Raw genomic sequence first — 72089 nt, forward strand, 5'->3', positions numbered from 1 at the left:
TGGTTAAGGAACTAAGATCCTGCATGCTGCACATCACGGCCATAAATAAATAGATAAATAAATAAATTTTTAAAAGCGGTGGGAAGTACTAAAGTGCTTTTAGCTGATATGATGTGGTATCATTCCACTTCATTCCAGTACTAGCATGGCACATGAATGACAGTACTAGAAATCAGGAGACTACTGTAACACTCTGGGTTAAGGGCTGATGGTAACTTGGACTATAGTCGTAGTGAGGAAGATAGAAAGGTACATGTTAGAGAAGTTTTTGTGACTCATCCTTTAACCACAGGACTTTGTGATGGATTGTATATGGATGTTTAGAGAAGACAGGAAAAAAGGATGACTCCTGTATCTCTGGCTCTCATAACTGGATGGTTGCGGCTGTCACGCACTGAAATAGATAATAGTGGAATTTAGTTTTGATCTAGTGGCGTTGCAATGTCTTTGAGAGGTTCAGATACAGATATTAAGCATGCAGTTTTGATTTACAAGCTGAGCGCTCTGCATGTTTGGAGAGTGAATGTGTATATTCAGGAGTCACCTGGAATTTGGTTGCCATGAAACTGAGTTGGCCTAGAGAGAGAATTTAAAGGACGAAGATAAAAAGGACTCAGGATTGAGTCTAGATGAATTCCCACATTTAGCAGCCACATAACAGTGACAAGCCAGCAAAGGAGAGAGGGCACGTTGCCAGAGATGTGGGGAAAAAAAAAACCAGGAGTGTGTGGTGCCTGGAAATTCAAGGGAAGAAAAATGTCCAGTAAGATGAAGACTTTTCAAGAAATATATCAAATGATGGAGAAAATAGAATAGGGTAGTAGCAGGAGAGGGAGATTCATTCATTCATTTGTTCATTCATTCATTCATTTTGGAGGAGTAAGCATGTTGATCCCATTTAGAGGGAGAGTTAAGGACCATGGACCCCGTGAAATTTTACATTCTGTATCTCTCTCTCTCTTTCTCTCTCTGTCTCTCCCTCTGTTGCTCTCTCTCTGTTCCTTTCACACACACGCACATATTAATTCTGATGATGCAAAAAGGTACCTTGATTGAAATTGCATTTTATTACTCATTTAGTTGAATCTTTTTAATATACCATTACCCATTTGCATTACTTTTTTGGGGTATAAGCTGCCTGATAATGTCCTTTGTGTATTTTTTCTATTGGAGCACTCATGTTTTCTTATTGTTTTGTGACAACACATTATATATAAAACCACTTGTTTATATTTATTCATATTACTTTTTTTAAACTTTTTGTCATGTATTGTTTATATTGTGTGAATCCTAAAATTTCTTTTAACCAAGACTATCCATTCTGTCCTTTTTAGTCTCTGATTTTGGTGCCAAGCTAAGAAACATTTTTCCTACATAGAAATTATACAAATATTCACATATATCTTATCCTAATAATTTTAATACTTTATTTTTGTCTTTTGAATCCAACTTGTATTTATTCTTCCAAAGTATGAGACAGAAATCTTACTTATATATATTTTTTTCCCATGAATGCTTAACCAGTATTCAAATACTACGTATTTTTGAACTTCTATTTGAAATGTCTAAAAGATGATGACAATGCTGAGCTGAATTGTCACTTTGGATTTTTCTGTGTTCAAGTGGAGAATGTACTTATGCTTTTGGAAGTTCCCACTAAAGAAAAGTTGACTCTTAATGTACAGCCTTTATATTCCTTCACAATCTTTTTCTTCTCTTAGCCCAATTGAAGTACTGAAATTACTTCCCTTCAAAAAAAAACATACCTAGAAAGTTGACCTAGATTGTAGTTGCCCGTCTGTTTAAAGAAACATGCTGCCTGGAATATTCTCTTTCTGTTCTGGTTATCTATTAGCAATTTAGAATATATACAAGGGTATCCAAAATTGATTATATTTAGAATCTTGGTCCTTTTAGAGATCACATGTCTCCTTTAGCTTACCTTTTTTAGTAGCCAAATCATAACAAAAAAGAGAACATGTTTTTAAGAGTATTTCCCCTGTCATGGGACAAATAAAGAGATTATCATTTCAAGGGTACAATGTAAATGGCATGTTTGTAGCAGTCACACTTGGAAAGACATGTTGCATTCACGATTTCCTCTATTCTCTTCAAAAGGTATGATATTTTATATAATAATAATAAATGCTCGTATAAGATGCAATGATTATGATTGTGCATAGAGTGGAATGTAAAAGGCCATTCTCTCACCCACTCACCCCCCACCCCACCCCCTTTGGTTGTATATGTAACTGGAAAGTTCTTCATGACTAATTGAGGTTTTGTTTTGTTTTGTTTTACATGAATGAGATCAATGTGAATATATTTTTTTGTTCAATAATATGTCTTGGGGGGGCTTCCCTGGTGGCGCAGTGGTTGAGAGTCCGCCTGCCGACGCAGGGGACACGGGTTCGTGCCCCGGTCCGGGAAGATCCCACATGCCGTGGAGCAGCTGGGCCCGTGAGCCATGGCCGCTGAGCCTGCGCATCCAAAGACTGTGCTCTGCAACGGGAGAGGCCACAACAGTGAGAGGCCCGCTTACCAATAAAAAAAATAATAATATGTCTTGGGGATTTAGTTTGTGAGTTACCATTCTTTTTCTCTCTTTTTTTTTTTTTTTTCTTTGCTGGACGCGGGCCTCTCGCTGTTGTGGCCTCTCCCGTTGCGGAGCACAGGCTCCGGACGCGCAGGCTCAGCGGCCATGGCTCACGGGCCCAGCCGCTCCGCGGCATGTGGGATCTTCCCGGACCGGGGCACGAACCCGTGTCCCCTGCGTCGGCAGGCGGACTCTCAACCACTGCGCCACCAGGGAAGCCCTACCTCATTCTTTTTAATGGCTACATAATATTCTATAGAATTGTAATTCAGCTAAATCTGTAAGACAGTACTGATGGGTTTAGATGTTTTTTTTTTCCTTTCTCTGCTACAGTGTTGCATTAGATATGCAAAGATGCTGTACACTCTTCCTGACTAGGCTCCCCGAGTCTGCCCTTGACCCCCAGGCCTCTGTAATGCAGCAGTCAGGTGACCCTGCAAGGGCCTTATCTGAGCACAGACTTCCTGCATCACTGAGATGATGGCTGGCAGCCCCTGCACTGTCTGGACTTGCATTGCCTCTCTGACCTCCTCTCCTTCTTTCCTTCTCCTCACTCAGCTACAGTGGTGTTTTTGATGTTCAGTCATCACTGCAGGCATGTTCCATCCTCAGCATCTTTACCCATGAGGCTTTCTGTCTGGTATGCTCAGTCATCTGATATGTACATGGCTTTTTTTTTTCTCTTCCTCCGGAAGCTTTTCTCAAATGGTGTCAAGGTGAGGCCTTCCTTGGCCATCTTCTCTAAAACTGCAACACATGTCCCCAATCATTTGTGACCTCAATCCCTGCATCCTTATTTTTCTCCTGAACACTCACTACTTTATAAATCGGATATATATATGTCTGTCTTATTTGCCTTGTTTATTGCCTGTTCCATCTAGGCAGGGACAGAGATTTATGTCTGATTTACTTCTGCTATATCTCTTCTGTGTCTATTTCCTCTAGAAACATGCCTAGCCCATAGCTTTCATTCAATAAATATTTCTCTAATGCTCCAATTTTGTTCACATGTGTGCATTTGTCTGTAAAATTGATTCCCAGTAGTGAAATTATTAATAGGAAAAGCATGGGCATTTTGAAGTCTGATGGTCCTCCAGTTCAATGTCAATTACATTTGCATCAATAGTTATGAGTGTTTATTTCTTCATATCCTTGCCAATAATGGATATTATCAATTCTTTTAATTAATATAAGTGATGTTTGTTGAAATAAATTTTTGATTACTTATGAGGAAATAATTTCTTATATGTATATTTTAATTCATTTCTCTATATTATATTAATTGCTTCTTTGCCTTTTTAAAAAATTTACAGGTAGTTTTATTTATTTTAATTTTAATTTATTAGAACTGCTTACATATCTTTGGGTATACTTTGTACCCAAAATTTGTAAATGTTTTATTCCATAATAATGCATGATTTTAGTTTTATGACAGCTTCTTTCTGATTTTTATTTATTCAGATTTTTTTTTCCTTCCTTCATAGATTCAATTTTGTATCTTCCTTAAGAAAGCATCCCCAGCTCCAGGGATATATTTTCTTTTAATGCTTTTATGCTTTTGTGTTTTACATTTAGCTCTCACATATGCCTGGATGTTGTTGTTTCTGGGGGGAGTTGGTATATGAATAGTATAATATGGATTCTTTCCTAAAATTTTAAATGATTCAAAGATTACCTCTAGACAGTATTTTATGCTTAAAAGATGTTAGTTCCCACTGTTTTTGGAAAGATACGTATACTCCTGTTTAAGATGTTTGAATATTCTGAGGTAGTGATGATATTATATGTTTTGTGGTAGAACAAAGACATTGAGTTTTATATAAATTTGAAAGAATTTTTTTAAAGTATATTCTCCATTGCTGGATATTATGCTTTTGACAGCTGAACAGACCTTCACAGAGCCCGACTGGCCATTAGTCCTGTGATTTTCACAATGCCTTTCTTTACTTAATAGGCCTGAAATATTGATTAACATTTACAGATTCAATTCCAAGCGCTTGCCAGAGGTTAGGGAGGGCCCAGAGTGAGCTGTTCGTGCCACTCAAATTCTAAGGTGTAATGAAATTCCCCACTATGCCTGTCAACTCATCTGCTGAACAGGTCATTTCCCACACGGTCTCTGGTGTTGAAAGAAGCCATTTCTGTAAGGTCGGATCTTAACAAACGGCACCGAAACAGAGGAAAGCTTCAAGTGAGCTTTATTAGGGAGCGCTCCCGGGCGAGGTTCACTGGTCCGAGAGAAAGGGGGCCAGAGAAGTCGGGCCCGGGCGAGGGTTGGGCAAGATTTTATAGGGGAAGAAGGGAAAGGGGTGTGGTGAATCTGGGAGGGCGCAGGGTATTCCTTATTTGGTGGTCTTTTCGGATATCCTGGGGAACCGTTAGTCCCGCCCCTCGAAAGGCGGGAAGGCTGGGCTGGTTTCAAAGTCCCCAGGTCAGTTCCTGGAACTGGGTGGTCCGGAATGTCTCCAGGGCAGTTTCTGGAACTGGGTGGTCCAGAGAATTTTGTTCTGATGCAAACTGTGAATCTGATTGTGTTCCCCTGCCTCGGGCCAGCTGGCCTTACAATTTCCACTTCATATATTTCATAGACAATATGGGAAAAAAATGATATGGCGCTAATATTGTGTTCTTTACGCTGCTGCCGAGAATTGACTAGACCCCATTATATAGTAATGCTCTTTTGAATGAAGGCCTTATCTTCCTAGAAGTGTTCATGAGCAACTCCAAGGACAGTCATGGCATTTCAGGACTGACTTGGGCATTTCACGAGTGTTTGTTTTCCTCCTCACTTCCAAATTTCAGGTGCTGGGGATTCACAATTGACTACGTACAAAAGCCATGGGTATTCACTTCAGTCTGATGCTCCTACATATTTACTGACCCATCCACGTGGGGGACTGGGCTCTTGTTCCTTCCTTTTAATCAACTGTTTTTCACTTCCCCCTTGCTACTTCTAAAGATTCCAACCAGAAGACCTTGGAAACCAATCCAGAGCTTTACGCTGCCATTCTTCAGGAAATGTTTTTTTTTTTGGCTGCCCCGCCAGCACGCGGGATCTTAGTTCCCCGACTAGGGATGGAACTCGTGTCCCCTGCAGTGGAAGCTCCAGTCTTAACCACTGGACCGCCAGGGAAGCCCCTTACGCTGCCATTCTTAAGATCATTCTCATTTCACTGCTTTGGAAACTACTAGTTGATTTCTTTCTCCTCAACACATGGTATAATTTAGAATTTCACTTTTCAGACCTTTTCTTGTTCTCCTCTCCTTAAATGATATAAAAGTATAGCCATGGTAACAATCCTGGAACTTACCCAGAGAGTAAACTATTTAAGACATGGATCACTATGTGGGAGATCTATAAATAAACAAGCAGAATGCTACCTAAGGGGTAGCTAATTAATTTCATACAGTTTGCGACTAAATAGGGTTATTTCTTTAAAAGGGAAGAGGTGTTTAAAAAATAACCCATCAAAATAAATGGCATTCTCTTTATTGGAAATCGTCTGGGAGGGCCTTTTTACTTCACTATGATGAATCAAAGTGACTCAATTTGTGCATGTATTTATGTGAGTGCCACTTCTGTTTTCTTAAGGAAACTGTTTGGAAGGATTTGGAGCAGCTCTAAAACTGGTCTGTGCATTTTCCTTTTGTTCACAGATCTTTACTCAATGCCAGACACTATGCCAGTGAATTCAAGTATTCAGGTTTATTGGTTTTTTTTGTTTTTATTTATTTTATTTTGTTTTTGTTTTTCTTGGCTTTCCTGGACTTGGAGGCTGGGCTGGAGTCGTAAAGTTCAAGGTGACTTGTAAGCCTCCTGCTGCCATGGCTGAATAAAAGTGTTTGTGTTTGTCTACTGAAGGTCTTCAACTCTCCCTAGACTAAGTCTACAGATTTAGCTAGTAGTAAGTCAGAAAACCCAGGAAAGAGCTCCTGAAGACCCAGCCCCAAAGAAGCAAAACCCAACAAAACAAGAAAAAAATTTTGCCTAAGAGGTGTGGGCTACAAGGACAGTAGTCCTTGTAAACAAATGACCATTGATAAACCAGCCAAGAGCCACTCCTGCATGGAATTGGATCAGGAATGTAGGAAACGTGTAATCACTATTTCCTGAGAAGACATGCTTCCAGTGTATCAATAGATCAGGAGTAAGAGGAGAGATTGGGAAGCTTCGAGGCAAATACATACTAGATGTCAGCTCCCCAAAATATATATTGCTTTGTTTCAGAGGAAGAGAATTCTACTATCCTAATGCCTCCCACCTCTTGTGGCCAACCTGTCTCATTCCACACCCTCCATAATATTTAATGTGAAGGGTCTCCAGCTTTTGCTTGGGCTGCACCTCATAGGGTATTTGCCAGCTTATTTACACGAATTTAAAAAAAACAATAACAACAAACTATGTGCCAGATAAATATTGATTAAGCAAAGGAAGTTGAAAATATTCAATTTTCTTCACAAGGGAGCAAAACGCATCCCCCAATATCCAGTCTCCTCAAGTGATGATCTCTGAAAAGTATAGACTTCTCGTTCCAACACAGTCTTACCATCAAAACAAAACAAAACAAAACAAAACATTAACATATGTGAACAAACAAATAAGCAAAAACTATCAACCATTCTCAAGTTATTTCTCTCTTCTGTATTTTGTCTGTGTGGTATTTGGGCTTGCCTATAATACAGTCAATGCTATTTTAAGTATGTTGACATTATCAGAACCCAAGTCACCCCTGGCTACAGTGATGCTGTGGGCATGAAATCTAACTGTTTTGCTGTAGGCAAAGTTCTTAAGTAGGTTACATTTGGATGATTGGGCATAGGTGTAAAAATCAAATATAATGAGTGCAAATTGGTAGTGTCAAATGTATTTAGCCAGGAAAAGAATAAGGTGGATGGGGTAGGGTTTTGTATGTTATTTAAATTTTTTTTTCTTTGAGCTTTGTTTTGTTATTAACTAGTTTCAGAAATAAGTGAGCTCCCTTACCTCATGGGGTGGACATGGCAGCAGTCATGATTGCTCCAGGGGAAACTAGATTTCAGGATGTATAATCTTCTCTATACACTTAGTCACTCCTTATTTGTGTGGCCCAGGGCAATTATCTTTTCCCCTCCTTATCTAAGTCTCTTTATGCCCATAATCATCAAAAGACAGAAATAGACAAAGGTCATATTCTGGGAACCAGGGAAGCACAGGGAAAATAAAAATACCACTAGAGATGCTATTAGGGAAAAAGGTTTATCTTTAAACTTTAATAGCACTGCAGCAGAAAAATTTACTGTTGTGAAATCATCACTTCAGCCCTGAGTTTGACGTAAATAAGCAGATAAGGAGTATTCCTACTTTAAGGGAGTTGGTCATGTGTGGTTGTTTTACTTTCATCCAGTTGGCAATTTTATTATTTGTAGAAATCATAAGCAACAGTTTAAAGGAGTTTGTTAAGTTACCTCTTTCAATTCGATTTGTACTCATTCACGTAATCCAGACCTTCATTGTGAAGAGGGAGGGTATTTCCATGGTAAAATACAAGTCGGTAACTCTGGGTTACACAAACAAAAGCATATTTCTTTAGGACTTCTCAGAGCTTCTAATACACTCTCCCTCCAAGAGGAGGTATAGCATAAAACATTTCCAAAATGTATTGGGACATGAAACATTCTTTTTCACAATACATCCATTAATGTTTCAAGATGCGTTTTCATTCTAAAGAACAAAGTTTAGAAAATGTTAAAAGGATTCACTCCAAACAGCTGTTTGATTTCACCTGTGTTTTCCAGGAAATCAGAAGTCAAAAGATATAGGACCCTAGGTAAAAATCAGAGCAACTTTTATGTTTAGTTCCTTCTATTCTTCTCTTTGTCTTCATCATCTTTTGTGGGGGGGGGGGGGGGGGAGGGGAGAGGGCAATTCTTAAGTTTTTTGTTTGGATAAAAGAGTACTTTAAATTGGTTTATTAATTTAAGAAGAAATCACTGTAGTTATAAGTGATTAATGCCCTTGACTATTACAGAGACCTAAAGGGATTATGTATGGAAATACAATATGTATTACTTATCAATGATAATGCTAAAGTGAAGTCCAAAGGAAAAAGCAAATATTAACCACATTTATGTTCTTTTTAGTAAAACCAGGTAGAAGGACACTGGATCAGTATGATTTCTCTGGTCCCATGCATTGAATACTTCCCCTATTCCATGACCCTGTATATATCACTTACTATGTAATAGACTCTGTCAAGACTTAACATTTGCTGGATGCAGACTTCCTTTTGACTTTCCCTTTGACAGATGCAGCTTGGGGGGTCTTAAGAAAAGTTCACTGTATTAATCCACTCCTCTTTTGCAGGATAAAAAGGGAAAATATGAGAATAACAAAACCAAAGAATATTATACTAAAATTCCATAAATAGCTGATCACTGAATGTTGGAGCAAATATAAATAGATAAATTCTTATCTCAACAAGAATCTCTCTTAACAAAGAAGTGACTGTTAGGGTGCCCATGGGAATCCCTTTGCAGTTTACAGAAGATTGCCCATGTTCCAGGTAGAGTGGAATGTTGCATTTCAGTTCGACAGAAGACAGCTGTGCTGTGCCCAGTTAGCCTCGAGATGTTGGGCTGGGCTGGGCTGGGTGAACTCTTCCAGGGAGCGTGATGGTCCTTCACGCATCTTGCACTTAGGTGTACATTTGAACGTTTTCTCTTGTCTATAGTGGTTTTGTTTTATCAGAGATTTAGTACCATTATAACAGGATCCATAAATATAAACTATACAAGTCATTTGAGAAACAAGGAATGCAAATGACGTGATGGCTTCTGTGGCTCCAAAGCATTCTGGCGTCATCACAGGGATAGGCAGCAGCTGGATTCTACAGAGCTTCTTCCCAGAGCTGGGCGAGGGCCCATCGCTGACTGTCAGAGGTCAAGTCGACATCTGTACTCAAAGTCCAGGATGGCCCTGAAATATGACCTTCTTTATGAATTCGAGAATTACCACTTTTTCTTGTTTCTGTCGTAGTCTCTAATCCAAGGATCACAATATCAGTTTTCAAAGTCTAAAAGTTACTTAAGTCAGACAGGTGGTGAAAAGTGAAACTTAGGAGAGAAAATAAAAGTGACTAAATCCAAAAATAGTTTGAACACAGTGATCAAACCTCCCAGATCATTGTCCCACAGGCTGAAGGACATGGAGTCTCATTAGTGTCCCAGAGTCATTTTCATTAGACAAAGAGCAGTTTCTAGTTCTATCTAAAGTCAAGGTCACTTTTCAAAACACTGAATGAAAGGTAGCATTGGTTTTATATATATATATATATATAATAAGCACAGCTCTTAATTTTTAGTTTAACATGTAAATAATAAATCTAGGGTAATAAAACATTGCACATCTTCTGTCTTATTTCATCAGTGAGGCTGTGCACATTTGAACATCCCGTGAGATAAAATACAGTTCCTGGAGGAGAAGGAATGAGGAGTCAGAGACTTTGAGGTGAGTGGCTAGGAGCAAGTCTCCAAAGAAAGAGGAGGTCAAAGGGCAAGATGGTGGCAGTTGGGGTGCTGGGCAGGGAAGGGTGTTGGGGTATGCGTTGTGGTACACTATGACCCACATATAATTCGTGTCTCTACTGTGTATGCACATGCATCCCTTTAGTTATTTATTGTATACCTTCCATTCCTTTTAAAATAACATTTTTATAACTCCATAAATTCTTTTATGTATAAATTGGATCTGCTTTATTTCCCATGTCTCTCACATTTTATCTTTTTTCCTGTGAGTTCTTGGTATCATCTACATCAATAATCATTTCCTCCCTCAATCTTTTGTCTGTGGTAGTATCCTTCCCATTTTACAATTTGGCAGTCCTATTTCTCTTCTCTTACAAATCTTAATTTTTTTTTCTTTAAGATGACGAAGCAGTTGGATTGATGTATTTTCTCAAGTTTCTTTAGAACTCTCCTCTGAATTAATCTATATTTTCTGCCCTATCTGGTGTGTCTCAGAGAGCTGAATTCCTCTTGTTTAGAAAGATGGCCCCTTCGTTTTGACCCAGTTACATTTTTATACTTATAAAAGTTGTATAGTTTTATAGGTATTTACTGTTTTTCCATGTAGTGGGAAGCACAGCTGGACTAGTTTTTGTTCAAAGTAGACTATTCCCAGAAAAAAGAATTCTCTCTAGTCTGTACTCTCCTTTCTGACCTTTGTGCCAAATTCTCACCTAGTCCTGAGGGACATCCTACAGACCCCCTGCCTGCAATGTCACCTCCCCCACTAGGAATCATGCTGATGGCTGTGCTCTCTATCTAGTGCATGGTGGTGAAGGAAGCTTGGCCAGGCCTTCCAGCAGTGCATTCTTGCACAAAGTTTCTTGTCTCCCTTATCTCACTGTCTCTCATCCTTCCAAAGTAGTGGTGTTTGAACAGTGTAGGGATTTTGTCTCCGTTACCTCTATTTATTTCCTGTTGGCCCTCTGTACCTCTTTCATTACATTCCCATCTTTACTCCATCTAAAAGGCATTTTAGGGGCTTCCCTGGTGGCGCAGTGGTTGAGAGTCTGCCTGCCGATGCAGGCGACACGGGTTCGTGCCCCGGTCTGGGAAGATCCCACATGCCGCGGAGCAGCTGGGCCCGTGAGCCATGGCCGCTGAGCCTGCGCATCCGGAGCCTGTGCTCCACAACGGGAGAGGCCACAACAATGAGAGGCCCACGTACCGCAAAAAAAAAAAAAAAAAAAAAAAAGGCATTTTAATTTCTGACCTGTTACAGTCATCCCTGTGTTATAGTCATTCCCACTTTTCCTCTGGGACTGTCAGTTGCCAGACAGCTAGGGGCTGAGGGTGGGGGTGGACTGCTAATTGCTGCCCAGAAGTATTTCCTCCCTTGAAATCAGAGAGCATCCCATTCATTTCCCCTCTTTGTTCTCTAATTGCTCTGTTGTGGAATGAATGTTTGTGTCCCCACCAAATTCATACACTGAAGTCCTAACCCCCAGGTGATGGTATTTGGAGGAGAGGCCTTGGGAAGTAACTTCACATGAGGTCATGCGAGTGGGATTAGAGTCCTTTTAGGAGGAGATATGAGAGAGCTTCTCTCTCCCCCGTCTCTGTGTCCCCTGAGGACGCTGCAAGAGGACAGCCATCTGCAAGCCAGACAGAGAGCTCTCACCAGAGCCTGTGGATGCTGGCACGCACAGCTCAGATTCCAGCCTCCAGAACTATGAGGAAATACATTTCTGTTTTTTCAACTGCTCAGTCTTTAGTATTTGTTATGGCAGCCAGAGCTGACTAAGCCATGCTCCTTCTCTATCTTGTTTCCATTCACTTAACAAGAATTTGTTGAGCCTCAAGTGTGCTCCAAGCCGTGTGATAGGCGGTAAACAAAGCAGGAAGCAAAACAAAAATCCTGTCCTCATGTTGAGTAGAGTAGGGAGGTGTTATATAATGTATGCTAGACGGTGACATGCCCGATAGAAAAAAAAAAAAAAATGTAGCAAAAAGGAAAGGTGGGAATTCAGAGGGGTGGCGGGGGGGCACACTGTTAGAGTCAGGAAGGGAGGCCTGATCACCAAAACGGCATTTGCACAGAGAAATGAAGGATAGGACGGGGTTAGGAGCGGGCCATGTGAATACCTGGGAAAAGACATTTCCTGGAGGAAGGAACAGCAAGTTCAAAGGCCCAGAGGTAAGAGCAGCCTTGGTGGGTTCGTGGAACAGCAGGGAAGCTCATGGAAGGAGAGTGGAATGAGAGCAAGTAGCAAGAGATGGGTTCAGGCAGCTTGTTAGCACCAATGCAATCACCTGAAGGGTAGGTGCACCTCTGCTCAAAGCCTTCAATGGGTTGAAATTGCCTGAAGAATAAATTTCAGATTCTTTAACGTGGCGTTCAAAGTCTTGTACCACCTGGACTTTCCAATACATTTAGTCTCACTTCTTCACCCTGCCTAGTTCTCCACTCTAGTTACGTTCACCATTTTCCCAGACAAACCTGTGCATGTTCCTAGCTCTTGGAAACTTTGCCAGAACTCTCCTTACCTACCAAAGTTGGTTTCATCCTTAAAGATTCAGCTTAAATGCTACCTTCTACTGACACCTTCCTCCAGTGGTACCTGGGTAAATTTACTCACTCCTACCTTTGTTCTTCCACAGCATTTTGACTTTATTTATACTGGGATATTTATTTAATTATTACCTCTACTTTAAATTAGTAGTTAGTTACATGGCTGTTTCTCCTACTAAATGATATGCTTCCTGGCACAAGGGTCAATGTGCATCTGATATATTCCTTTTGTTAGTTTTTAAAAGAGAACTAAGAACCGATTCTTTTTATAATCTTTCAAAAAGAAAATGGACATTTGTCCCAGATTATTTAAATATTATTTTCATAAGCTAAGGTGTCTGTAACCAGATGATATATCAATGGAACACAGCTTTCCATTATTCCAAAGCTGTGTTCCCACCGACAATTTCAGAGATGTGAAATCTAACTGACTATAGATTTTTGTCTTTGGTGGTCAAGGTCATTCACACTGAATTGCACACTGAGATTCCACTGTAAAGAAGAGTATTTGTAGCCCTTTGTCTCTTAGAAGCCCAAATTTAAAAATCCGTAACATCACAAACCATGTGAAGTCCTCATGCTGCTTCTTTTAAAAATTTTCTTGTAAGAGAGGTATTGAAGCTTCAGGAATTAGCATCTGCATCCCTGTAACTGTAGGTAACCTCCCAGGAATACTATTCACAGCTGCCAGGTAACTGAGGATGCCGGTAGTTTGGATGGACTGAAAATAATTGGCAACTCTAAGGAAGTACTTAAGATCCTGGAAGAAACACCTGCCGCTTTCCAGGAGAAGTGTGTTTTCTGAAGAATTCCTGTTGCCTGCCTTTCTCACATCTCCTGTCCCAGGTATTCATTTAGAGTGGTAAGATGTTTGTGTCCTATTTCTCTGTTACCATGGGGACAGATCCATCTTTGGAGGATTTGGCAGTAAGAATAACAAAAAGCAATACAGTAAAACCAAGCAAAAATTCATGATTTCAAACGTTTTCCTTGAAAACTCATATCTTCCCAAGAACAGTTCCATGGAAGTCCTTCTCAGTCATCTGGAATAGGACGTGGGAGACTGTCCCTACCTGTACCTTGGTTTCAGGTAGGTGATGGTCACTAGACGTTTGTCCCTGCAATTTGAGTTTGTATTTTTATAAGTGATCCATTGTCCACTATCCCATGAGTCTTGCTCAAATTTTGTTTGCAAATACAACCAAAGAACTAGTTCCATCTTGGAAAAATTGAAATAGTTTTGAAATAATGTCTGTCAAGAGTAGTCAACTGTAAAACGAAAATGAAGCCACAAAAGAGACAGTGTTGCCGCATCCCTCTGGCCCCTCGGCGACCTCTACCACACAAACACACACAGAATGACTCAGAGATGTCACAAAAACATACTGGAAATTCACCATTGGCAGAGAGAAATGTGTTGTCTCAGAGTTTTATTCAGAAAGGTATTAGCTTTTTTTCATATTGAAATTGAACATACAGGCTGCTGACCAAAAAACCAAAATTGTAAACCTTATTCCAGCAGACCCAGCAAATTCAAAGGTTTTGGTCTCTACTAAATACTCAAGAATAGTCCAATTCATATAAAAGTGAAGAACTTCCTTTCAAAAATTCATCTAAAGATGATCATTATAAATAGAAGAGTTTGATCCTTAATTTGGTGCTTAGCATGGAGGAGTCATACTCCCTTTTTAAAGCCTCTCATAATGTTCTATGCAACCAATATAAATTAAGGAGAACTTTGCAGCCCTTTTAAAGCTCATTGAAAACATTAAAAGCTGTGAGGTAGGATAATACCACGAAAGCATCTCTGAACTGGAAGTCAGGCACCCTGGGTTGTGGCGTTGGTCATACCCTTTAACCTGTCTGGGACTCAGTTTCCTCTAAAAGGAGATATTTGAACTAGATATTTTCTACAATCTTCTCAGCTCTGGAATTTTATTTTTGCCTAATAGAGAGAGGAGTGCAGGAGACAACTATAGTCTGAGTGCTGATCGTGTAAGGCAGAGGCATTAGCATTACCTGGGACTTGTTAGAAATGCACATGCCCTGGCCCCACCCAGACATACAGACTCAGACACGGTGTGGATGGAGCCCAGCACTGAGTTTTCAGACACCCTCCAGGGGATTGTGACGCCTGCTCCAGGTGAGAACCGCTCATGTAAGGAGAGTGCTTCAGTCTTTCGATCTCACACTGCTAATGCCACAGTAGAGGTAGTTAAATAAGAAGACTTATTCTAGGGTCAGAAAGGGACAGCAGAGGTGGATGGGAAGGGGATGAACAGCTCAGCAGCCCTTGGGGCAGGACACCTCTGTGTGAGAAGGTAGGATTGTGTAAAGGTTAGAGATCATTTGGTGCCAGGACTTATGCTTCACCACTGACCCTAGTCCCTGGTATTTGGGAAAAAAAAATATTTAAACATGGTACTAAATGTTAGTTTGTAAAGTACAGTCTGATCACCCCTTGCTCTCTTTGAGTTGGGTCTTCAAGCAGATATCACCTTACCTTCATATCTAGTCATCAATACTTTATTCACATAGCTTTATAACTAACAGCCCAGTCCTGTTGGGCTCTCACCTGAACCTGGAATTAACCTGGGGAAGGGAGACTTTGGCTGGGAGAAGACTGTCAGGTGGCCCTGCCATTACACATCACGTCACTCTATAGTTTTAAGGTGCTGCTTAGGATGTTGAAAAGATGTTGTTCAATGGTTGTTGGTCTGACTGGGGGGTGTTTGTTGCCACCTGATGGGCTTCCCACTTTGGACCGAGGGCGGAGAATGATGTCCATTCACTGTGTTTGTTGTGACCCCAACACTGCTCGTCTCAGTGTCCACCCCTTCAGCAGCCTACTATGGCCACAGAGGCCCCTTTGATCTGCTGAAATGCTGTCACTCCCACGCAGTCTCTTATCGGCTCCCACAAGTGCCCAAGCTGCCCATCTGGTGCCCACAGATCCGCGGTGTCCCCTTAGCCTCCCCACCTACTCAGCCCAACACCTCTGGACTCCAGCCTCCAGCTCACTCACTGGGCCAGGGTTTTGTTCTTGATGTCTGATGATTTTGTCAGTGGCAGAGATCGAGTTCTGCAGGTGAAATGCAGCCTCCTCCAAGAGTGTTTTTTAAACCTATGTCATTTTAATTTACTTTGGGAAGAGCTGCCTGCACCTCCAATATGTTCTTTCGTATTTCTGGTCACATCCAGGGCAAAACATGTTAATGCGTAGTTGTTCTGGGATTAGGAAAATAAAACATAATGCAGTCACCTCTTAGCTACATCAGCCAAACTTGATGAGCATAGGTGTGTATATGTTTTCTTTTCTGAGAACCAGCTAATATTAAGGCAATTCAAGACAGATATTTTTTGAAGAAGCAAAGAGAGGAAAAGTGTAATCTCTTTTGTGAGCTACATTTACCCCAAGGCATTTATCATAAAATGCACTTTGTTTCTGATTGCATCACTCTGACAGCTGGGACGGGGAAGCAGCCACATTGAGAGATTGTCACACACTCTCACAAGCTCCTTTGGCTTCTATCAGTTTAATCTTTTTTCTTCTTCTGACCAGAAAACTCTTGGTTCAATTCCATTTGAATGTCAACAATAAAAAAGTAAAAAACACAGCAAAAACTTCATGAGCAAATGTTCAAACTTCAGGGGAAAATAATCAAAGGACCAGTTATTCCTATGTACCTCCCTAAAGATACACAATATCGTTTGATGTGCACATACAATTTAATATGACCTTCTGAAAAGCTAAAATGATCAGAACAAGAAAATTCACCATTTGAAATATTTGGGAAGAAAGTTTTATGTCATCCTTTCATGTGAAACTTCTCCAAACAATGGACTTCCTGGAAAATATAGAAGTAGCACAGCTCGTGTTTTGGTAGAAATGTATGTTTGGGAATGTCTTCCCAATGACATTCATGTCGTAATGGGAAAGGAAACAAGATGGTAAGGGCTGTTGGTATGGTTTCCTAAAACAGGCTCCTAAATGTAATTTAAAGAAAATAAGTATGACAGCCCAAGGTCATCAATCATTTCTAATGATCACTCTTATTTTAACAATGGGGGAATGGAGCACAGGTGGGTAACAAGTCAGAGATGACCTTGTAAGTCGGTTGCACCAGATGAAATAAAATCCCAGAGGACTTTTCTTTCTGTGCTTCAGCTGCTGGCTTGTGTGAGCTTTTTATTTTAGTTGTGTCTTGGCTATACATTTTTAAAGCATCTAATGGCATGCAACCCAGCAGGGTTTGAATGTGATTAGACCCAGGTGAAGCACCATTAAAAATGGGAGACATGTTCAAATGACATGACATTTTGAATGGGTGCCCAACGTGGACCCCAGTGTGTTGGCTTTGTGTTTGTACTTGTTTCTTTGATTCTTAAACCGACTTCTTTTCAGAAGAAAATGTGCTTTCCTGAAACAGCTAATAGGATGCTTCATAGGTCACATGCTATTTTCGGGACCAGAGAAGAACAGCGTGTGTTATGGATGAAGTGAAAAACATCATTGCTGAGTTTCCCGGCTTTTGTAAGCTGAGGTCAAGGCATTACCTTTGATTTAACTTTTCAGTTGTTATTAAGTTTTCTTTTTTTCTTTGTTGACTGACTTGCAGCTTTGCTCCACCAATCAACCTTAACGCATTCACCCACCATCTCCCTTTGAACTTTAAAGGTATAATGGGCTCATCAACCCAAACTTTCTACTGCCTGTTGTACTAGGACTTGGTTCTGTGATTTCAATTGATCTCAACCAATTCAATACAGCAGGTGTTTATGCCATACACAAAGCCTGTGCCAGCCATTGTTTGAAGGCCATTTTTAAACTCTATGCCTAGCTTTTGTCTTACTCAAAAGTTCACACATTATATGTCCTCATAACATAAGTGTAAATGAATGTATGGGCATGATTTTGTAGTTGTTTGCTTTATATTTTATAGTATTTAATAATGGACCTGAAGTGTTTGTGGGTTGCAGTATGGAAACTATTGATTAGACCATCTACACTGTTATTTCTCACAACGTTATGGGGGGAAAGAAAAGCTTGACCTGGCTTTAGATAATATGATCATTTCCCTCATAGCTAAAACATTACATTCGAAGAGTTATTACCATGAAAGACACTAGGTAAGGAATGAGGGTAAAGAGTTAACTGTTCAATTTACTATGAAGTCGCTATTTAAATGCATTTTAGTAGAGTTGACCAAAACACATTTTCATGTGACTAACGGCTTTAAAATCATAGCATGTTAAGATTATAATTTGAGATGGGCAGCTAGGATTTGTCGCCTACCTCTTATGGCCCATGTGTCTCTAGGTGACTTCCTTTTAGAGCTCTTATAACAAGCACCCACATTGTAGAGATATTGATAGTGGAGTCAAGAGCATTAATTCAACTTTTTACACATGAGTCAGGAGAAAAGCACGGTGACTCTTAATACCAATCTAGTTCTCTATTCACTATTGCGTGCAACCTCTCATCATATCTGTTGTAGATGAGCCTGGTGGGATCCTTAGTTTGAAATTTTCTTTTATGAGTTTTCTCATCCACTCCATCTCCAACTGAAGATTTAGCACGTCTGGAAATCATAGATTTTTGTTTTTTCCTATATTCAAAATAAATCAAAATAACTTCATCTTGACCATCACGTTAAGATCAAAAGCCTTATAATTTAGATGATAACATCATAGCTAAACATAGTTATAATATCATGGAAATTATAGGACCCAAAGGAAAATCTTTATACATTATAGTGTAAAAGATCACATTTTTGCCTGCTTTTAGCACATAGAATTCTTCTTGGTAAGTGTAAAGTGCTGCATATGTACAGAGAACTTGTCAGCTAAAAATGCTTGAGGCTTTAGTCTGTATTTCAACAGGATGTGTTTGAGCAGATGTTTATTTCAACACTTCATCAGTTGAGCCATCACTGTATATTTGCCTAAAGAGGAAGAAGACAACGGCTGAAACGGATGAAGGAGTGAACAATGAAATACTCAGTGTAGCACAGACAGATATGAGGAAGCAGAGAAAGCTACTTTAGGTGATATTCTAAACGTTGAACACTGTACAGGCTAAGTTATCAGAAAAGATACTACCCTCAAACTTCTATAGACATGTATCAGTGCCTAGCAGCCAAATAACCCCCCTCAGCTGCATGTCATCTCTGTTTACAGTGCCATGTAAGTTAGGCTGGCTCTTCAGAGAGAGCACATCCCAGAGGGTCAAAATCATGTGCTGTTCTCCTTTTCAAGAGCCTCTGATGATGAAATAACAGATGGTTTATCTAACCTGATGTTTTCCTCATTGTCCTATTTTTCTGTTTGCTCCCACTCAGTATACTTCTTTGATTTGTATTTCTTTGTCTCCACAAGTATTGGCATTTTCTATATTCCCAACCTCTACCCTCTTCATTTTGTATTCTACTCACCCTCCGCCTTTTCAGAGCTACTGTCATTTCCTAAGGAGAGGTGGCTCCCAACTCTTGCAAACCTTCATTGCTTGCATTGATCATACTCACTGCTCACACCCTCACACCCACCAGACTTGCTGCCCCTCTTGTATCACCTACTACAACCATGTGCCATTTGGTCATCCTTGACCCCTCTCTCAACTTCAGGTCCACTTCCTGCCCATCATCAATTGCTCTTTTTCTTACGCCTCTCAATGTCTACACCCAAATCTCTATGTCTTTACTGTCAGAGCTTAGCAAAATCCCTTATCATCACTAACTTGGAGAAATTCAGTGGTCTCCTAATGCATCTTGTCTCCACCCTTGCTCAGCTCAATCCATCTTCTACCATATGCTACAGGAGAGCTTTCTCAAAAGCACAGAAACAATTAGGTCGTACCCTGCTCTTCTTCCCACTTTCCTAACATTCACTGTGACTCCCAGAGGTGAGTTTGTTTTAGTTATTTTCTTTCAATTCACTGGGAGAAAAATCAGCTTTAACATGAAAAGCTGTGGGTAATATTTCTGAATGAGCAAGGAAATCAGAATATTTTAAAAGCATTTGTCAGATAAAATGCATATTAGCAATAGCATAAAGAAAACTTCTTGCCTATAGAAGAAATGTATGAGGCCAAAAAAAAAAAATTAATGAGGAACTTATTGCAGAGCTAAACTGCAAATCTAGGTTAAAAAAAAATATCAGGGCAGCACCTCCTAAATTAAACTTAATTGAACTAGATTAAGCTGAATTAAAATTGATTAGGCCAAGCCTGACATCATTATGAATTTTAATAATAATAATTAATAATGTTTATTGAACACCTAGTTGATATAGGGTAAGACACAGTCCCTTCCACTGAGTTTATAATCTAAATCAGAAAGGGAGACTAAGACTCTGCTGAAAAAGTAAAAACAAGAAATAAACCTCAGGGAAATGAGTTCTGATAGCAATGACTCCATCAGGAGAGAATAGCTTAGTGTTGTAATGAAAGTAAGTAACTGCACAGAATGTTGGATTGTTTGTAATTATTTAAGGGAGGGATAAGGCCCAGAAATGTTATCCTATACAGCAGTTACTGGTGAGGTGAAAGTGTTTTGTCAGTTTTAGTGAAAAAGGAAAATTTAAGTGAATGAGGTACTAGGTATGATGAACCAAGAGGAAAAATTCATGTATCATTTCATTTGGTGAGGAGTAAGACTCAATAAACCTATTAATGGTACTTTCTTATGTATATTTGCAATAACTTAATTTCTTTAAACACTGATCATGTCATATTGTTGTACATGGGTCCTTTTTTAAAAAAAATTTATTGACCTTATTTTTTACAACAGTTTGAATTTCACAGCCAAATTGAGTGGAAGGTCAGAAATTTTCCAAATGGGTGCCTCTTGCCCCCATACGTGTGTAGTGTCCCCCATTACAACGTCACCACCAGAAGGTACATTTGTTACAACTGATGAACCCACATGGACACATCATCATCACCCAGAGTCCATAGTTTACGTTACAGTTCGCTCTTGCTGTTGTAAATTTATAGATTCTTTGATTCTTTTTTGAATCTGAAAAGGTCGAGTTAAATGTTGGTTTTATTTTTTAATAGCAACTTATTAATTACTTTGTTTTCCAATAATCATTATTTTGACACATGATTAAAAAGCAAGTTGAATTGTTTTTCTTCTACTTCTTATAAATGCCTTGAAAAGCATAATTCCAAGGAATAGTTCTGAGAGTGTCTTGAGCAAGGACAGCATCTTTAAGACAAATAAGTATTCTTTCAGAATGCTACAATCAAAAAAATTAAGCTTATTATGCCATATTATATAGTCACAACTTTCAAAGATAAACATAAAATTGTCAGGAATTGAAAATTTCCAATTGCTAATACCTGCTTTTTAAAAATCCACTTTGTCACTAGAGGGGTTAGCACTCTCTTTAACTTGATCTGTTTCCTCTCTTGAGTCATATTGGAGAAGAAGTATACCCTGCTTTTCTTCAGCTTTAGCTGATAGTCTTTGAGTTATTCCTTGGGGAAAGTGTCAGCAGTTTATTCATAGCTGGTGTCAATAATTGATTCAGGTAGAATATGTTTCCCTCCTATAAAAGGAAGCTTTCAATAAATGAGGTATATAATGGCCATGGCTTCATAGCAATATAGTGACCAATGTCATGGTTCCAAGGCACACTCATCCCTTTCTTCCTAAGAGTACAAATGTCCTCTTGGGAACTTAAGGACTCAGAAAAAGATTACAAATTTAGGCTAGCAAGAGAAAACATGCATCCTTTCTCCACAAATATATCATGATTTCTCAGAGTAGGGAAATACTGTATATGTTAGAACTGCGATGAACCAATCAAAATTGCATGAAGTCTGGTAAGTAACTCATAAACTCATGGCTCTATTTCCCCCCAATGGTATGAAAAGTATAATTTTTTTTAAGATTAAAAATAAATACCAAAAGAGAGTATGTACATGATCTTGGATTTGGCAATGACTTTTTCCTTACAATACCAAAACCATACTCCATGAAAAAAAAATTGATAGTTTGGACTTCATTAAGATAAAAAAACATCTGGTCTGTGAAAGACACTGTGAAAAGAATAAAAACAAGCCACAGACTGGGAGAAGATATTTGAAAAACTTATATCTGATAAGTGAATTTTATTTCAAAATATACAAAGCTCTTAAAACTCAACAATAAGAAAACCACCTAATTAAAAGATGGGCAGGAACTTCCCTGACGGTTCAGTGGTTGAGACTTCGCCTTCCATTACAGGGGGTTCAGGTTCAATCCCTGGTCAGGGAGCTAAGATCCCACATGCCTCGCAGCCAAAAACCAAAACATAAAACAGAAGCAATAGTGTAACAAATTTAATAAAGACTTTAAAAATAGTGCACATCAAAAAAAGAATCTTTAAAAAATTTAAAATAAAAGATGGGCAAATCTCTGAACTCATAAAGATGAACAGATGCTAAATAAGCATATGAAAAGATGCTCAACATCATTTGTTATTAGTGATTACAAATTAAAGCAATGAGATACCACAGCACTGACAACATCAAGTGCTGGTGAGAATGTGGGGCAACAGAAGCCGTGTCATTCACTGCTGGTAGGAAAGCCAAATGGTACAGCCACTAATGGAAAACTGTATGAGAGTTTCTTACAAAACTAAGATAATTTTACCACACTATCCAGCAACTGTGCTCCTCAGTATTTACCCAAATGAGTTGAAAACATGTCCATAGAAAAATATACACAATACTTATAGCAGCTTTTTTCATAATTGCCAAAACTTGGAAACCATCTAGATATCCTTCAATAGGTGAATGGATAAACAAATAATAGTACATGCCTACAAGGGAAAATCATCCAGTGATAAGATATAGGGATATATGTATATGTATAGCTGATTCACTTTGCTATAAAGCAGACACTAACACACCATTGTAAAGCAATTATGCTCCAATAAAGATGTTACAGGGCTTCCCTGGTGGCGCAGTGGTTGAGAGTCTGCCTGCCGATGCAGGGGACACAGGTTCGTGCCCTGGTCCGGGAAGATCCCACGTGCCGCGGAGCAGCTGGGCCCGTGAGCCGTGGCCGCTGAGCCTGCGCGTCCGGAGCCTGTGATCCGAAACGGGAGAGGCCACAGCAGTGAGAGGCCCGCGTACCGAAAAAAAAAAAAAAAAGATGTTACAAAAAAAAAAGAAATGGTCTATCAAGCCACAAAAAGACATGGAGGAAACTTAATTGCATGTTGCTAAATGAAATTAGGAAGGAAGTCTGAAAGGCTATGTACCCTATGATTCTCACTATATGAGATTTTGGAAAAGACAGAAGTATACAGGAGGTAAATATATCAGTGTTTGCTAGGAGTTCGGGGTTAGGGATGAATGAGTGAAGCACAGGGCATTTTTAGGGCAATGAAACTATTCTGTTAGATACGGTAATGGTGGATACGCTATCCATGACATTTGGCAAAGCCCACAGAAACGTATAACACAGTGAACCCAAATGTAAACTATGCTCTTTAGTTAATAATAATGTATCAGTATTGGTTCACCAATTGTAACAAATGTACCACAGGAACGCAAGATGTTAATAATAGGGAAAACTGGAGATATGGGGGAAAGGGGTTCATGGAAACTCACTATGCTTTCTGCTCAATTTTTGTATAAACCTAAAACTGCTCTAAAAAATAAAGTCTATTAGGGAATTCCCTGGTGGCCAGTGGTTAGGATTCTGGGCTTTTGCTGCTGGGAGCCCAGGCTTAATCCCTGGTCGGGGGAACTAGGATCTCGCAAGCTGCATGGCATGACCAAAAAATAAATAAAGTCAAATAAATAAATAAATAAATAAAGTTTATTAAAAAATTAAAAAATAAATACCCTATCAGCCCAGGTCATGGAGAACCCTCATACCACCATGCCCAATATTTCTGCGCATTCCTAAACCATCTATGGATCTAGGAGTCCTCAGGCACAATTTGTGGATTTAGGGTAGGGTAGATGTACTCTGACAGAAACCTTTGTGATTTAGTGTGATAGAGGGCATAGTTTTTATTAGAGATGGTTTTTGGGTTTTTTTGCCAACAAGAAGGTGCCGTTTAATCTGCTGAAACAGGTACTTGTCAAATGTTTTTACCTAATGACTGTCCGTGTACTCAAAACACATGATCTCACCACATTGACGCAATTTAGTTTGGTTAAGGTAGTTTGCCTTAAGCTACTAAAGCAGGTGCCATGCTCTGACCATGGAGTTGATGGTTGAGTGATAAACATGATATCTAGCTGCCCAAGAAGTCTAGCATCCAACCCTGTCACAGTGAGCCAGGGTAAGAGGAGAAATCAGTTGGCGTATTGTCATCTTCCCTATAGATTGGCTTTCTAGACACTTTGAATTACAAAAGACAAGTATTGAAGGAAAGATTTGACAACCTAAAGACCGTGTGAATCTCAAAAGATGGTTCCTTATAGTGAAATAAATGATGACCTCAATGGAATACAGATAAACTTTAAAATTGCAGTGGCTTAATAAACTAGAAGTCTTTTCCTTACTCCTGTAAGGGTAAAATCATTGGTATGTATTGGGTGATGAGTTTTAAGATCCACATAGTCATTGAAGGACCCAGTCTGATGAAGGTTTTGTCACCTTCAAAGTGCGGCTTTTTTAGCCATCATGAGTGTTGCTATTCATCCAGAGGATGACAAAAAAGAGAAAAAATTAACACATGGAAGCTGTTTGGGGACAGGTGCATATTACTTCTGCCTGCATTCTATTGGCCAGAATTCACTCAATGGGTACATCTAAGTATAAGGGAGGCTGGGAAATATGGAGGTAAAGGAAGTGAGTATGCTGATAAATATAAATGTAGATACAGTTATAGATAAATATATAGATATAGATACAGATGCTGTTACAGATAAATATAGAGATATATCCTCCAAGTGCATATATCTTATCCATTTTTATATTAATTTATTGTATTTGTTATGTACATTAATTAAGAAAACAAGAATGGATTGGAATTGGGTGGTGAATATAATTTAATTAATGAAACAAGAGTGAATCTTCCCATGACAATGTCATATTTTAAGAAATATGACTAATGCACCTTTTTGTAGCAGAAATTATATATTGAAATATATGTATATATATATGAAATGAGAAAGTTAGTTAGGCAATCCTACTAAAAATGGTTAGATTTCTTTCTCAACTTATTGAGGAGAGACATCATAAGTTTCTTTCTATTATTTTAAGTTCCGTCAATTTTTTTCTTTCCCAGGAGAGCTAATTTCTCGCTGCAGTCTTGAGTCATGACAGATAATTAGGAAATCTGGTCAGGCTTCTGCGGTGCCATATTTCTGCAATTTTTATATTGTTATAAAATAGCTTCAGGGGAGACACACATACAAAAAAAAAGATAATAAGGGTGAGAGTGCATTAGCCTAAAGTAGAATTTTATTGTTTTCCATCTGTTGTAATTATGAAAATAAACTCTCTTGTACTCTGATCAGCAGGATAAGTCATCAGAAAGATGTTTGTGTCTTGCAACGTATCTTGTTACATGTTATAAATAAGAGCATCTTATCTGTATGGCTTTTTTTTCTCTCTTTTTCCCTTAGGAGCAGAGCCATTGCAATCTTCCTATTAGAAGAGTAGTTTTTCCCCCCAAACCAACATAGCTTGAGGGAATAGTATTTGTTTCAACCAAATCATTACTGCATGTGGGATTTAGATTTGCATTTGCACATATTTCCAAGGTGACTGAAAAAGCATCATTTTAAGAAAAGAACAATTTAAATATCATAGTTTGGGAGATGTGTTTTCTCTCTACATACTGATTAAGAGTAATATATGTGATTTCTATTGAGAATGGTAGAGTACTCAGTGAGCATCCTTCACCTAAATTTTACAGTGACAAACAAACTGACTCAAGAAAAAGAAGTTCTATTCTTCCTCTGTCTCACATTCATATTGCCTGAGCTACTGAAAGCTTTCCTTAAATTGTGTGCTGATTATTTTTGAATATTAAGGAATGATTTCATTATATTGAAGAGAATGGCATAGTCAACTGCCTTAACCCTACATTTATTATCTCTAAATTAAGGGAAGAACCTAACTTTGACACTGATGATGGAAAAAATAAAACCCAAGGTTTTGCCTACAATATCATTTTTATCTTTTCCTAAAAAAAAATGAAATATTAATGGCTATTAATTGACTCCTGTTGTATCATACAGTGCATTTTTAATAGACCATATTTTTTCAGAGCAGTTTTAGGTCTACAACAAAATTGAGCAGGAAGTGAAGAGATTTCTCCTCATCCCTCATCCCCTAGATATGCACAGCCACTCCTATAATCTGCATCCCCCACAAGAATGGTATATTTTTTACAAATGATGAACCAGCACTGACACCTCATTATAACCCAAGGTCCATAGTTTACATTAGGGTTCACTCTTGGTGTCGTACATTCTTTGGGTTTGGACAAATGTATAATGACATGTACACAAGATATGGTATCATACGCACTAGTTTCACTGCCCTAAAAGTCCTCTGTGCTCCACCTATTTGTCCCTTCCTCCCTCCAACCTCTGGCAACCACTGGTCTTTTTACTGTCACCATAGTTTTGCCTTTTCCAGCATGTCATATTCTTGGAATTATACAATATGTAGCCCCTTGAGATTAGCTTTTTTCACTTAGTAATATGCATTTAAGTTTCCCCCATGTCTTTTGATGGCTTGATAACATTTATTTTTGATGCTGGATAATATTCCATTGCCTGGATGTACCACAGTTTGTCCCCTCACTTACTGAAGAACAGCTTGGTTACTTCCAGGTTTTGGCAATTATGAATAAAGGTGCTATAACCATCTTCGTGCATACAATGGATTTTTCATTATGGCTGGGAAATGGAGGGGGTGGAAACACAAAAAATTTTTTAGATTTTTGAAGGGGCTCTAGAAATCATATGAACCAGTGATCCCCTCAAATCTAATTTCCAAAAGTTGGGCTTCCCTGGTAGGAAGATTTGGGAGCCACTGCTCTGGGCAACTCATTAATTTTAGAACATAAGAGAGAGAGCTTAAGTCATTCAAGTAGGGAGTGGCAGAGTCAGGGCAAGAGTAGAGAAGTGTTCTTGGTTTTAGCCCTGTGTGATTGTGTTAATTATAAATCTGAGAGCAAAGTCCTTTTCCTATTACTCAACATAAATACTTGTTGACATTATAGGAAAGCAGTGATGCAATTTCTCTACCTTTACACTATGTGAAGTCCCAACGAAGTGGTGAAAACTCACCCTTAATTCAGGGTGCTCTGAATGGACTCCAATTTTAGCCAAATAGAATACTGTGAATTTTCTTCTTTAGGGCTCCCTAGTTAATCCATGAAGAAGACTGCTTAAGCATTTTGATTTTAAGCATTTTGATTTTCAACATCTCACCATTTGGGGTATTTGAGCAAAAGGTGCCACTTGCAATTTTCTAAAGACCCTGACATGAGTTGAATGTCTAGGAGATTATACACTGAGGGGAAGGACCATGAAGAAGCCAACCCACAGTTTGATAGAGCTGTGATGAAGGTACCTTTCATATTTTTGTTATTTCGTATTTTTCTCTGAAAAGAAGACACTTGTACAATACCTTTTCTCTTCCATCTGTGCTCTTATCCCCAGACCCGCAGAACCCATTATAGTTTGGTTACATGGTTTTAGCTGACTCCTATGATGTATAATAAATGTGATTTTTAAAAATTTATTATAATAATATATATATACTGTTCCCAGCTCTATAAACATGTAAAATTAGGGATAGCTTTAGAAAATAATGGGAAGATTAAAGGGGCCTCCTATCTCAAACCATTCTGCATAGAGTCTCCCAAAGTGGACAGGGAATTACCAATTCCTCTTACCTGGGAGTCACCTCAAGGGGGAGAATGACTTAAAGGACAATCAAATGTATGAAATGACAGTCATTACTTTGTGACCAAAGTGAGTGTAAGAAAAAAGCAATTACATTTTAAATGTAAAATACATTTTAAAAACATCTAAACTATAATCAATTTTTAGGTTCCACAAAGGGGTGAACAATTTGATAAACAGTTTACATGACAGGTTTCATGTGCAATTTGTGGGAAGAAATCTTTCGAGTACTTCTGGTTGGGTTGTTATAAATGGATATATTTTTCAATATGTATTGAGGCTGGATAGTATTTGTAGATGGGGAAGAGGAAGGAAAGACTATGTTATGGGAGGATGATGATATGGACAAAAGCAATGAGCTAGAATACCTCAAAATTCCTTTAGGGAATGATGAGTAAACCAAGGCTGGTGCACATGGATGAAAGTCTAAAGATAGGACAGAATTAGCTGTCAGTTGAATGAAAATTATTAAAACGGAGCAGGACTCTCTGTTCCTTCCACCCCACCCCCCAACCCTGAAGTCTTCCGCCTGCCTTTTGCCTGTAGAAAAACTTTAGCCAAAGAATAAGTTTAATCAGAGAAGTGAGAAAATGCAGAAACAAAGGAAAGCAAACAGGACAAAACAATAATAGTATAGTCATTAAGCAGATTCAAGGACCTTTAGTTCCTCCTCAAGGCCTATAGATCACATTCTGAGCCATATCCTATGAGCTGTCTTGTAGATACTGAAATCCCCACCAGGTGGAAGAAGTTAACTACATGTTGACCAGACTGTAGCCATGACATAAGCTGCCACAATTCTGAGAAATGGCCTCAAAGAAATGGGAAAAAAACCGACCCTGGCACTGAAGACTAAGTGTACTTAAAATAATCAAGATGACACTGGTCAGACCACTGCAGGACCAATTTCAAGATGACGGTCAGAGCTGACTGTGCTGTTTCTGCATGTAGCCCCCTCCCTCTGCCTGTAAAAGCTCTTGCCCACTGATTGTCGGGGCGGGGATAGTGGGTGGGTCGGCCTTTGGACAGGAGTCCCCTCCCCCCATACCAGGTTGCCGGCCTCTGAAATAAACCAAACTTTCCTTTACGCCAGCCTTGCCTCGTTATTGGCTTTAGAGCGGCGAGCAGCCAGAACCCCACTGCAGTCAGTCTTTTGGCGTCCAACGTGAGGCTGCTGCGCTCTCGCGACATCTGGCTCCCGGGGTTTTACGAGAGCAGAGCCGCGGCCATGAAAACTTGCAGGCGTGGCTGTGAGGAACTGTTGCTCCTGGCTTGTAGTCCCCAAGAGGGGGTTTTGGGGGGACATTCCTAGCAGCTGCCAAAACCATTTGTTTGGGGGAATCCTCCCTGTTTCTCCCCTGCTGGGCACTGGCTGCCGAATTACGCTTATTCCTCAGTGGAACAGAAATATGCATCTGGACGACCTGACGAGCTCCGAGACCGAGTAAGTCACCGGTGTTTCCCGGGCAAACTTCCCTTTTGAGCACGAAGTGCTATTTGGGCATTTTGCCAGGTGGTTCTGACATTTGTCTGACTTTGAGGACCGTATGTGAGCACTGAGTGTCATTTGGGCATTTTGTCAGTTGGTTCTGACGTGTGCCTTACATTGAGGGCCATTTCTGTTGGGGAAGTGTTTGTTTGGGACTCCATATCAACAACCATAAAATTAATATCTTTGGGCTTCCCTGGTGGCGCAGTGGTTGAGAGTCCGCCTGCCGATGCAGGGGACACGGGTTCGTGCTCCGGTCCGGGAAGACCCCACATGCCGCGGAGCGGCTGGGCCCGTGAGCCATGGCCGCTGAGCCTGCCCGTCTGGAGCCTGGGCTCCGCAATGGGAGAGGCCACAACAGTGAGAGGCCCGCGTACCTCAGGGGAAAAAAAAAAAAAAAAATTAACATCTTTATGCATTTCAAGCAATCTTTATTCCATCAGTAATGTTCACGTTATTACAAGTTTGGGAATGTATCTTGCATAAAACTTTTATCCTATCCGTGTTACTATATTAACGTGAGTGTTGTTTAAGACATTTTGGTACACATGCATTCTCCCTTGGGTTAGATGATTTCTATATTATCCTAGTGCAGTCTTTCTCAAAGTATCGTCTCCAGACTGACAGCATCAGTGTTATCTGGAAATTTCTTTGAAATGCACAGTTTGAGAACCACTATATTAACCCTGTCAGGTGACTCTAAGAATTGCCAGAGCAGAATTATTGATTTCTTTACTTTGTATCTCCTTTATGACCTCAGGTGTTATTGTCAAAGGAGTATATGCTAAATAGCTGTAAAGAAGTTTTTTTTTTTTTTTTTTCATATTTTTGATGATTTTACTTCCCATAAGAGGGAGACACTTAGTCAATCGGAGCATACCTGACTGGCCCATCTGTCCTCTGATCCCCAAACCCCAAGAATCCATGATAGTTTAGTTTTATGGCTTTAGCAGACTCCTAAGCTACAATTAACCAAAAGTATATAATAAATAGATTTTGTATTTTAAAATTTTTATTATAATAAAAGATACGGACGTTGGAATAGGCATTTTTGAGAAAAGTTCAGAGATCTCCTTCAGCAGCAGTGATTCCTTTCAGAACAGCCCTGTATGGTTGTTCAGGCTGTGAACTGCACAACTTCTGGGAGTGCCATTCACTTAGCCAGAAGTATAAATGATGCTTCTTGGAATTGCACTATACAGAGGCCCTGATTCCTATGTTTAGGCAGGAACAATGGACTGTAATAAGAAATACGGGTAGTCTAATTTTCTAAAGAAGTGACTAATGTTTATCCTTGATAATCTCTATCTTCGTTTCAAATTGGCTATTTATTTGAGGCTATAGCGAGAGCTTAAATAAGGTGTTTTGTCATAAAAATTTTTAAAACTTAAGTAAATACAGATTCGTTATCATAAAAATGGCTACCATTTAATTTTGCACAACTAATAGGAGTGTAATTGTTGAATGAACTAATTTAACAAAGGATCATTTAGACATTTTAGAAGAAAACAACTAAAATAATCCTTTCCTTTGGAGTTATTCTGAAATATGTTGTTTTTCAAGTCTTCCTGTTAAAAATTAGGTAACTTCAGAAATTTATGCTAAATAGATGGTTAGTGTTATATTCCTCTGTGTGTGTGTTTATTTGCATAATATATTCCTAATATACACATGTGAAAGCATCAAGTCAGTGTTTCCATGTAGACATTTCTAGGTATGTTCTATATAGTATGGCAAAGCAATACAATTTCTGTCTTCTATAATAACAGTATAATTTCTCCTAAAACTGTATTCTTCATGAACAAATGACACATTGACAGAGTGTACAGGAATTTATTTATATCAGTCAAATCTGGACTGGAAACACCTTCCACATTTCCTTTGTGATCTTAGTCTAGTCTTCATAACAATTCCAACATTGAGATGGAATCACCTACAGTAGTAGGTTAAGGTAGGGAGGCTTTCAAATATCAAATCTTCCAGTAGAACTAGTGGTTCCAGATGTTTTAGCATCTGTTTGTTGTCTGGGCATAAAGTTTTCACATGAGGACTCAAAATGAAAAGAAAAATCTTATTATGAAGATAAAGATATTTGCTGTGTTTCTAGCTCTGGGTTTGGTCTCAAAGACAAAAGTAAGGGTTAATTTATATTCGTTTACTTATACACTTTTTTTAAATCCCACAAAGGAGTTTTGGAGGTTTACAGAATTGCATACAAGAAACAGAAAAACTACAACTAAATTCCTGCAGCAAAGAAATGTAAACTGGAGGCCAGTGTTACAGGCACTGGGTAGAATGCCATGGTTAATGTTCTTAAGGAGTATTTGGACAATTCTGAGTAACTAAACAAGATTTCCAGGGTTAATATACAGTGCCATAATTGCAGGTTAAACCTAACAGATTTGAGTCCCCCAAATGAAGTGTTTTCAGTATATATAATAAAAGCATGACCATAAAGGCACTAGTGGAATTTCTTGGTTAACTTAGTAGCGGATAGAGTCTCATTGTTATTCCTACTCATTTGGGTTTAGCTTTAATCAGTGATACTCTTTTGCTACTCAGATCACGTGCATGGTGAGAAGAGTGACAGCTCAGATAGTAAGCAATAGGACTGGCTGGCATTTTATACCTAAACTTGACCATAACAGTGGCTATAAGGCGAAAGGTCACTCAACATACAGTGAAAGGTCATTACTAATAAGTGATTTCTAGTCACTGGAATGGAGATGCTGAGTGTTCCTTAACATTTTGGAAAGTTTCTTTTTAGTAGGTGATAAAGTGTCTCAACTATGGCTAACTTTCGTGATAGGAGAACCAGGTAAAAATTGACTAGCCTCAGGAAGGCTTGAAGTTCTTACTATGTTGTTGAAGTCAGTACATCACTTTCTCTCCTATGTGCAATCACCATTCACCCAAATGCCCAACTTTGGAAAGATGCATTTAGATTTGACATCTCCCTCTGTCTCATCCCACGTATTCAGCAGCCATTTCTATCAGTTCTACCCTATAAACGTCTTCCAGTTCCTTCAAAGATAAATTTGTCATTCAGTCTCATTAAACATTAATTTATTAATCATAGTCAACAAAACAAGTTGGAATGTAAACAACTACAATTTACACCCACTGCCATGGCCCCGTTTTTCTGTCTTTCAGAATCCAGTGGGATGATTCATCAATGGCAGATCTCTGGGCACTATGACTAATTAGGTTAGGCAAGCAACATGGGAAGCAGTGAATGTTATATTTTTGTTTTTTGTTTTTTCGTTTGTTTGTTTAGTAGCATGAGTAGAGGATTTGGAGCTTCTATAGAGATATTTGCATAGTATTTACATGAAATTCATTTATACTGTATCATAGGTTCCCTCCAGTTGCTTTCTAAGATAACAAGTGTTTGGATTCCTCTCACCCACTGTACCTCCATCTGCCTTTAAGACAACTGTAGTGCTTTCTTGAAATCCTATGGACTGCAAGTCAGACAAACTGTTTTATTCCCTAGAATTGTGTGTTTATGGTTCCTCCCTCAGAGCATCCCACTAACTGTAGTGTGGCCCTGAGCAGTGAAATCTGGAACTGTCAGATCTGGAGGTCATTAAAATATGCCGGAAAGCAGAACGGAGGCCTCTCAATTCTTTCCTGGTATCATCTATTTCTGATAATAATGGAAAAAAACTGATCCTACATGAATTCTTCCACAGATGATTTGGTGAAGGGCCAAAATTAGGGCTCCTCTCTTGCACCATTTCACTCCTCCAACCCATGCTATTTCTTGCCAAACTAGAAGAAAATTAAGCCCCTATAAGTTAAATTTCATAAAAACACAAAATAGAACCATGTCTTACATGTTTTCATACATATAACTATGTAACAAAGGAGGGAGGTGGACAATTACGTGTTCAGAACTGTTCTAGTACCTGGGAAAGTCATAGGTGGAAAGGAACCTGGGCACTATAGACAGGCAAACCAGGCATATTTAATCTACCCCACAAGTCTAAGGCATATCTGAATCACTGTAGTTGAGGACCACTTCACAGGAGACAGGCTACAATATTTTCAGAACTAAATTAGTGAAGATCTATAGGGACCAAGTAAAAATGCGTCATAATAAGAATGTAGACCTTTGGAGTCATTGCTGTGATAATTATGATATTCACTTTGTTTGCTTAAGAATTGTGCAATTCACTTTGTTCACTTTGTAAGCTGTAAAATAAAAGTAACAGCTCTACCCAGAAGTGTTTTTAAGGAGGTTGGCTGCTCCTGTTATCAGTGGCATCTGTGTTGAGCCCAACAAATATACAGAAGTCATAAATAATATTTAAAGCAAGAATTTTTGACTTTTAAACTCTTCTAATAATTAGGCAGATAGTTCTTTCTTAATTTCTGTGACTTTGCTCTTCTGAGGGCAACAGGAAAGTTCACAGGAAATAAAAGCATGTGTTGCATGATGATTGAAGAATACCTACGTAAAATTCTTTTAATTCTGAACTATTTTAAGATTTGGAGGTATTTACAGCAAGTATTCATTACATTAAAACCCAAAATGAAGTATGTAAAAGAGTCTGGTTTATTTTTCCCATACTAATTAAAAGAAGATCTTTCCTTTTAATTTTAGCAGAATACTGTTTATTTTCATTACGCAGCAACAGATTGCATAACAGAGATTCATAGAAGTTGGGAGGCTAAAAATTTTCAGCCTGATGTTGGCTGATTGTACAAATAAATGGATTTATTATTGCTTAAAAATGGCTCTGCAGTAAAGGAATTGTTTCCAATGCTCGTGTATAAAACTCTGGTTTGGATAAGAGTCCAGAAAAGATAGTCGGTCTACAACATTTACAGGAAAGAAGCAGACATGAGCTATGGGATGCTATAAATCCTAGTTATTATTTTATTACTCCCCCTCAGTGGTCTCTAGATTTTGAAATATGTTATCCTGACTGAAATTTTGAACACTTTGTGATTATCTTGTTTTCCCTTTAGGATGGGATTTTATGACCTGTCCCTAAATCCCACTTCTGTGGTTCTCTCCAATAGAGTGATTCTTTAGCAGACGTCAGGTTTGGGAGAATGAGAGAAAATAAATATATGAACTTCTCTCCTGGGATTCAAATAGCACATTTTTTTTGTTTGTTTTTGGATGCTGGGAGGAACAAACCTCTGAGTACAGATTAATTACTTTTCTCTGTTTTTCTTTTTAACTAATAATTATAGTAAGAATATGCTTGATTCAACTTTTCTTCTATTATACTTTTCCCCGATATTTAGTTATTTTTCGTTATTCAGTTATCTCCTTAACTTATTCTTATAAGCAATGCTAATAGGAAGAACAGAGGAATTATTTTGGAAACTATATGTGACCACTAAATTTTATAAAAATTGCATATATTTTGTTTTATGGAATGCATTTATATTATGCTTAAGCAGTACTATCTTTAAAATCTGAGTTGCTGACGAAAGCAAAGGGATTGATGTTCAGTACACAGGACAATCATTTGTTCATTCACCAATTATTTCTGAAGTACTAGTAAACAGTAAAGTATGATCCAATCTAGGGTTAATTAGAAGTATTTAATGTAGATTATATCATAATTTTGCTATATGAACTTAGCATTTCGGATATAGTTTATACTATTTATCAATACCACACATTTAGTCATATCATGAAGTGCTTCTTTAAAAAAATATTTATTTTTTAAATTGAAGTATAGTTGATTTACAATACTGTGTTAGTTTTAGGAGAACACCAAAGTGATTCAGTTTTATATACATTTTTTCAGATTCTTTTCTGTTATAGGTTATTATAAGATGTTGAATATAGTTCCCTGTACTATTCAGTAAATCCTTGTTGCTTATCTATTTTGTATATAATAGTTTGTATCTGTTAATTCCATACTCCTAATTTATGAGTGCTTTTATAAATAAAGCAAGAAAAATATGTATAATTTCTAACCTTTAAAAAAATTCATCATATTTCATTTGTTTTGTGTCAAATTCTTGTTACTTTCCATACTTCCTGCCCATAGGTTTGAACTTCTTGTGGTTTCTTTCTGAAAGAGAAAGCTACTCAACTCTGAATGATACTCTCCCTACAGATTTAAGTACCTGGAGAGAAGAATATGTTTCCTATCCCGAAGTCATAACTCAAAGAATAACAAAAACAACTCTTCCTTTACAAAAAGTACTAAATCTAAGCAGAAATGTTATCAGATGAGCAATAAGTTATTTCTAGCGAAATCAGTCCTGGCACACTGAAGAGTACAGAGTCTTTGGCCTGCCAAGAATTTCTTTCCAGCCAATGAATCTGTGACAGGAAGTGAGATTTAAGGAAAGTCTTTTCTCACTCTGGAATTTTACCATTAGCCCACAAGGCTGAAGGCTTAACATTTTTCATCTCATTTGAAAAAAAATTACAGTTGTATTATATTGTATAGTTTTTAAGAGCCATTAATACTCTCTTTGTTGATTGGACTAATTAGACAATTACCAAAATATCCTGAGTATTCAAACATCGTAAAATGGCATTAAAACTGCAAGACATAAAGTATTGCCCGATAATATAATAACCATGCAAGAGGAGAAATTCAGAATAGAAAATGAAGTCTGTCACTTGGCTGTCCCACTGGACTAGGCTGACTTTTTTGAAAAAGATATTTTACAGCTCCCTGAAGAGCTATGAATCCTGAATCTGCCAAAATAGATTAAGCAGTTGGTTCACAAGATAAGAGCTCTACAGGGAAAACATTTAGGGTCCAATTAAGTTTGGATGTCGGCAAAACTAACTGGGAAGAAGTTCTATGATGCCAGTCGATTGGGTAGGATTTACAGTGACTGAAGATTTCTTGATAAGTGCTAAAATTGCAGGTCATCTCTGAGATGGCTTTATCTCTGAGCTGAGTAGCCATTCAATTGCCCTTTAAGTGTCACAGAGTTATTTTCATGGACTCTTAGAGTCCTACCAGGTCAGCTTGCTGTCTTTCTAACAAGTGCTGGAATGCCTTCTAAATATCCCTGACAAAGGCTAACCAGTCTTTGTTTAAACTCTTCCAAGTAATGGGGAGCTCACTACTTCACAAGGCAAGTAATCTTTTTCAATCAGCCTTTTGAAAATTCTGCTTTATACTGAACTTAGTTTACTTATGCCTCTCACCAAACTGGTTGTATCTTAGAGTTCTAATTAAACCTCTTCAGACACAATTTAAGGCAATACATACATATGCACATAGAAACCTTCAATGCACATAGAAACCCTCAAATATTTGAAGACATTCTGGGGTTTGAATTTTGGCTCTGCTGCTTACTAGCTGTGTGAAGTTGGGTAATTTTTAAAAAATTACTCTGACTCTAATTTCCTCACTTCTAAAATAGGTATAATAAGAGTACGTCTTTTATTGAGCCAGTTAGAGGATTAAATGCCTGACACATAGTAAATGCTCAGCTAATGTATGTTCCATCTACATAATCAGTCTGTCACTAGCCGCCTCCTGGTACCTGGTGCTGGAGAAACAAACGTTAGCTAATGGAGTTTTCTTTGTAATGAAGAAGACAACAAAACCTTAAGTATGCAATATCAATAAAGAGTTCCGGGTTCTCTGAGAGAAGACACACAGTGCTGGGGGTAGGGGGGATGATTGACAGGGCAATGGGCAGTTCACATGGGGGTCTAGGAGCAGTTCCTGGCAGAAAGGATGTTTACCGTGAGATTGGGTAGATAGTGAATTGACCAAGTGAAGAAGATGAAATTATGAGAGTCCCAAGTAGATGGAAAAACATGGAAAATAAACTAAGAGGTAAAGAGGAGAATAAAGGTTGTAGAAATTAAGGCTGTTTAGTATGGATTGAGTAGAGTATGTCAAGCTGTGGGTAATAATAATAATAATATTAATAAATCCTAGGATTTAGGGAGGGGCCTTGTAAGCCATGTTAACTACTGGGATAATGAGAAACTATTGAAAGATTTTAAAGAAAGCAGTAACATGGTTGATTTGTAGTAAGGGAATAATGTGAGCATTTTTCAGATGGACCAATCAATTGTGGCAGAAATTTTCAAAGTTCACAGTCCCAGTGAGGCCCAACTGGGAGGGGTGCACACCTTGGGACGTTTCAGGGACATCATATATAAACTATTATCGTTTAAAAAAAATCACCTAGCCCTTATATCCCAATTTTTTTAGGACACTCCCAGTTTACACCTGTAGTCGAAGATTAACTATCCTTAGCATCCTCTCCCTGTTTCAGAATTGTCCCAGATTAAATGAAAAAGGCATGGTCATTGTGCATAATACCCGTAAACATGGAATCTTAAGTTATCTCCCATTCTTTGAGAGCGCTTGCTCTAGAAAGCCTATGTTTCTAAGCAGGCTTAAACTTAACCTGGTAAGTGTAAGAAGTTGTTGCTGTTTTGAATTTCCTGTTTAAGGGACAGTATAATGGTATAATTATGCTACTCCTTTAATCTCTTCCCAGTAAGTTACTGGGTAGAAGGGAAAAGCTTTCTATGTTCTAGTAACCCTTTATTTGACAATTAGATTTTCTTTCTTCCAAAGAAAGAAACATCTGTTCTATTGTGCCGAAGTTATTTTTCTTTTCATGTTTGATGCTAAGCATTCCACAGTGGAAGTAATCACTGACTTGGGAGATGTGGCTGTACTAGGTAATGACTGGGTTCAGGTGAGTGCAGATGTGGCCGTAGGAGAGAGTGGCCACAGCAAATGCAAGAGATCATTGTTGAAGACCCTAAGCATTGGATAGACATTGGACAGTCTTGGGATAATGATAGTCTTTAGGGTAGAAGGGAAACCAGAGTCCGGTACCAAAGTCTTTAAAAATCAGGAATATTGCCCAAAGTCTTCAAATTGTAGCAGTCAAAAGGGATGGGGGACCGTGGATCGAAGATGTGTACTGAAAAGGAGCAGGGAATTTTACATGAGGATTGAGGAGACATGATCTGGAAATGGAGGCAGAAAGGGAGAAATCCTTAAGCCAGACCTTCAGATATATATAAATATATATATATATATATATATATATATATATATATATATATATATATATATATATATATATATATATATATATAAAATCTCCCTTTGCAGAGAGGATGGAAAGGAATGTATTGAATGTAGTGAAGATTCCATGTAACACAGGAGAAGAAAAGCTGGAAAGGGAGAAGAATAGTGGAGGTTTGAGTGAATTGAGGAGAAACACACAACACAGTGGAGATAATAATTTGAGATTGGGCAGAGGATCCTGGGTTGCTGCCTTATGTACTGGGCCAGAGTACAAAGATGCTGGCATGCTGTGCTTAACACTCTTAAAGATATACCCAATGACATCAAGTCCCTGGGAGACTGGAACTGTAGAAATAGCCCTCAAGTTTTGTAGGGGACAGTGAGGCTTCCTGGCGTAGGTTTGACCTCTGCACAAATTCAAGTCTCTCAGCATGGAGTGACTTCTCCTGTGGAGGTAGTCAGCTATTGTCTGGCTTTAACGGGCTGGGGGATGTCTCAAGAAAACTGTCCAAGGTTCAAGGATACAGGCAAACAGGTCAGTGAGAGTATGCCAGGTTCACAGTGGATGTGAGAGACATGTTTGGGGGCAGTTGAAGGCCATGGTCTCTGAAGTCAAATCTGACTGTGATACTTCTCTTCAAGGGTTCTTGTGATTATTAAATCTGTAAAAACAGAGAATACAGATAAGAGTTCATGACACATAGTGAGTGCTGAATAAATGCTAGCTACTATTGCTCACATGGGAGGACCAGTACCCGCTGTGAGCTTCTTCTCAGATTGGATGTAGCTCAGGGAAATATTCATCCACTTCTCAGGTGTGGCTGTACAGCCTGTGTGAGGCTCCCTGAGGTGGGCGAGAAGCGAGTCAGGAAGCAGTGAGATCTTCCTGAAATGAACAGAAGGGCTAGTAAATGGGGACGCAACATCTTCTTGTCACTAGGGAGTGAATGTGACTTCAAACCCTGTGCTAGTTTCATTATGATTACATTCTGTACATAGAAACAGTGGTAGCATTTCAGATCCATTTCAGCTTTCCCATGACATCCAATGCACAGCATCTCCCCATGGATGGCTTACCCTGGCACTCCATGAGGCAGCTTTTCAATGATCCCTGCTCGTGTGGCACCTCAGGGAACTTCTCTGCCACCCATAGGGCCACAGCTGCACCCTCTTGAAGAAGGTCTGTATCTCAGTCCAGGGGCAACAAGGAAGGCAGGGGGAGGGGTTCTCATAGATGTGTTCCTTCCGGTCTTAGGTAATTTGTTGGAGCCCCAGAGATAATGACTGCTCCCTATATGTGTTATTCCCGTATTCTTCGGATTTTTCTTTATGCCTTAGATAATATTTCTTTTTTTACTATATTATTTATATATATTTAATATATATAATATTATTATTGTATTTCTTTATACTTAATATTTCTTTATACTAAACTTTTCCTTTTCAGATAATAAGCAGTCTCTGTCTCCTGTTTGGACCCTGACTACTGAAAGGGTCCAGCCAAGATGCTTCCACTTCCAGCATCCACAGCTGGATGCATTCCTGCTTCCTCTGTATACCTGTAACACTTTGCTAATAGCTGTCATGCATCTTAAGAGAAATATGGTTATTACTATTATTATTATTACTCTTGTTGTTATTTGTAATGCCTACCTTACCCACTGCATGAAGAGCTTAAGAAATAGACTGTTTCTATTTGTCTTCAATTTTTTCCTCTCCATCCTAACACAGAGCTGCTTTCACAATGATACCCTCAAAGATATATGTCAACACAATAAAGAAGTCCCACAATGCACATGGTTAAATTGTCAATTGACCATTTGTCAAAATAGTCAAATTGATAACATCCATGAAAACTGAACATACCATTGCTAGTGTTGAGACATAAGTTCAGTACTTAACCATTCTGACTTCATACACACCATATTATACTGGCTCTACACATATCCAAGGCTTAATTCCCTTCACACCTGTTTCCCCACAATGTCTTCTGTTAATAGTACAGAAATCGAGGAACACTTACACATACAAAATCCATTCTATGCTTGATTGAGCACATGAAATGTTCCCAGCTGACTGCTGGAAAATGCCTGGTTGCCCCATGGAGTCATCTGACCCTGACTTCCAAATGGTCAGGAGTTAATTTAATGAAAGCAGAAATTCACCACCTAAACATATGTTTCAACAGACCTGAGAAGGAAGGGGAGTTTGCTGACAAAATAAGGAATACCCTTTTTGACTGCTATAGTTTGGATAATGCCAGATTTCCAGAGTTTGCAATTTTGCCTCCAGGAAATTCCCAAGAATTATTTGCAGAGGAAGAATCATGAGCCTGGAAAAATGAACACAAGTGACTCCCTTTTGCATAGGGAACCTCTTAACTTCAAACACAAGACTCTTATGGTGTCTGCCTGTCTTTTCACTACTCAACAGCTTATCAAGGAGTAGAGCTTTGAATACTTCCTCTTCATTTAATCCGTTTTAAGAAAATTGAATATATAATGATTCTTTCCAAGGTACTCGTGATCATATGTAGAAACTATTTGTAGAAACTTTAAAGGTACTTGGAGTTGGGAATAAAGCCCGTTTTTTTTTTTTTTACCTTGACTGATCTGCACATATTCACCCTAACCTGTTTTATTGTCACATGGAACTATCTGCTTTGGTTTAAATTTGGACTGTGTATTTGGTTAACTCCATGCTCACAGATTGCATAAATTGACTCATGCATCTATACAGTAAGGATCTTTCATATTCATGGATCTAAGTTTGAAGAGTCAGCCACCAATTGGCAAAGAGATGCTATAGGTTGATGAATGTCTCTGATATCTGCCCTCTACTTCCATCCTCATTCCCACTACATACTAGTAGATTGTTTAGCTGTCGTGGTTAGGGACTGTGTTGTAATCTACTGTCGTCAGCAACTAGAATGGTGCATGTCACATACCATGTACTCCATTAGCTATGTGTTGGATGGGTTACCTCATCCACTCTTTAGTTATGTATTGTTCTTAACAGCATAGGGCATCTTTCAGGTAACAGAAAGGGAGGGGTCAAACCCTAAAACAACCAATTCAATTATTTGTGCACAATACCTTCACCTTTAATATGAAGATTAACCTCTTTCCTCTTAACCCTTCTGGAAATAACTGTTAAAATGTCAAGTTTTGAATAAGATGGGCTGCACACAAAGTGAGATTTTCCCACTGGGCTAACTAGAAGCCATCTTTGAAGGTATGTAGCTTTTTAAAATGTTCTTTAGAGGAAATACCTTTCTATAGCTCTGACTCTAACTTCTTCCTGCAGGTATCTGCTTAAGAATATTTTCCCCCTGATATATCAGCTCATATTTTCCAAGTTGGACCTCATTAGTTATATCCTGCCTATTTTCCAATTCTCTGTGGTCCTTAAAAGAATTATTATTTTGCCTTAGTTCTGACTGGGGTTTATAACACCTTCCTCTCATATATTATCTGCAGATGTTATTGATATTTGGCTTCTACACACTGTTGGATCATTTGAAAATATATCACATTCTAGAAGACCTCACACCAAACTTTACAGTCCCTCTGGTCCCTCCCCACTTGAAATGATGTCATGTCATTTATAATGTTTCTTTATCCTAAACGCCTTGCCAATTCTAGACTCATGAAGCAAGGATCATACCTAAACACATGTGAACTCTAAATACTTCAATACTGTCAAGACACCAGATCCTCCTTAAATTATAATAATAAAATATCATCTGCTCAGTATCCCTCCCCATGACCCTACTCTGACATCATTAAGTTCTTATCTTTTTACTTGGAAACAAAATTCCTTGCATGAACCCAGATTGCTGACTGTCAGAATTTTTTTTTCTTTTTTAAGTTGCAGAATAATATACATGGTGGAAGGTTTTTCTTTGTTTCTTTTTTATATATAAGATTGAGGTTGGACTAACTAGCCGGTGAGTTTATGGATTATTGCTTTTGTGCTTTCTGAATACCAGAAATAAAATCGCTTCTATTTTTTGCATAGTCCTTCAACATATCACCTTCCCAATTCTGGAAGACTTCTCAAAAACAGTTGCTGGTGTTCCAGTAACTTCATTAGTTAATCCCTTAACACCCTAGGGTATGTCATCCAGAGCTACAGAAATGATACAATTCAGTAATTTTTTAAAATTTGTTTTATTTTTTAAAAATAAATTTATATTTTATTTATTTATTTTTGGCTGCATTGGGTCTTCATTGCTGCACGCAGGCTTTGTCTAGTTGCAGAGAGCGGGGGCTACTCTTCGTTGTGGTGCACAGGCTTCTCATTGCGGTGGCTTCTGTTGTTATGGAGCACGGGCTTCAGTAGTTGTGGCATGCGGGCTCAGTAGTTGTGGCTCACAGGCTCTAGAGTGCAGGCTTAGCAGCTGTGGCACACGGGCTTGGTTGCTCTGCGGTATGTGGGATCTTCCCGAACCAGGGATCAAACCCGTGTCTCCTGCACTGGCAAGCGGATTCTTAACCACTGCTGCACCAGGGAAGAACCAATTCAGTAATTTGAGAGGAAATTGGGGTCAGGTTCTTTGTAGCATCTTAGACTTTTTTTTTTTTTTTTTGCTTTCTTTACTATTTTTATCAAGTTCTAGTATTCTTCCACTTTATTTTCGACTCCTTTGCATACCAGATTTCTCATACTTCGATTTTTCCCTCAAAAGGATGTGTTTTCTCAGGCTTTCAACACTTTTTGGACTTACGTCTAACACCTCTGTTTCTTCCACTAATTAAGTAAACAGCTTCACTTTTTCAGTCACTAACATGTTATCAGTAAAGAGGATATGTTGATGTGTCAAGTTATCTTGAAAAAATTCTGCCCTTTTGGTCAATAGTATAGCTTAAATTTTCGCTGGATGAGAAATGAAATGGATTCTTTATTTTCAGTATTAGACAATGTAAATATCATGGGATTTCTCAGGTGGTAACCTTTTAAATACTACTCTAAAAGTAATATTTCTTTGCTGGCATACTTTTCAGTCCTTTAAACCCACAACTGTGAATTATGTTCAGCATTCTTTGAATAATAAAAAAAATATACATAATAAAAGCAGCACAGACTTATCTGTTTACTGAATATTTGAACACATTTAAAATATCATACTATTTTAGTGTACACATAAAAAATTATACCTGATATACATATTAGGTATATACCTATAAGCAGGGTCATCTGAAAATGCATACTTTAAAGAAGCTGTGAATCTACCACACACTGAAATGAAAATTTTAAATGAAAGCATTTATTTTAAAAATTTGCTTTGAATCATTCCATTGTCCAATCCCAGTTAAGCTGTAGAAGAAGAACGACTTTTTCTTAGAAACCATTTTTGATTTTAACTAATTCCACTCCTTTGATGTAAAAGAAGCCTAATAGAACTGTTGGAACATCTAAGACAATAACTCATTTTAACACTTGAAAATATGAAGTGTGGATTCCGAACACCTTTATTCAGTGACTTGTGCTAAAATATGTAACATTTAAAACCATGACGTGTGACTTAACAGTGTATAATCAGACTAAAAGCACCCACTCTCTAAGAGATACATAGAATTCTAAACATGGAGAATTTATGGATTTTCATAAACTTTCTATATAACTTTTAAAATTTTAGTTAATACTACTAATTTAAGTTTGGACAGCCTTGTATTGCAATCTTATAATCGTTATCTGTTCTTCCTTCTGTCAGTTGGAGAAACTAGAGTCCATTTTTTTATTGGTTATTATCCCTAATACTTTAAATCTAGGAGTTAAATCATATGCTGTAATAAAAAATATATATGTTTATAGGTTGAAGGTTGTTTGTTTTATGATGTGACTTTTACCTCAGAAAATGTTTTCATTTTATTAAGAGATTTTGAAGGTATAAAGACTTAAACCAAAGGAATTAGTTTCATCACTAATGGCAATATTTTTGTATGTAAGAATGTTTTTTTAAATTAATATAATAGAGCAGTTTTAAGGAAGGTCATGGTAAAATTGATTGGGAGGTATAGAGTTTCCATAATATGCCCTGTCCACCACACATGCACAACTTCCCTCATTATCAACATCCCACACCAGAGTAGTACATTTGTTATAATCAATGAACCTACAGTGATACATCATAATCACCCAAAGTCCATAGTTTGCATTAGGGTTCTCTCTTAGTGTTGTGTATTCTACGGGTTTTGACAAATGTATAATGACACACTTTCACCATTGTTGTATAAAATAGTTTCACTGCCCCAAAAATCCTCTGTGCTCTGTTTCTCCTCCTTTCCCTCCTAAATATTGGCAACTTATAACCTTTGTAATGTCCCCATAGTTTTGCCTTTTCCAGAATGTCAAATAGTTGAATCGTACAGTATTTAGCTTTCCAAATTAGCTTCTTTCAATTACCGTATTCATTTAAATGTCTTCCATGTATTTTTATGGCTTGAAAGTTCATTTCTTTTTAGCGCTAAATAATATTCTCTTGTATGAACATACCACAGTTTATTTATCCATTCACCTACCAAGGGACCTCTTGATTGCTTCCAAGTTTAGCAAAGATAAATAAAGCTGCTATAAACATCTGTGTTCAGGTTTTTTGTTTTCAACTCATTTGAGTAAATACAAAGGAGGATGGTTGCTAGATCATATAGTAAGAGTATGCTTAGTTTTATAAGAAACCACCAAACTGTCATCCAAAGTAGCTGTACCATTTTACATTCCCACCAGTAGTAAATGAGAGTTCCTGTTGTTCTGATTCCTCAACAGCATTTGGTGGTGGTAGTTTTTGGATTTGGGCAATTCTAATACATATATAGTGGTATCTCATTATTGTTTTGATTTGCAGTTCCCTAATGACCTATGGTGTTGAACATATCTTTATATGCTTACTTCCATCTCTGTATCTTCTGTGGTGAGGTGTCTTTTCAGCACTTCTGTCCATTTTTTAGGTTGTGTTCTTATGGATGCGTTTTTTATTTTAACATCTTTATTGGAGTATAACTGCTTTACAATGTTGTGTTAGTTTCTGCTTTATAACAAAGTGAATCAGCTATATGTATACATATATCTCCATATCCCCTCTCTCTTGCTTCTCCCTCCCACCCTCCCTATCCCCCCCACACCTCTAAGTGGTCATAAAGCACTGAGCTGATCTCCCTGTGTGATGCACCTGCTTCCCGCTAGCAATCTGTTTTACATTTGGTAGTGTATATACGTCAGTGCTACTCTCTCACTTCGTCCCAGCTTGACTTTCCCCCTTCCCATGTTCTCAAGTCTATTCTCTACATCTGCATCTTTATTCCTGTCCTGCCCCTAGGTTCTTCAGAACCATTTTTTTTTTTTTTTAGATTCCATATATATGTGTTAGCATACGGTATTTCTTTTTCTTTTTCTGACTTACTTCACTCTGTATGACAGACTCTAGGTCCATCCACCTCACTACAAATAACTCAATTCCGTTTCTGTTTATGGCTGAGTAATAGTCCATTGTGTATATGTGCCACATCTTCTTTATCCATTTATCTGTTGATGGACAATAGGTTGCTTCCATGTCCTGGCTATTGTAAATAGTGCTGCAATGAACATTGTGGTACATGAGTATTTTTGAATTATGGTTTTCTCAGAGTATATGCCCAGTCGTAGGCTGCTGGGTCATATGGTAATTCTTTTTTTTTTTTTTTAATTTTTCTTTATTTCTTTATTTTTTTACATCTTTATTGGAGTATAATTTCTTCAAAATGGTGTGTTAGTTTCTCCTTTATAACAAAGTGACTCAGTTATACATATACATATGTTCCCATATCTCTTCCCTCTTGCATCTCCCTCCCTTCCACCCTCCCTATCTCACCCCTCTAGGTGGTCACAAATCACCGAGCTGATCTCCCTGTGCTATGTGACTGCTTCCCACTAGCTATCTATTTTACGTTTGGTAGTGTATATATGACCATGCCACTCTCTCACTTTGTCACAGCTTACCCTTCCCCCTCCCCATATCCTCAAGTCCATTCTCTAGTAGGTCTGTGTCTTTATTCCCATCTTACCCCTAGGTTCTTCATGACATGGTAATTCTATTTTTAGTTTTTTAAGGAACCTCCATCCTGTTCTCTGTAGTGGCTATATCAATGTACATTCCCACCAACAGTGCAAGAGGGTTCCCTTTTCTCCATCACCCTCTCCAGCATTTATTGTTTGTAGATATTTTGGTAATGGCCATTCTGACCAGTGTGAGGTGATACCTCATTTTAGTTTTGATATGCATTTCTCTAATGATGAGTGATGTTGAACATCTTTTCATGTGTTTGTTGGCAGTCTGTGTATCTTCTTTGGAGAAATGTCTATTTAAGTCTTCTGCCCATGGGTTGGGTTGTTTGTTTTTTTGATATTGAGCTGCATGAGCTGCTTGTATATTTTGGAGATTAATCCTTTGTCAGTTGCTTCATTTGCAATATTTTCACCCATTCTGAGGGTTGTCTTTTTGTCTTGTTTATGGTTTCCTTTGCTGTGCAAAAGCTTTTAAGTTTCATTAGGTCCCATTTGTTTATTTTTATCTCCATTTCTCTAGGAGGTGGTCAAAAAGGATCTTGCTGTGATTTATTTCATTGAGTGTTCTTCCTATGTTTTCCTCGAAGAGTTTTATAGTGTCTGAACTTACATTTAGGTTTTTAATCCATTTGGGGTTTATTTCTGTATATGGTGTTGGGTAGTATTCTAATTTCATTCTTTTACATGTAGCTGTCCAGTTTTCCCAGCACCATTTATTGAAGAGATGGTCTTTTCTCCATTGTGTATTCTTGCTTCCTTTATCAAAGATAAGGTAACCAAATTTGAGTGGGTTTATCTCTGGACTTTCTATCCTGTTACATTGATCTCTATTTATGTTTTTGTGCCAGTACCATACTGTATTGATTACTGTAGCTTTGTTGTATACTCTGAAGTCTGGGAGCTTGATTCCTCCGGCTCCGTTTTTCTTTCTCAAGATTGCTTTGGCTATTTGGGGTCCTTTGTGTTTCCATACAAGTTGTGAAATTTTTTGTTTTACTTTTGTGAAAAATGCCATTGGTAGTTTGATAGGGATTTCACTGAATCTGTAGATTGCTTTGGGTAGTATGTTCATTTTCACGATGTCGATTCTTCCAATCCAAGAACATGGTGTATCTCTCCATTTGTTTGTATCATTTTTAATTTCTTTCATCAGTGTCTTATAGTTTTCTGCATACAGGTCTTTTGTCTCCTTAGGTAGGATTATTCCTAGGTATTTTATTCTTTTTGTTGCAATGGTAAATGGGAGTGTTTCCTTAATTTCTCTTTCAGATTTTTCATCATTAGTGTATAGGAATGCAAGAGATTTCTTTGTATTAATTTTGTATCCTGCTACTTTACCAAATTCATTGATTAGTGCTAGTAGTTTCTGGTAGCATCTTTACGATTCTCTATGTATAGTATCTTATCATCTGCAAACAGTGACAGCTTTACTTCTTCTTTTCCGATTTGGATTCCTTTTTCTTCTCTGATTGCTCTGACTAAAACTTCCAAAACTACGTTGAATAATAGTAATGAGAGTGAACAGCCTTATCTTGTTTCTGATCTTAGTGAAAATGGTTTTAGTTTTTCACCATTGAGAATGGTGTTGGCTGTGGGTTTGTCGTATATGGTGTTTATTATATTGAGGTAAATTCCCTCTATGCCTACTTTCTGGAGGGTTTTTATCATTAAGGGGACTGAATTTTGTCGAAAGCTTTTCATGCATTTATTGAGATGATCATATGGTTTCTATCCTTCAGTTTGTTAATATGGTGTATCACATTGATTGATTTGACTATATTAAAGAATCCTTGCATTGCTGGGATAAACCCCACTTGATCATGGTATATGATCCTTTTTTTTTTTTTTTTTTTTGCTGTACGCGGGCCTCTCACTGGTGTGAACTCTCCTGTTGTGGAGCACAGGCTCTGGACGCGCAGGCTCAGCGGCCGTGGCTCACGGGCCCAGCCTCTCCGTGGCACGTGGGATCTTCCCGGACCGGGGCATGAACCCATGTCCCCTGCATCAGCAGGTGGACTCTCAACTACTGCGCCACCAGGGAAGCCCCGGTATATGATCCTTTTAATGTGCTGTTAGATTCTGTTTGCTAGTATTTTGATGAAGATTTTTGCATCTGTATTCATCAGTGATGTTAGCCTGTAGTTTTCTTTTTTTGTGACAACTTTGTCTGGTTTTGGTATCATGGTGATGGTGGTCTCGTAGAATGAGTCTGGGAGTGTTCCTCCCTCTGCTATATTTTGGAAGAGTTTGAGAAGGATAGGTGTTAGCTCTTCTCTAAATGTTTGATAGAATTCAGCTGTGAAGGCATCTGGTCTTGGGCTTTTGTTTGTTGGAAGATTTTTAATCACAGTTTCAGTTTCAGTGCTTGTGATTGGTCTGTTCATATTTTCTATTTCTTCCTGTTTCAGTCTTGGAAGGTTGTGCTTTTCTAAGAATTTGTCCATTTCTCCCAGTTGTCCATTTTATTGGCATATAGTTGCTTGCAGTAATCTCTCATGATCCTTCGTATTTCTGCAGTGTCCATTGTTACTTCTTTTTCATTTCTAATTCTATTGATTTGTGTCTTCTCCATTTTTTTCTTGATGAGTCTCACTAGTGGTTTATCAATTTTGTGTATCTTCTCAAAAAAACAGCTTTTAGTTTTATTGATCTTTGCTATTGTTTTCTGTGTTTCTATTTCATTTATTTCTGCTCTGATCTTTATGATTTTTTTCCTCCTGCTAACTTTGGGTTTTGTTTGTTCTTCTTTCTCTGGTTCTTTTAGGTGTAAGTTTAGATTGTTTACTTGAGATTTTTCTTGTTTCTTGAGGTAGGATTGTATTGCTGTAAACTTGCCTCTTAGAACTGCTTTTGCTGCATCCTGTAGGTTTTGGGTTGTCGTGTTTTCATTGTCATTTGTTTCTAGGAATTTTCTGATTTCCTCTTTGATTTCTTCAGTGATCTCTTGGTTATTAAGTAGTATATTATTTATCCTCCATGTGTTTGTATTTTTTACAGATTTTTTTTCCTGTTAATGATATCTAGTCTGATAGCATTGTGTTTGGAAAGATACTTGATATGATTTCAATTTTCCTAAATTTACCAAGGCTTGATTTGTGACCCACGATATGATCTATCCTGGAGAGTGTTCTATGACCACTTGAGAAGAAAGTGTATTCTGTTGTTTTTGGATGGAATGTCCTATAAATATCAATTAAGTCCATCTTGTTTCATGTATCCTTTAAAGCTTGTGTTATTTATTTTTATTTTGGATGATCTGTCCATTGGTGAACGTGGGGTGTTAAAATCCCCTCCTATTATTGTGTTACTGTTGATTTCCCCTTTTATGGCTGCTAGCATTTGCCTTATGTCCTGAGGTGCTCCTGTGTTGGGTGCATAAATATTTACAATTGTTATATCTTCTTGGATTGATCCCTTGATCATTATGTAGTGTCCTTTCTTTTGTAATAGTCTTTATTTTAAAGTCTGTTTTGTCTGATATGGGAATTGCTACTCCAGCTTTCCTTTGATTTCCATTTGCATGGGGTATTTTTTTCCGTCCCCTCACTTTCAGTCTGTACGTATCCCATGTCTGAGGTGGGACTCTTGCAGACAGCATATATATGGGTATTGTTTTTGTATCCATTCAGCCAGTCTACGTCTTTTGGTGGGAGCATTTAATCCATTTACATTTAAAGTAATTATTGATAGGTATGTTCCTATTACCATTTTCTTAATTGTTTTGGGTTTGTTATTGTAGGTCTTTTCCTTCTCTTGTGTTTCCTGCCTAGAGAAGTTCCTTTAGCAGTTGTTGTAAAGCTTGTTTGGTGGTGCTGAATTGTCTTAGCTTTTGCTTGTCTGTAAAGGTTTTAATATCTCCATTGAATCTGAATGAGATCCTTGGTGGGTAGAGTAATCTTCATTGTAGGGTTTTCCCTTTCGTCACTTTACATATGGCCTGCCACTCCCTTCTGGCTTGCAGAGCTTCTGCTGAAAGATCCGCTGTTAACCTTATGGGGGTTCCCTTGTGTGTTATTTGTTGTATTTCTCTTGCTGCTTTTAATATTTTTTCTTTGTATTTAATTTCTGATAGTTTAACATGTGTCTTGGCATATTTCTCCTTGGGTTTATCCTGTATGGGACTCTTGCGCTTCCTGGACTTGCTTAACTCTTTCCTTTCCCACATTAGGGAAGTTTTCAACTATAATCTCTTCAAATATTTTCTCAGTCCCTTTCTTTTTCTCTTCTTCTTCCGGGACCTCTATAATACGAATGCTGGTGTATTTAATGTTGTCCCAGAGGTCTCTGAGACTATCTTCAATTCTTTTCATTCTTTTTTCTTTATTCTGCTCTGCAGCAGTTATTTCCACTTTTATATCTTCACTTATCCGTTCTTCTGCCTCAGTTATTCTGCTATTGATTCCTTCTAGATAATTTTTAATTTCATTTATGGTGTTGTTCATCATTGTTTGTTTTCTATTTATTTCTTCTAGATCCTTATTAAACATTTCTTATATTTTCTCCATTCTATTTCCAAGATTTTGGATCATCTTTACTGTCATTACTCTGATTCTTTTTCAGGGAGACTGCCTCTTTCCTCTTCATTTGTTTGGTCTGGTGGATTTTTACCTTGCTCCTTCATCTCCTGTGTGTTTCTCTGTTTTCTCATTGTGCTTAATTTACTGTTTTTGTGGTCCGCTTTTCGCAGGCTGTAGGTTCGTAGTTCCCATTGTTTTTCGTGTCTGCCCCCAGTGCCTAAATTTGGTTCAGTGGGTTGTGTAGGGTTCCTGGTGGAGGGGACTAGTGCCTGTGTTCTGGTGGATGAGGCCGGATCTTTTCTTTCTGATGTTTTGGGCTATCTGTGATCTTATTATGAATTTAGGCAGCCTCTCTGCTAATGGGTCGTGTTGTGTTCCTGTCTTGCTAGTTGTTTGTCATAGGGTGTCCAGAACTATAGCTTGCTCGTCGTGGAGTGGTGATGCGTCTTAGTGTTGAGATGGAGACCTCTGGGAGAGCTTTCGCCATTTAATGTGGAGCTGGGAGGTCTTTGTTTGATCATTGTCCTGAATTCGGCTCTCCCACCTCAGAGGCACAAGCCTGACACTCGGCCGGAGCACCAAGACCCTGTCAGCCACATGGCTTAGAAGATAAGGGAGAAAGAAAGAAAGAAAGAAAGAGAGAGAGAGGGATGGAGGGAGGGAGGAAGGAAGAGAGTTATTAAAATAAAAAAATTATTATTAAAAATAAAAAAAATTGAAAAGTAATTTAAAAAAAGATAGGAAGAAGAGAGCAACCAAATCAAAAAGCAAATCCACCAATCATACCAATCACTAAAAACTATAGTTCAGACAGAACCTTAGTACAAATGGTAAAAGCAAAGCTATAGAGACAAAATCACACAAAGAAGCATACGCATACACACTCACAAAAAGAGAAAAAGGAAAAAAACATATATTGTTGCTCCCAAATTTTGGGATGATTCATTGTCTATTGAGGTATTATATAGATGCAGGGTACATCAAGTTGATTGGGGAGATTTAATCAGCTGCTCCTGAGGCTGGTTGGAGAGATTTCCCTTTCTCTTCTTTGTTCGCCCAGCTCCTGGGGTTCAGCTTTGGATTTGGCCCCGCTGCTGCATGTAGGTCACCTGAGGTCATCTCTTTTTCACTCAGATAGTACGGAGTTGAAGGAGCAGCTTATTAGGGGGCTCTGGATCACTCAGGCTGGCGGCAGGGAGGGGTACAGAATGCACGGCGAGCCTGCAGTGGCATAGGCCAAAGTGATGTTGCAACAGCCTGAGGTGCACTGTGTGTTCTCCTGGGGAAGTTGTGCCTGGATCACGGGACCCTGGCAGTGGCGGGCTGCACAGCCTCCCAGGAGGAGAGGTGTGGATAGTGACCTGTGCTTGTACACAAGCTTCTTGGTGGCTGCAGCAGCAGCCTTAGCGTCTCATGCCCGTCTCTGGTGTCTGCGCTGATACCCACGGCTCACGCCCATCTCTGGAACTCCTTTAGGCGGTGCTCTGAATCCCCTCTCCTCGTGCACTCTGAAACAAAGGTCTCTTGCCTTTTAGGCAGGTCCAGACTTTTTCCCGGACTCCCTCCTGGCTAGCTGTGGTGCATTACCCCCCTTTAGGCTGTGTTCACGCAGCCAACCCCAGTCGTCTCTGTGGGATGTGACCTCCGATGAAGCCGGAGCCTCAGGTCCCATCCCCCACATGTCCCGGCCGGCGGGTGAGCAGAGAAGCCTCTGGGACTGGTGAATCCTGGTCTGCATGGATCCGCTGTGTGGGAATCTCTCCACTTTGCCCTCTGCACCCCTGTTGCTGCACTCTCCTCTGTGGCTCCGAAGCTCCCCCCCCCGCCCCCACGCCACCCCTGTCTCTGCCAGTGAAGCTTCCTAGTTTGTGGAAACTTTTCCTCCTTCTCAGCTACCTCCCCGAGGAGCAGGTCCCATCTCTACTCTTTTGTCTCTGTTTTGTCTTTTTCTTTTGTCGTACCCAGTTACGTGGGGATTTTCTTGCCTTTTGGGAAGTCTGAGGTCTTCTGCCAGCGTTCAGTAGATGTTCTTTAGTAGTTGTTCCACATGTAGACGTAATTTTGATGTATTTTTGGGGAGGAAGGTGATCTCCACGTCTTACTCCTCTGCCATCTTGAAGGTCCCCCTTATTGTTGAGTTTTAAGAGTTATTTGTATATTGTGGATAACAGTCCTTTATTAGATGTGTCTTTTGCAAATATTTCCTCCCATCTTATAGTTTGTCCTTGTCTCATTCTCTTAATATTGTCTTTCACAGAGCAGAATTCTTTATTTTAATAAGTCCAGCTTATCAACTATGTCTTTCTTGAACTTTGTTTTTGGTGTTGTATCTAAAAAATCTTCACCATACCCAATGTCATCTAGATTTTCTCTTATGTTATCTACTATGAGTTTTATAGTTCTGCATTTTACATTATGATTTAATTTGAGTTAATTTTTGTAAAGGGTATAAGGTCTGTGTTTAGATTCTTTCTTTCTTTCTTTCTTTCTTTTTTTGCATGTTGATGTCCAGTTGTTTAAGCGCCATTTATTGAAAATACAGTCTTCATTTCTCCATTGAATTGCTTTTGTTCCTTTGTCAAGGACGAGTTGACTATATTTATATGGGTTATTTCTGAGTTCTGTACTTTGTTCCATAGGTGGACTTACCTATTCTTTTCCCAATACCACGCTGTCTTATTACTGAAGCTTTATAGTCAGTCTTAAAGTCAGGTAGTGTCAGTCCTCTGATTTTGTTCTTCTCCTTCAATATTGGGTTGCCTATTCTGGCTTTTTCATCTCTCCTTACAAACTTTAGAATTCTCAATTGCCACAAAATAACTTGGTGGAATTCAAACTGGAATTGCATTGAATCTATAGACTGAGTTGGGAAGAACTGATATCTTGACAATCCTGAGTCTCCCAATCCATAAACAAGGAATATTTCTCCATTTATTTGGTTCGATTTTGATACCTTTCATCAGAGTTTTGTAGTTCTTCTCAAAAAGCTCTTGTACACATTTTGTTAGATTTATAGCTAGTCATTTAATTTTGGAGATGCCAAAGTAAACGGTGTTGTGTTTTTAATCTCAAATTCCACTTGCTCATTGCTGCTGTATAGTAAAATGATTGACTTTTTTATATTAACCTTTTATCCTGCAACCTTGTTATAATTGCTTATTAGTTCTAGGCATTTCTTTTTGTCAACTCTTTAAGGTTTTATTCATGGATTTGTAAATATGAACAAAAATAATTTATTTCTTCCTTCTCAGTCAATAAATATACCACTTAAGATCATACCATTTTTCCTTTTTAATCTGTTGATGTGATGGATTGCATTAATTGGTTTTACAGTGTTGAACCAGCCTGTGTACCTGTGATAAATCTCACTTGATTGTTGAGTATGATTCTTTGTATATCTTTTTGGATTCAAGTTGCTCATTTCTTCTGTGGATTTTTGTATATATGTTCATGAAGGATATTAGTCTGTAGTTTTCTTCTAATGTCTATGTCTGGTTTTGTTATTAGGGTAATCCTGGCCTCACAGAATGAGTTAGGTGAGATTTCCTCTAATTCTATTTTATGAAAGAGATTTTAGAGAATCAATAGAGTTTCTTCCATAAAAGTTTGGTACAATTCTCTGGTGAATGCATCTAGGCCTGCTGCTTTCTATCTTGGAAGGTTATTATTGATTGAATTATTGATTCAGTTTCTTTAATGGATAAATGTCTCTTTAGATTATTTTTTCTTGTGCGAGTTTAGGGAAATTGTGTCCTTCAAGGAATTGGTCCATTTCTCCTAGGTGATCAAATTTGTGGGCAAAATGTTTTTCATAATATTCCCTTATTCTTTTCATGTCCCTGGCATCTGTAGTGATGTCCCTCTTTCATTTCTGGTATTAGTATTTTGTGTCTTCTATTTTTCTTAGCATGACTACAGGCTTATATATTTTATTGATCTTTTCAAAAAATCAGCTTTAAGTTTTTAAAAATTTTATTGATTTTCAGTTTCAATCATTTTAGCTTTAATTTTTATTATTTTTTTCTTCTGCTTCATTTGGACTTAATTATTATTTTTACCAAATGCTTTATGAGTATTATTATTAATTTTATTTACTATTTTTTAATTTAATCTATTTCATTCATTTTTTGGCGGGCGTTTGCAGGCCTCTCACTGTTGTGGCTTCTCCCGTTGCGGAGCACAGGCTCCGGACGTGCAGGCTCAGCGGCCATGGCTCACGGGCCAGCCGCTCCGCGGAATGTGGAATCTTCCCAGTCCGGGGCACGAACCCGTGTCCCGTGCGTCGGCAGGCAGACTCTCAACCACTGCACCACCAGGGAAGCCCTATTTCATTCTTTATGTATATGTGTGTCTCTGTATAAATATAATCACATCTTCTTGATCCTTTTCCTCTCATCCATCAATGGACACTTAGTTTTTTCCATATCTTAGCTATTGTAAGTAGTGCTGCATTGAGCAAGGGATATATATATATATATGTCATTTCTAGTTGTTTTCATTTTCTTTGGATATATACTCATAGGTGTGTGAGCGGGAGTTTATATAGCAATTCCCATTAGTGGTTAATTGAGGGCTATTCCCAGGGTATGTGGGAACTGGCTATTCCCAGTTCCCTGGCACCTCTGGCCTGCAGTGCATGTGAGGGCAAAAGGATCTGTACGAATGGAAAGAAGTTTCTCAGGCACAAGTTTGCAGACACTCTAGTCTCACATCAGCCAGAAGACACTGACTTGGTAGGACCTGAGGAATATGGGGTGTGGGGGAAGTGAGGCACAGCCAACATCTGCTAGAATGTGCAGTAGATGGTGCTTGTTATTAACACAGCGAGCAACCAGATATGGTTAACAGATATGCACTACTGTATACAAAATAGACAAACAACAAGGACCTACTGTTACAGCACAGGGAACTATACTCAATATCTTGTAATAATCTATAAATGGAAAAGAATCTGAAAAAAGTATATAAAAAATGAATTGCTTTGCTGTACACCTGAAATGTTAGTCAATTATACTTTGATTAAAAAAAAGAAAGAAAAAAGAAAAGTGCAGGAGAGTGTGAAACTGAGAGGATGGAATTGGGCCTCCTGTCCTCTGGTTGAAGACAGGTAATGAGTTCTGTGTCTCTGCCGCAGTGTCAGGCTCCAGCAGAGAGAACCCTGTGCAGAATTCCGAAATGCACAGTGCCAGCCTTTTTGTATAGCAGAGATTCTCCAAACCTACTTCACCACGGGACGAGAGCATTAGATAATTTTTAACAATAGAGCTGGTGGGTGTGTGTCGACCTAGGCGTGCTCCCTGTCCTTGCCACTGGATGGACAGCTTGATCAATCGTGAACAAATGTTCACAGAGAAGTCAAACAAATGAAAAGGATGGGAAAAGCTAATGAGCAATAAAAGATCCTGAAACAGCCTGCAAATAAGTCTGACACTCCTTTTCCCTTTAAATGACAGATCACTTTAAGTGATTGGGAATTTCTCCTTCTCATTAGGATTGTCAATATTTAGGGTTGCACCTTCTTTCTGATCACAGATGCCCACATAATAGCTGTGTCAGTTCAATTGGACAAATATTTTTTCAATCACATGTGATTATCAAAGTGAAGAAATTAAGACTACTTGTCACTTATAATTCTGAGTTTTGATAAGAAGTGGTTTAGAATTTTAACTGGGATGTCCAGTGGACTTAGGGTTTGATTCCTGATCCACCATTAACTTAGTTACTTGCTGTGTAACTTTGGGCAAGTAACTCAGAACTCTCAAAATCACTGTTTTCTCATCTGTAGAATGAGTAAAATGATGGCGATACCCAGCTCATAGATAGACTCATGAGGATTAAAAGAAATAATCCATGTTAAAGATTATTGCCTGTAATATAGTAAGTATTAAGAAATAGATTTAATTATAATGTTTACATAGTTGTTGTGGTTGAAGTGGTGGTAGCCATGGTTGTATTAATCGTGGTACTACAAGTATGCTGGTCCCTTTCACTGCTGAAGGCATTGGAAAGAACATGGATTTTGAAGAGAAACAATCCTGACTTTTAATTCTACCTCTATGCACATTCGAGCATTTGTTAGAAATGTGCTGAGAAATGCTTACAAAACACCAAGAAATATTTGAAACTGAATAAAAACTAAAGGCTCAATAAATATGAACTCCCTTTTCCTCATCTCTCTTCATTCTGGCTTAAGTGCACCCAAAGGTGAGTGATCCGTAGAACTTATAAACGTTTTTTAAATTATTATTTTAAAAAAGTATCAATAACTCTAGCATGAAAATAAAATTAAAAAAATTTCATCTATATTGTAAACCATTTGACCATGTTACTGAGGCAGTCTTTTAAATCTACTGGTAGTTCATTCACCAAAATAATTTTAGCCTCAGGGAATATGAGAACAAATTTGTGCCTCTGCAGAGTATGCCATGACCCAGAGTTAAAAATCTTAATAGGTAAGACAATTTCATGTGAAATAAAAGAGAGGTAGATACATGTAATTTGTAAATGTAGTTCAAGGTAGGCTCAGAAAAATACCAGGTCTAGAACCATTAACACAAGTGAAACCTGCTATTTTTCTAATCTGTGACTCTTTGGGTGGGAGAGCAGCTTTTGACCCTATATCATCACTTTGCAAAACAATATTTAACCGCTTGTGAAGAAAAGTAGGCAGTGGAAAAACTGTTTTGTTCAGAATCACAGAGGTGGATAATGCATTGTCTGAAAGCAAGGACTTTAATGATTTTTTAGGTGATGGAAACCTATATTCATTTGTGCCCAATATACCTCATAATTTTGGTGTGTAATTTATATGCTGTGATAAGAGTTGTCCCTTCACATTCATGATAGAAGGCGCTGCCAATACATAATTATAAGTTGGTGTTATCTGAGAGATATGCTTTATTCTAATACTTTTGTGATACATACTTTTATTGCATAAAATATTCTATTTTCTAAAAAATATGGAATTGTCCATGTTTCCTACTTTTACAGTGTATTTTATAGAAAATATTATTAATATATATTATTTTTACATGGATTATTTCATTTCACAGGATGAGATATTAATTTAAAGCAAACTGTTTAAAAAACAATGATAAGCCTCCATTAAAGATGGATAAACAGGCTAATATGGGCTCTAATTTCTACCATTTTCTTTCTCATTGTACATCCTCTCTTTGGCACTTCAATTTCTCCATCAATAAAATGGGAACATTTTCAGTATTTTCTATAAGAAAACTACCTGTCGCTCTAAAAGGCTAGAATTAAAACTCAGGATTGTTTCTCTCCAAAATCAGTGCTCTTTCACTTGTATTGGGTGGGCCAAAAAGTGCCTTTGGTGTTTTAAGTAAAAATAAAAGACACATTTTTCATTTTCACCAATAACTTTATTGTACAAAGTATTCACTCTTTTGTTCCACTACCTTCTGCCATTTTTCAGGCAACTCCATAATTCCATCTTCCCAAAACTTTTTATCTTTTTGAGCAAAGAACTGTTCCAGGTACCTTTTACAGTCTTCCAGGGAATTGAAATTTTTTCCATGAAGAGAATTTTGTAAAGACCAAAATAAATGGAAATCCGAAGGTGCAATGTCTGGTGAATACAACAGATGAATCAGAAATTCCCAGCCATGCTGTAACAGTTTTTGCCTGGTCATCAAAGAGACATGTGGTCTTGCGTTATCTTGATGGAAGATTATGCGTTTTCTCTTGACTAATTCTGGACACTTTTCATCGAGTGCCACTTTCAGTTGGTCTAATTGGGAGCAGTACTTGTTGGAATTAATCGTTTGGTTTTCCAGAAGGAGCTCATAACAGAGGACTCCCTTCCAATCCCACTATATATACAACATCACCTTCTTTGGATGAAGACCGGTCTTTGGTGTGGTTGGTGGTGATTCATTTCGCTGCCCCACGATCTCTTCCATTCCACATTGTTGTACAGTATCCACTTTTCATCGCCCATCACAACTTGTTTTAAAAACAGAACATTTTCATTACGTTTCAGTAGAGAATCTCATGTGGAAATATGGTCAAGAAGGTTTTTTATGCTTAACGTGGAACCCAAACATCAAAGTGATTCACATAACCAAGCTGGTGCAAATAATTTTCAATGCTTGATTCAGATATTTTGAGTATGTTGGCCATCTCCCACGTGGTATAATGTTGATCGTCCTCAATTATTGTTTCGATTTGATAGCTATCAACTTCAAGTGGTCTACCCAACCGTGGAGCATTGTCCAGCAAGAAAACTCCAGCACGAAACTTCGCAAACCACTTTTGACACGTTCGATCAGTCACAACACCTTCTCCATACACTGCACAAATCTTTTCTTTGTGTTTCAGTTGCGTTTTTACCTTTCTTAAAATAATAAAGCATAAGATGCTGAAAATGTTGCTTTTTTCTTCCATCTTCAATATTAAAATGGCTACACAAAAATTCACCAATTTTGGTAGGTCTTTTTATAAATGCATGCTGATATGACAGTTGTCACATACAATCTAACAAAATTGTTTCAAATGAAGTTAAAGTGCTACTAGAGCCATCTTATGGAAAAAAACGAACAAACGTTTTGGCCCACCCAATACTAAGTCGTTGAAGGGAATAGTCACTTTTTCAAAGTCTTTCTGTGTGTTTTTCACGGGGAAAAAGTCTAAGTGATATTTTCATGTGGAGGATTATCTAGCGTGCTTGTATGTTGATTCTATTTGTCTCCATCTCAGTTAGATATGTGAACACATAAAACCATACCTGTGGAACCTAGATGCCTCACTTCTATGGAATGCAAACTTTGAATCCAGGTAGCCTATTTTCATTTACCAATGATGCATACTTCTGGGCTTTGGCAAGTCACAGTTGCATAGCATGACAAATATTACAACCATTCATCTCTGCTTTACTTCTTTCCAGTAAACTGTAGGTTTGTACTTCTACATTCCCTCTCATGTCCTGACCTTGACATGAGGCATAGCTATGGGATGAGCTTTGTTCAAAAAGTGTGAGTGGAAATGATGCATGTTATTTTGAGCAGAGGCACTTCATTTGCTGGTACACAACTCTCAGCCTCTCCTTTTCTCTTGCCATGGCTATTGTAAACACCTCTGGTGATATGGAGATGTAAGGTTGAGCTGTCATGTGGAGGACATGTATCCTGGTGATTGACCTCAGCCCACAGCAAACTTTGGCTGTATCAGTAATTAACTACCATTGTTTCAAGGTCTAGAGATTTTAGAATTCTTTATTATTACAAGAAAACTCAACCAATCCTGACTAATGGATATGGACATGAAACAGCCTCATCTATTTATCCCAAAAACAGCACTTTGAGTATTGATAGACGGGTACAGCCTCAGCATTCAACCACTGCAATTAAAAAAATGTCATTTTTTATCATTTTGAACATGCTTATATAGTGCCCCTCTTCAGGCAATACTCTGACTACTAGAAATATGAAGGGATATAAACTCATGATTAGATTTTCTCATTTCTAAGTGGAAGGTCAAACCTCATAATCACATTATCAAAGAAGAAATACAAATAATGAATGTTCCACAGGACTTTAGATAGATGAAGGCTATTTTTCAATTGCAGTCTATTTTTCTTACATCATAATAGTTTGTTTCCATGAAGTCCTTAGAATTTTAGAGTGAGATTCTTCAAACACTCAAAGTGCCATTTCACTTCCAACATACAAATAACATTTTCATAAATAAAATGAAGCTCTGTGTATTTGATTGTTACCGTAACATATTAAAATGGTGGTAATTTTTTCACCATACCAAGAAGTTGTATTTGGAATATTCTTCCATAAATTATAGACTCTAGGATATACTTAAAATTTTTCTTGTAAGGCTCTCAGTTCTCAAAGATACAGGCATTTCCCTCTTGAGCAGCTGAAACTGAGGTGCAATGAGTGGCCCTTGACGTTATTAAATGTCAGCAACAGAAACACCAGGGACAAAAATGTAAATAGTAACTTCAAATAAGAGCTGCAAATCAAAAGTCAGAAGGATGGACACTCCAATTTGTGGGTGCCATAGTATAGATAAGGCTAGAGTGCTTTATCATTAAGCTATTTTTTAATATAACTGTATGAAGCCTGCTCGAGGGTTTATTACAATAAAGCCTAATTTATTTCATTATTAATGATTCCTTTCTGACAGTGCTGAATAGGTCAGTTAGATTTTACATGAAATGGAAAAATTCTTAATCCTCGCCAATTTTTTCTGTATGGCTAAGCTTTTTTTTTCCATGTGGGATAAATATAGTTCGTAACTCTTCATTTCTAATCATGAGCATTTAAAGTACCTTAAAAACTCAACGATTACTCTTTTTCTTTCGTTTTCTAAAGAAATTAATTTGTAAGAAAGGAACATTATTAAATGCTTTCTTTATATTACTGAACATCTTTTTCATTATGAAAATAAAGCATGCTTAATTTAGGACATTTAGAAATTAAAGGAGATTAATTAAGGGAAAGCTAAAAATATTAATAAAAAATAATAGCCAACACAAACTGGGCATTTTTTTCTTATGAAATCACCTGTAATCACACAATTCAGAAAAACAATTGGCATTTCCCTTTAGTCCTATTTTCTAAAGATTGACTTATTTCCTCTATAGATTGTACCCTGAAATCCTTATTTTGAAGACAAATTCATCCATTTAATTATTATTTGAAATCATGATTTTGAAAGGTGTGTAATATTTCCTCACTTAGTATATACCTGAAATGGTATGTACATCCATTTCCCTATTCTATCATATTTAGTCTATATTGTTTCATGCTTATATATAATTTTATAGTTAACATCTTATATATTTATCTTTGAACACAGTATTAAGAAATCCATAGATAAGATTCTGAAAATTGGAATCAATGAAGTTGAAAAGTCAAAGGATCATGAAATATATTGCCAATTAGCTCTTGAGAAAGATGACAATTTATTCCCCTACTATTCATGAGTTTATTTATGTATTATCTATATATCCATAATGTTCCAGGCACTGAAGATATAATAGAAAATAAGATAGGACTAGTGATGTACCAAAATTTGGTTTAGGTGATATTCAGTAAATTCTGTTATTTGACTTTGTCCTTGCAATGTTGAATCTGAGAGGATTCTTCAGTGTCATTTCTGCCACTTCTAAACTTTAGTGGGGTCTATGATTGTCACAAATTTTAAAACAGATAAAGTGGACCAATTCTTTGAAAGACACAGTTTCCAAAGCTCACACAAAGATAAAGAGAACAACTGAAGAGCCATATATCTATTAAAAAATTGAATGAATAATTAATAATCTTCCAAAAAGAAAGTACAAGGCACAGATAGTTTCACAGGTGAATTCTACAAAATGTTTAGAGAGTAAATTATATTGACTCTCTATAGTCTTTTCCAGAAAACATAAACACAGGGAGCATTTCTTAACTTGCTCCCTGAGGCCAGCACTACTAAATCCAGACAAAGACATTACAAAAATGGAAAACTATAGACCAGTATCTCTCATGAACATACTTGTAAAAATCCTCAACAAAATATTAGCAAATTAATCCAACATTGTGTAAAAATCGTCGTACCTACAATCCGGTACAATTTATTCAAGATATGGAATTGAGACATTTCCTTGGCATTAAAATTTTGGATCCTTTGAAATTTGTTTTACTGTGCACTGAGTTATTGATCTAATTTTTCAAGATTCTAAACACAAATTAATACATTTTTAAGGAGAATTTACATATTTATAGTTTTGGCTTCTGGTTCTAGAAATGTTTAAACTCTTCATTATTTAATTTAATTTTGTCTTTATGTTCCTTGGGTTTTTTTTTTTTATCATTTTCTTTTAGGTTTTGGATGTTATCTTGCTGGTTTATTCTTGAATATATTTTGTCATCATTTGCAATAGAATTTTTTCTAAATAATTATTTTCATTTTTTTAAAATGGAATCAAGGAAGGGTGGGTTTCTTATTCACTTTTTATTTACTTGTTATTTATTTATTTATTTATTTTTGGCTGTGTTGGGTCTTTGTTGCTATGTGTCGGCTTTTCACTAGTTGCAGAGAGCAGAGGCCACTCTTCGTGGCGGTGCGCAGGCTTCTCACTGCAGTGGCTTCTCTTGTTGCAGAGCACGGGCTCTAGGTGTGCGGGCTTCAGTAGTTGTGGCTCGCGGGCTCTAGAGTGCAGGCTCAGTAGTTGTGGTGCACAGGCTTAGTTGTTCCGTGGCATGTGGGAATCTTCCTGGACCAGGGCTCGAACCCATGTCCCCTGCGTTGGCAGGCAGACTCCCAACCACTGTGCCACCAGGGAAGCCCCTAAATAATTATTGCTGATATACTTTTTAGTTCAGTCATTCAACAGAAGTTTATTGAACATCGGCTATATGTAAAGCAATGGGCATCAAAAATAGAAAAGGCTTTACAGGCACTTCCCCTAATGGAGTTTTAGTCTTTTGGGGGGAAGTGGGAAAAAGCACAAAAACAAACAAATGCAGGAAATACTTATAGGTTGCATTTGTGCTTGAACAGGTAAATAAGGAAAAATAAGAGCAAAGGAGTTTATGGTTCCTCAGTCTGAAGGTGGATGCTTTCAACCAATCAGTGAGTGTATACTAGTCAAAGATTAGTAGGAGCACACCCATAGTGGTGAATAAATTGGGTTTCATTCTTGTTGCAATTGGGGAGAACATGCAAAGTGAGAAACTGGGGGGCATCTCAGTAAGAGGATGTAAGAAAGGGCTTCTTAAAGAATCTGGGCTTTAGTTTGGTGATTCTGATGAAGATTCAAGGAAGTAGGGACTTTCTCTGCATTGGGTGACATCAGGAAACGGGATAATTCTATGATTGGATATGTTGATAAATCTTATCTAGAAAAAAGGCAAACTAGAGTGAGGTTGAAGCCATAATTGTTAAAGAAGTAGCAGTCAGTCATATTAGCCAAGAGCTGGGGAGTGTTCACTGTTTTGTGGGATGTACAGGGAGCTTGTTAATATCTGTGATTAGACATAAAGATGAAAGGATCTTGATTTTAGTAACATGATAGCCTGGTCTGATGTTGCTCTGTGAAATTGTTTCTGTTCAACAAGAGGACACCAAAGCCTAGTGTGAGTGAAACCTGAAATGTGAATGAAATACACATACACACACACCCAATAAATACATGTATCTCATTAGACAATAAAGCAGTCATAACTTCTAAATGAAGAGAGGTATTGACAAAGAACCTTTCAGACACATTATTAGTTAAGAAGCTTTTAGTGGAGGATGGTCAGGCCTTCAGACCCTGAAAACTCCTCCTCAGTACTGATGTATACAAACCCTTTGGCTTATCTTGCTTTCAAAGTGAAAGTTACAATTTATTGATTTCATTTGTTCTCTGAAAGAGAAAAAAAAAGTTACATTGGGGAATTGTGAGAGGCTGTGGTAAAAGAAACTTGACTATCTTCCCAAAGGAAATAGGGGAAGGTTGAGGGATTTTAACAGGAAGGAAAAAAAAAGGCCTTTTAGTTTAGCACGTTCACTCAGCAGTTAGGAGAGTGGGTGGCATGGAACAAAATCAGAAGCAAAGGCAGGCTGGAGGCCAGTCATGATGCACTGTCAGTGTAGACAGAGGTGAGGACTCTGGTAGGTAGAGATCACAGGATGGGGCAGATGGTTAAAAATGGAGAGAGAGAGGTGAGAATTCATGGTGTTCCCAATTTAACATGAATCTTCTATAGCTTCATTTCAATAAGTGATCATAATGGTAAAGGTTGAAGAGGCTAGTGACAGCTATTATTTGAAGACAAATAATACCCCATTCTGGCTATTTTTCTATGCATGAGCCGTGCTGTCCTCACTTTGTGACCAACAAGTCATTTCCACTCATTTGTACATTGTGGTTTAGAGCAATTACCTGTTGACTCTGCTTCATAGATGAAACCAACGTTGTTCCATTTATAGGCTGAATGTGTGCAGTGCCTTTCTCACTGCAGCAGGAGCATCTTCCAGCCATAATATTTTCCATTGAACAAATAGATTATCATCCAAAACTGAGTACAGCCCTGTCCTGATGTTCATACTCATAGGGATGCCTTGCCCTTTATCAGTTCATTGAGTCTCAGTCGCCTGTTCCTTGTTATTTAGTGGCTGCCGCAAAATGGTATAAATAAAAATAAATAAATGTTCTCTCAGATAGCCCCTCTTGACAATTCCTGGAAAAAGTAAAACAACAACCACCACCATTATGACATTCAGAGCCTTTTCTTGAGCACTTGAGTTCCCTGTTTAAGGAGGGTGAATAGGAGCCCTGGTGAATAAGAAAGCAGATTGAAAATCAGGTCCCTGTCCTCAGAGTTTTATGATAGACAGATAACAGGAGAAAGAGTAGCATCTGTAACAGGAATTACGGGAAACTCTGTAAAACTGCCGTATGTGTGTCCTGGAAAAAAAAATAACCAAAGAAACAAAGTGCCGTTTGTAATTCACCCATGATGATTTGGGACTTTGAAATGTGGCTTCCTGTGTATGATCATTTTTAAGATATTGAATGAAAAGAAGAAGCAGTGTCACAAATCTCAGAGATGAAGGCTCATTTGTCATTTGCGAATGTTGATAATAACATTAAAAATAATAACCAGGTTATTTAACTGATGTGTTAACTGATGTGTTAAGCTCTGTGGAAGGCCCTTTATAGATGTGACGTTATAATTTGCAGGACAATCACTTACGGTTTTATAGAAGATAAAACTGAAATTAAGGGAAGTTAAGTAAATTGTTCAATGTACAGGTCATATACCTGGTAAATGATGTTCCTAATTGATCTGTAGAATTGTGGAACTAGTCCTAATTTATGCCAGTTTATTGGAATTCCAGCAGATGTGGACTAGAATGGTTACTTAATTTAATAAATATTTATTGAGCATGAAATTTATGCTAAGCACTAGTCACTAAGGATTTCTTAAATGAAAAGTATATATGTAACAGGGACTAAAGCAGTTTCAATAAAATTCTGTAAGTAATCGGGGCAACCACAGTTCAGATGAAATCATTTATGAAAAAGCACCAAAGATGTGTCAAACCTGGATCAGAATTTGGAGGAAAGGGCTTTGCTAATTTTTTTGCCCAATATCTATGTTCCTGGTTTCTTTTTTTCAGTGACTTAGTTGGAATAAAGCTGAGTTCATACCACTGAGATGTTGTCTTTAAGAGATAATGGTGTGTGCTGTTTAAAAAATAACAAAAACAAAAACAAACAAAAAAAGAGATAATGATAATGCCAGTAGAAAAAAAAAAAAAAAACTCCCCACAAATAAGCTGAGCTTATTCAGGGCACAAAGTGTTCCTTTTTTCCCACCTCCAACTTGCTGCAAATAACAATGCTCCCTTATTGCTTTAATAAAACAAAAAATATTATATGAATACAGCATATTCATGTACCAAAATACTACTGAATAGTTTTCCTATGTAAGTTTGGAATTAGATTTCCCCAGCTGCCCATGCAAAAATTCATTGTATGAATGGGTGAGACAGTATTGGAGCCTCTGCTATTCTTTCTATTAACACTACTGGTGCTGAGAACCAGTTTTATGAGATTCAAATATCAGTCTTTCCACATCATTGCTTTCCCCATTTTTGATCACAGAAACCTTAGAAGGCAGCTTTCCCAATCTCAGAGAAGAGCTCACCTCTTCTGATCTGGCACTTTAAAGAGAAAGATATATTCCTTCATTTTCTAGTTTATTTCAAGATGTAGCATTTATATTCTAATAGTGAAGGGCTAGAGAGCTCTGATGTGAATACTTTTTCTTCCCTGACATAGTTATCTTTTTATTGCTGGTCTCAATCATCTCTTTTCCTTTCCTGATGTAATAAAAACAAAGCACTACCTGCCCCCAACCCTTCAAAAAATGAGATTTCAATGACTATATTCTCAAAATGTTTCTTTGACACTTACTTCTTTTTCAACTTTAATCAATTTAGGAGCTGCAAAAATTGAAAGCTTTGATTTCTAGAGTGCCATCTTTAGAAGCCAATTTCTGACATTAAATGGAAATTGTATCCAACATAATGGCTGGCTTAATACAGCCTATTATGTTTATAGAAGTCTCTACTTTTATTTCGGCAGTCGATTCTAGTTCTTTGTGCATGAAACACACACAGCATTAGAAACAAATTTTAAATTCCAAGTTACTACTAATTCTTAAAGTAAAAGTGGTCATTCTATTTTCCCTGCTTTATTCATTCTTTTTTGTAAAAATATAATTTTGAATACACACTGACTATTTAATATATGCTTCACATTACAATTAGATTTGACAACTAGTATCAGAAAGGCAATGTTTTAGAATGTATCATAATCATGTCCATAAGTGAGCACAGTAAGTCAGTGTTTTTGATTTGTTGTTTTCATGGTTTACATTACAGGTTTATTTGAATTTCAGCTTAGGCTTACTTTTGATGATACAATATTTTGTTAATATTGGCTATTTTAATCTGAAATATAAAGTATAAAATTCAATTTGATTCATTACATATTTAGTAAAGATAATATTCGAGCTTCAGAAATGTGTTATAGAAAAAGAAATAAATATTTTCTGCCTTATATCCTCATGATCTTGTGGAGACAAAAGATATATACATGTAGTTGTACGTATACAAGTGAATTGGTTAGATGCCATGGATCTCTGACATAAATCATTATTTAGAATCATGGCTCTCTTCCTGGTTCCCAAACTTTAGTAAGTTCACAATCCCAGAATCCCTTGAATGAAAGGAATTCTTAATGAAGACTGAAATCCTGTTGAGGAAGAACCCTACAACAGTGCCTAAACTGTATACTGTAAATCTTCCCTGTAGACTTGCCTCAAAGGGACCTACAGCTATAGTATTAGAGAAAGGAAAATACTAAGGTTTTGGGGGGGATTACTGAACACTAACTCTGAACTAATATGCTAAATCCTCATGAACCAAAAAACAATTGTGATCTGTTAAGAGTGGGAACTTGTGGCATTAGGTAATTAATTGAGTTTTTACTTTGGTCTGTCTCACAGCAGGCCTGATGGATACCAGAACAAACCCCATGATCATTTATGCATTTCTGAAATATGGTTGAAATAGACATACTCAGCAACTGGTAAAGTCTCTATATTGGTTCCCTCTCATGAAATAAGGATCATTATGGTAGGAAATACCAAGTTTAAACACCTAGAATGCCTCCATCTACCAAAATAGTAAGTCAAAATCAATACCACATTCTTGGAAATGTTGCAGAGATGCAGCTACTATTGCAAATATGGTTTTTTTGGGGAAGCATAACATCATATAAGTACCTGGTATGCAGGTATTTATCTGTCAATTTTTTTTCCTATATATATTTTAGAAGAAATTTGGTTTCACCTGAAAAGGACAACGATATACCATCACAGTCTTAACTCACCAATATTCCATACTCTATCATAATTTAATCTGCAGAAAACTTGATTTCCAAACATTCTACAGGAAATCAGCCTGGTCCACAACATTGATGATATCATGATGATTGTTGATACAATGATATCTGTTGATCAAAAACTAGGAAGTATTCTAGATGCTTTGTAAAGAAATATTGGTTCCAAGGAATAAAATAAAACAACAAAAATTCAGGGTCCTGTCACTTTGGTGAAATTTCTAGAGGTCCAGTGGCCCAGGCTATGTCAAGATGCCCTCTCCAAGGTAAAGGACAAATTATTTTATTTAGCATATCTTATCATTGTAGAAGAAGCACAGTGCCTAATAAGACTCTGAATTTTTGATGGATTGTATACTTTTGTGAGGTATTCTAATCCATATAGAGTTGCCAGTTTTTAGTGGACCTCTGGAAGAAAAAAAAAAGGCTCTGAAATAGTTGCTGCCACAAAAGCTACCTTGTCAAATAGACCATGAGACTAAGCATATCAAATGTTACTTCAAGTGTCTGTGGAAGACAGTGATACGTTATGGAGCCTGTAGGATTGCGTAAATGAATCACAAAAAAGCCCTGGGATTTCAGGGAAAAAGCTATTCTGTCTTTTTCAGATATTTATTTGAAAACCAACTGCTGGCTTGCTCCTGGGCCTTAGTGAAGGCTGAATGTCTTCCCAACAAGCTTTCAATGTGCCATGTGACACCAATTGACCACCATGAACTGAGTTGCCTGAACCATAATTTTGGGCGTGGGCAGTAGCCCTCCATCATCACATGAAACCCTGTAGAAGTTTTTATTTGAGCACATCCTAAAGGCGCAAGTAGTGAGCGAGTGGCTCTGATTCCCGTGGCAGTTGACTGGGGAAGAAAAATTCAGTCTGACTTAACAGATAGCTCTGAACAACGTGCTGGCCCTTTTCAAAAGTGGACAGATTCAGCACTACAGCCTTTCAGTAGTAGTGTGGCCCTAAAAAACATCAGTGCAAAGAAATACTCCTGGGGGAAAAAATTGAATAATACTTTGTTTGTTTCATTTTTCTTTTATCTGAAAAGAGAGTTGATGGTTATAGTTCCAGTCTGTGTCCAAGCCTTCAGAGACAAATGTCTCTCTGAGTCAGAGAGAGAGAGAGAGAGAGAGAGAGAAAATTCTTACTCAGCCTTTTATTCTCTTCAGGCCTTCAAAGGTTTGGATAAGGCCACCTATATTAGGAAGGGCCATCTGGTTCATTCAGCCTATTGACTTAAATATTAAAATCACCCAGAAACACCCTCAGAAACATACCAAGAAATAACGTTCAACCAAATATCTGGGCATGCTGTCAAGTTGACGGTCAGGTTGACACATAAAGTTAACCATCACATTCACTTACCTTAAGCTCTTTATTCATTTACATCTTCTAGGGTAATTCAGGAATTTTTTACTTTGCTGAGAGTTGTCCATTGTTTCTTCCAGGTATCTAAGAGCCACCCTAGCAGCAAATTTGCCACATTCCCTAGTGTTTTTGTAGGGTGTTAAATTTTGTGTCCTAAAGAAGCACCCCTAAGTCACTTCTTGCTTATTCAGGCTTAAATTCCAGCCTTCTTGATGATGCACCCTAAAATACAACCCCAGGCATAACCCCATAGCTTTTGTTGGTACGTGCCACATAATTCTTATACTTCTCTATTTATATCTTCTCTTTACAGGCTCAGCGTGGAGGGAAGGGGCAGTTTATACTAGGATTTAACCCCTGGTATCAGCCTAGCCTCTAGGATAGAATGTGGGACAGCCCCTGAGGGGACATATGTTGCTTTGGGGAAAAGAGACTTCTGCAGTGTCTCCTAGCACAGTGTAAGTGCTAACCATTACTAGAGGAGGGTGGGCCACCTCTGCGTACCCCAAAAGTCCAGGGAGACAGTCAGGGACAGTCATCCAGGTGGCCTAATCCTAGTTTCCAGGATCCCAGGTTTCCTCTACCACACCCTGACCTTCACATAACAGACCTGCCTTAGCTGAGAATTCAAGAATTTCTGGAGTTCTGCTCACACAATTAAGTCTTCAACCTCCTGTTCATCTGTGTCTGCCCTTTCAGTACAGGTGATAAGAGCCCTTTATATGTACCACTGAGGCTCTCTGGCTCTCACACTTAGCCATTAACAGCTGCTTGTTAACAGCCCCTGGTTTCTCATTATCCTTCTACAGGGAGTGAATACAACTTGGCAAGCACTAGCCAACTCCACTGCATTTGCAGACTTTGCTTTATGTATTTCACATGCCTATATCACTGCACCTGCAACAGCATCCCTGCTCCACTGGGATAATTTCCCAGGTCACCACTGGTGAAGTCTTTCACAGTCAAGTCGCTGCTTTATCCTGCCTATATCCATGCCCCATCCCACCTTTGAGTCAATTCCAAATACCCGTCTTACTGTCTGATTTCTCAGACCACTCTTGGCACCACTTATGTTAGCCCAGATCCTCTGAGAAGCAGACTCCGAGATGAAATTAAACATGTGAGTATTTTATTAGGAAAAATGCTTGTGTGCGGGAAACTGGGAGGGAGCCAGAGAAATATGGGAAAGTTGTCAGACCAGGATGAAATTCTGACCCAGAGTGAAAGAGAGCGGGAGAAAACCTTGGGTGAAAGGGTCCTAGATTGCAGGTGGTCTCAGGAAAGAGAGATGGGCAAAGATATAGAGGAATCTTCAAGCCAAAGACAGCTGTCAGAAGAGCCCTATGTGTGCATTAGTATCTGTGTGTGTCAGTCAGTCATTGGCTGGAAGAAGCCAGTGGGAGGTGTGGCCTTGTTGCAAGCAGTAGTCAAGTACATTAAAAAGATGACATTGCAACACAGTGAGGGTAAGAATGGTCTTATCAAGAAATGATACTGGATAAATTAGATATCTATATAGTAAATAATTTTCACCTCTACCTCACTGCACATGAAATAGTCAATTCCAGATATATCAGACTTCTAAATGTAAAAAATAAAGCAATAAAGCACTTAGAGGAAACTTATTGGTTGGAAGTAGGAAGTATTACAGAAGAAATCACTAACTGAAGGAAAAAAATGTACTAATTTCAAGGTCAGAACTTCTGTTCATGAAACAACACCATTAGCAGAGAAAATAGAAACCACAAAGTGGGAATAGATTTTTATACATATATTTTTAAAGGATTTGTATCCAGATTCTTATTGATTTTATAAGGTTGTATGCAAAAACCTCATAAAATCAATAAGAATATGAAAATAATTTTTAATGAGCAAAAGACTTGAGCAGTTACTTCACAAAAATAAGGTTATCCAGATCAAATGAGCTATATAATATGAGAAGGAAATGGAAATACAAGTTAAAATCACAATGAGGTATCACTACAGATCCACAGAATAATTAAAATTAACCAAAATAACAAGTGTTTGGAACAATTCGAACTTCCATGAGTTACTGGAGCAGGTGTAAATGTGTCAAACCAATTTGGAAACCTATTTGACACTATCTCCTAAAAAGGAAAACATACATGTCATATTAAGCATCTTCCTCTTATAAATGTTGCATATACTTAACAGAGATATGTACCCCTTATCAACAGAAAAAGAATTCAAACATGTTGATTGAAAGCATTTTTCATAGTAGTCAAACTAAACATAACCCAAAGTATACATTACCAACAAATATAAATTGTTTTAGTTTCCTGTTCCTACTGTAACAAATTATCACAAACTCAGTGGCTTAAAACAACCCAAATTTATTATCTTACAGTCCTGGAGATTAGAAGTCTGAAATGGGTCTCACTGGGTTAAAATGAATGTTTGGCAGGGCTGCATTCCTTTCTGAAGACTTCAAGGGACAATCTGTTGTTTTGCCTTTTCCAGCTTTTAGAAGCTTCCCCCATTCCTTAGCTATTAGCCCTGTTCCATCTTCAAAATCAACAATGACCAGTCAAGTATATCTCATATCCCATCCCTTTAACACTGATTCTTCTGCCTCCCCTCTCTGCATTTAAGGACACTTGTGATTATATTAGGGCCCACCTGGCTAATTCAGGACCCTCTCTCTATTACAAAATCCATTGATTAGCAACTTTTACTTCATCTGCAGCCTTAATCCCTATTT

This window comes from Delphinus delphis, chromosome 2 (genome assembly GCF_949987515.2).
Source record: "Delphinus delphis chromosome 2, mDelDel1.2, whole genome shotgun sequence".
Lineage (NCBI taxonomy): Eukaryota > Metazoa > Chordata > Mammalia > Artiodactyla > Delphinidae > Delphinus > Delphinus delphis.